At 39.9% G+C, this 72089-nt stretch overlaps 1 long non-coding RNA gene across 11 annotated transcripts; it reads right to left on the bottom strand.

The window, feature by feature from the left end:
- Positions 1 to 7050: 7050 nt before the first annotated feature.
- On the bottom strand, positions 7051 to 35547 carry LOC102411979. Of its 11 annotated transcripts, XR_006550028.2 has the most exons (5): positions 34666 to 34991; positions 33123 to 33179; positions 28809 to 28960; positions 8038 to 8160; positions 7051 to 7445 (listed from the first exon to the last, which is right to left on the bottom strand). It is a non-coding gene; the product is annotated as a zinc finger protein 100 (long non-coding RNA). The 11 variants fall into 11 exon arrangements; XR_006550021.2 differs by lacking the exons at positions 7051 to 7445; positions 8038 to 8160 and adding an exon at positions 14575 to 14637 and having other exon boundaries at positions 28809 to 28935; positions 34778 to 35535; XR_006550025.2 differs by lacking the exons at positions 7051 to 7445; positions 8038 to 8160 and adding an exon at positions 14575 to 14637 and having other exon boundaries at positions 34778 to 35183.
- Between the last annotated feature and the right edge of the window lie 36542 nt (positions 35548 to 72089).

Raw genomic sequence — 72089 nt, forward strand, 5'->3', positions numbered from 1 at the left:
TGGATTTTTCTTTTGATATTTTAGTTGACACATTGGTTATTCAAAGTGTGGTGTTTAATATTTACAATTGTAGATTTTCCTGCTTTCAAGTTACTGATTTCTAATTTTATACCACTGCAGTCAGAAAAAATTACTTGTTACTGATACTGATCCAAACATGCATCTACTTGCATGATGCCAATCTGCAAATGTGGCACATGGGAGTGTGGTAGAGGAATGTACACTGTTCATTGCATGATATCCAGTGTGAAGCCAAACAAGAATGGGCAGCTCATCCTCAAAAGAGATTCAGCTCTACCAAGCCTGGAATGAGCCTGAGTTGTTTTTCTAATATATCTGTATGGCAGTGAAAGCTGAACAAGTAGTGAGAACTACTAATTCATAGTTTTGCTTTGGGTCCATGCAATATTGTACCAAATCATAAACATAATGTATTAAAAACAATAGATAATTGCACTTGTTTTTTGTGAGACCCCTGAAGGCCTCTGCTTTTGAGGCTGTATTTGTAGCAGTAAAATGCCTCAATGATTAGCAAAATATTAAAATAATGCATCTCAACCAAACTTCCACTTGCAGCTCCCTGATTTCAAAGGGTCTTGGCACATGTTGGTGGTTTCTGATCTAAGACAGAGTATATTCTCTCACAGCATTTACAGAGGTACCATAATTACAGCCCAAATTTGGCCTCTACAGATACCTTGCTATAACACAGCTTTCAATGGGATTCATATCATTATTTAGGTGTGTTACTACATTATATACTTTCCTTTCAATAAACTGTAGATTTGTGAGTAGTCATTGTGGGCTCTATGTAATTTCTTTAGAATTTGAACCCATGTTACATGACACATTTAGTATAGCTACCTGTCAAACACACACACACACATACTGCATGGAAAAGAAAAAGATCAGTCTCTTAAATATAATTATAAATTTAACCTCTCTGTGTGCATTTTGTTGCTGTCATGTCCAACTGTTTGTGACCCTATGGATTCTAGCCCACCAGGCCCCTGTCCAGGGATTCTCCAGGCGGCAAGAATACTGGAGTGGATTGACATGCCCTTCTCCAGGGGATCTTCCTGACACAGGGATTGAACCCATATCTCTTACGTCTCCTGCATTGGCGGGTGGATTATTTACCACTAGTGCCACCTGGGAAGCCCTTACCCTCTCTGCTGCTCTTCAATTTTATCTTGTAGATACAAGTATTCATCTCATCTGACCTTACTACAGCCTGAAAAACTCTTTTTTCTTGCAGTTTTAAGTAGCAAGATTGTCATTAAATAAAGCCAAAGTACAGACCTGAGAAAGGATGAGTGGGTTGTATGGAAACCAGCAGCAGCCTGGTTTTCATTTTTATATGGCATATCTGCTATAACAAAATCTCTCAGTTGTCATTTTTCTAACCTCATTTTTGCAATACAGCCCCTTGATATAGAATTCTGGGTTAACTTTTTTGTGATGAGAAAGATGTCATCCACCAGGTTGTTTCCAACGTATAATAAGATCTCTATATTCCCTCCAGAAGCTTTATTTAAAAATAATCTGTTGTAATTTGTCATGCCAACTCAGCCTATTGATACCTTCCTTTGTTTCCTGCCAAGAATGCCTGGGCAAGTACATTTAATGTGTTGACAAAGTGAACTCCACAGACCTTTCCCACCATCAGCACTGGGGATGATTTTATGATTGCACCAGCCCTTTTGATTTTAATTATGATTATAGGACACAACACAGCAAGAAACCATCAGGCAACTTTGAAGAACAAGGTTTTTTACTCACAGGTCCTTGCAAGTACATGGCACATGGGGGCCACTCATTGAGTTGTGTGGAGAATGGGAGGAAGGGCACACATGGGGATCTCTGTTAATTAAAATTAGGAGGGTGTGGTGTCAATAGTTTCATGGGTTCAAAAAGAATATAAATGATAGGAGTTGGAATTAAGGCATGGGAAAGCACTCCAGCGGGTCAATTATAAAGTTACCCAGAAAAATCTTTTCCTTTATATATATATTACTTTGGATGCTAAGGGTCTTAGTTGCAGAACATAGGAACTTCGATCTTCATTGTAGCATATGAACTCTTAGTTGCAGCATCTGAAATCTAATTCCCCAACCAGTAATACAACCTGTGCCCCCTGCTTTGGGGGAATGGGGTCCTGGCCACTGAATCATTAGTGAAGTACCCATCCAGTACTTTCTAAAAGGGAAATTCTATGGGCAGGGCAGTCTGTTTCCTCCATTAGTAATTTTGCTAATAGCTCTGTCACACCACTGGCAATACCTTTGAGATGTATGTCTTTAAAATTGATGCCAGGGCAATCAGAAGCTTTGTGTAGACACTTATACTATAATCCACTCTATGATGCCAAGGAATCAGACTTAATGGTGAGGACATTAACAGTCTTGGTAGCAAATAAGCTAAGTCAGGGGTAGATACCAAGAAAGTATGCATCTGATTTCGATTATGATAACAAATCTGATAATTATACAAACAGTTGTTGGAAATCCAAACTCAAAAGGTATAGCCCTGAAAATGCATCATTACTCTTGGAGGCCTAGGGTATCTGTTGAAAGGTGTGGATAAAATTATGGAATATTTTATCGTTTTGGACCATGTAAGTCTGAACTTGTCTTAAACTAGTGATGAACATGCAACAAGTGGTCCCAAGGAAGGCACAAACTGCTTTTCCTTGGCCAGAAGACAATCTAAGGCTGGGTGGTTGTCCGAAACCACTGGAGCAACAAACACATGGGACTGTTGCACAAGGGAGAGGGTTTCATGGAAACTTTGTGTATGTTTGGTTAAGACTGACAAAGTTATATATTGGCCCAAACTACCCAATTTTAGGTGAACAGGGCCAGTATTCTCATGCCCAATTCAGTCAGAGTAGAATGCCAAAACTCAATGAAATGAAAATGGCTTTTTGTCAGTGGTAGACAAGCAGAAAAGATGTCCTTTTTATTCTAGGGGACTGGAATGCAAAAGTAGGAAGTCAAGTAACAGGCAAATTTGGCCTTGGAATACAGAATGAATCAGGGCAAAGACTAATAGAGTTTTGCCAAGAAAATGCACTGGTTATAGCAAACACCCTCTTCCAACAACACAAGAGAAGACTCTACACATGGACATCACCACACGGTCAACACCTAAATCAGATTGATTATATTCTTTGCAGCCAAAGATGGAGAAGCTCTATACAGTCAACAAAAACAAGACCAGGAGCTGACTGGCTCAGATCATGAACTCCTTATTGCCAAATTCAGACTTAAATTAAAGGAAGTAGGGAAAACCACTAGACCATTCAGGTATGACCTAAATCAAATCCCTTATGATTATACAGTGGAAGTGAGAAATAGATTTAAGGGACTAGATCTGATAGACAGAGTGCCTCATGAACTATGGACTGAGGTTCGTGACATTGTACAGGAGACAGGGATCAAGACCATCCCCATAGAAAAGAAATGCAAAAAACCAAAATGGCTGTCTGGGGAGGCCTTACAAATAGCTGTGAAAAGAAGAGAAGTGAAAAGCAAAAGAGAAAAGGAAAGATATAAGCATCTGAATGCAGAGTTCCAAAGAATAGCAAGAAGAGATAAGAAAGCCTCCCTCAGCAATCAATGCAAAGAAATAGAGGAAAACAACAGAGTGGGAAAGACGAGAGATATCTTCAAGAAAATTAGAGATACTAAGGGAACATTTCATGCAAAGATGGGCTCAATAAAGGACAGAAATGGTAGGAACCTAACAGAAGCAGAAGATATTAAGAAGAGGTGGCAAGAATACACAGAAGAGCTGTACAAAAAAGATCTTCACAACCAAGATAATCATGATGGTATGATCACTCACCTAGAGCCAGACATCCTGGAATGTGAAGTCAAGTGGGCCTTAGAAAGCATCACTACGAACAAAGCTAGTGGAGGTGATGGAATTCCAGTTGAGCTATTTCAAATCCCGAAAGATGATGCTGTGAAAGTGCTGCACTCTATATGCCAGCAAATTTGGAAAACTCAGCAGTGGCCACAGGACTGGAAAAGGTCAGTTTTCATTCCAATCCCAAAGAAAGGCAATGCCAAAGAATGCTCAAAATACCGCACAATTGCACTTATCTCACAGACTAATAAAGTAATGCTCAAAATTCTCCAAACCAGGCTTCAGTAATACATGAACCGTGAACTGCCTGATGTTCAAGCTGGTTTTAGAAAAGGCAGAGGAACCAGAGACCAAATTGCCAACATCCACTGGATCATCGAAAAAGCAAAAGAGTTCCAGAAAAACATCTATTTCTGCTTTATTGACTATGCCAAAGTCTTTGACTGTGTGGATCACAATAAACTGTGGAGAATTCTGAAAGAGATGGGAATACCAGACCACCTGACCTGCCTCTTGAGAAACCTGTATGCAGGTCAGGAAGCAACAGTTAGAACTGGACATGGGACAACAGACTGATTCCAAATAGGAAAAGGAGTACATTAAGGCTGGATATTGTCACCCTGCTTATTTAACTTATATGCAGAGTACATCATGAGAAACGCTGGGCTGGAAGAAACACAAGCTGGAATCAAGATCGCTGGGAGAAATATCAGTACCCTCAGATATGCAGATGACACCACCCTGATGGAAGAAAGTGAAGAGGAACTAAAAAGCCTCTTGATGAAGGTGAAAGAGGAGAGTGAAAAAGTTGGCTTAAAACTCAACATTCAGAAAACGAAGATCATGGCATCTGGTCCCATAACTTCATGGGAAATAGATGGGGAAACAGTGTCAGACTTTATTTTTGGGGGCTCCAAAATCACTGCAGATGGTGACTGCAGCCATGAAATTAAAAGATGCTTACTCCTTGGAAGAAAAGTTATGACCAATGTAGATAGCATATTGAAAAACAGAGACATTACTTTGCCAACAAAGGTCCATCTAGTCAAGGCTATGGTTTTTCCAGTGGTCATGTATGGATGCGAGAGTTGGACTGTGAAGAAAGCTGAGCACCAAAGAATTGATGCTTTTGAACTGTGGTGTTTGAGAAGACTCTTGAGAGTCCCTTGGACTGCAAGGAGATCCAACCAGTCCATTCTGAAGGAGATCAGCCCTGGGATTTCTTTGGAAGGAATGATGCTAAAGCTGAAACTCCAGTACTTTGGCCACCTCATGCAAAGAGTTTACTCATTTGAAAAGACTCTGACCCTGTGAGGGATTGGGGGCAGGAGGAAAAGGGACGACAGAGGATGAGATGGCTGGATGGCATCACTGACTCGATGGATATAGGTCTGTGTGAACTCCGGGAGTTGGTGATGGACAGGGAGGCCTGGCGTGCTGTGATTCATAGGGTCGCAAAGAGTTGGACACGACTGAGCGACTGAACTGAACTGAACTGAGACAAACAGATTAGGAAACAGGTGCCATGTGTCCCAATGTTCACATCTCCAGAGGCAGGAAGAGGGATACAAGGGTGCACTTGGTAGGTAGCCCAGAGCCAGTGAATCAGAAGCCTGAGGTAGAGTCATGGACTGTGTGGGATTCTCACACTGTAGGTTTACAGTACAATCTAAAGGTGACCATTCTTACTGTAAAATATTCACTGGGCCTACAGTGAAACCAGGATTTCATGTCTGTCTGTGCTGAGTTTCAGTGGCATGGTTAAACGCGTACATGACCAAGATTTGTGTCTGGGCAAAGACTTACCAAGGAGGTTTGAAGGTTAACCTCAAAAGGATCCTTTAAGAGCTACTGGAGTAGAAAATGGGTGCAGCATGTAACTGAAGGGTGGCCAGGTAAAAGACATCATTTGTTAAGTGGAGTTGACTGAAATTGAATATGTCAGCAGGGTAACCATTTAAGGTAGAGTAACAGTTCAATTCAGTTCAGTCCAGTCACTCAGTCATGTCCCAACTCTTTGCAATCCCGACTGCAGCACACCAGGCTTCCCTGTTGATCACCAACTCCCAAAGCTTACTCACGTCCATCAAGTCAGTGATGTCATCCAACCATCTTATCCTCTGCTGTCCCCTTCTCCTTCTGCTTTCAATCTTTCCCAGCATCAGGGTCTTTTCCAACGAGTCAGTTCTTCACATCAGGTGGCCAAAGTATTGGAGTTTCAACTTCAGCATCAGTCCTTCCAATGAATATTCAGGACTGATTTCCTTTAGGATCAACTGGCTGGATCTCCTTGCAGTCCAAGGGACTCTCAAGAGTCTTCTCCAACACCACAGTTCAAAAGTATCAATTCTTTGGCACTCAGTTTTCTTTATAGTCCAACTCTCACATCCATATAGGTAAAGTATAAGAGACTGTATGAGATTGAAAAGTCAAACAAGAAGCCTAGAAATTTCTGACTTCAAAGTATGGGCAGCCCGCTTAGCTACTGGGTATAAATGTTGGTAGTATTTGCAAACCATCTTACCAGTGATGTGGAAAGTGTAGGGGAAGTATAGTGGATGAGGTTGTGAATATAAGCAGTAGTCCTGGTAGGGAATGGTGGTGGCCAGCAGGCATCATGGTTGAGAATTCTCATGTAACCACAGTAAACTGGAAGGTCCTGGGAGCAGGTGAAAGCAGGGAGTCTGAATAAGTAGTACTTCTTGGCAGGAAAGTTATCTGCTTCTGACAAGAGAGTGTAAGTACAGTCTGACAGGCATATTCGTATTAGGTAAGCTGTGCTATCAAGCCATGGCCAGAAAGTTTCTACATGGGTTTTAAGTTTATGAAGGAGTTAATGAATCTCCTCAGGAGCTTCAGAAGGCAATAGCGCAGATGTCCACAATACTTAAGAGTTGTTCATCAATTTTTTTTGCAACACTGTATTAGGGATTAGAGCCATTGCTTTGTCAAAGGGCCCAGCAGTAAGGCCAGGTAAGAACCAAAGGGCTGGATATATGTGAAAATAGCCAATATGCAACAAGTTTGTACTGTGCTGTGCTGAATAGGTCATGTCCAACTTTTTGTGACCCCCATGGACTGTAGCCTGCCAGGCTCCTCTGTCCATGGAATTTTCCTGGCAAGAATACTGGAGTGTGTTGCCATTTCCTATTCCTGGGGATCTTTCCCACACAGTAAACTCACCAAGTTTATTGCACACAATACAGGTAAATCACAGCAGTGAACATTCAAAGGGGATAATGAACCACACCAAGGAGAAGTTGAAGAAAGAAATGTTTCAGCACCAGCAGCAGTCTCTGGTCGAGTAATGAGTCTATAGAGACAAGCAGGAGTGGGAAGTTGCTTCTTGCTCCCATACTTAATCTAGAAGCATCAGTCTGAACAGCTGTGAGTATGATAGAGAGGGTTATACAGCAAAGTACCTTCAAGTTGCTGAGTTGAGTGGTCTCATTTGAAGGAGTCTGCCACCAGGGCATAATGGTTACACCCCAAGGGGTCACCACATCTCTTATTAGCTGCTCCTTTTGACTCACTGAAGTCTTTTCTTGGATCTGGTCAAACAAATTCCCTATCTAAAATTAAAAAAAAAAAAAACCAGTATAGTTGATTTATAATGTTGTTTTATTTTCTGGTGCACAGCAGTAATTCAATTATATAAACACACACACACACACACATATATATATATACACACATACACATAAATACAAGAGAAAGAAAAACAAAACGCAAAGTCAGAAGAAGGGAAAAAAATCATAAAGATCAGAGCAGAAATAAATGAAACTGAAACAAGAAACAGCAAAGATCAATAAAATTTAAAGCTGGTCTTTTGAGAAGGTAAAATTGATAAACCTTTAGCTGAAATCATTAAGCAAAATAAAGGGGGGATTCAAATCAATAAATAAAATTAGAAACCAAAAAGGAAAAATTACAACTGACATCCCAGACATACAGAAGATCCTAAGAGATGACTAATATAAGGAATTATATGTGAATAAGGGAGAAAGCAATGGCACCCCACTCCAGTACTGTTGTCCGGAAAATCCCATGGATGGAGGAGCCTGGTAGGCTGTAGTCCATGGGGTCGCTAAGAGTCAGACACGACTGAGAGACTTCACTTTCATTTTCCACTTTCATGCATTGGAGAAGGAAATGGCAACCTACTCTAGTGTTCTTGCCTGGAGAATCACATGGACGGAGAAGCCTGGTAGGCTGCAGTCCATGGGGTCGCACAGAGTCGGACACGACTGAAGTGACTTGGCAGCATATGTGAATAAAATGCACAACCTGTAAGAAATGGAGAAGTAATTGGAAAGATTCAACCTTCCAAGACTAAACCAGGAAGATATTAACAGACCAGGAACAAATAATGAAATAGAAACTGTAATCTTCCAAGAAACAGAAGTCCAGTGAAAATGGCATCACAGGTGATTTCTATTAAACATTTAGACAAGAGCTAACACCTATCCTGCTCAAACTCTTTCAAAAAGTTGCAGAGGGAGGAACACTACCAAACTTCTTCTGTAAGGCAACCATCACCCTGATACAAAAATCAAACAACAACAACAAAAAAATTCAAGTTAAGACCAATATCAATGATGAACACAGACACAAAAACCTCAACAAAGTACTATCAAAGAGAATCCAACAACAGATTAAAAGAATCATTCACCATGATAAAGTGGGATTTATTCCAGGAATGTAAGACTTTTTCAATACAGGCAAATCAATCAATGTGATACATCATTTTAACAAATTAAAACCATATAATCATCTCAATAGATTCAGAAAAAGCTTTTGACAAAATTTAAGACCAATTTATGACAAAAACTTTCCAGAAGATGGGCAGAGAGGGAACTTACCTCAACATAATAAAGGCCATATATCACTAATTCATAGCAAACATAATTCTCAATAGTGAAAACCTGAAAGCATTCCCTCTAAGATCAGTACCAGGACAAGGATGTCCCCTCTTATCATTATTATCCAATGTAATTTTTGAAGTCCTAGCCATGACAATTAGAGAAGAAAAAAAAAAAAGGAATGCAAAGTCGAAAAGAAGTAAAACCATTACCATCTGCAGATGACACAATCCTATGCACAGAAATTCCTAAAGACACCACCAGACAACTCCTAAAGCTAATCAATGAATCTGGTAAAGCTATGGGATACAAATTAATGCACGAAAATCTCCTGCATTCCTATACACTAAAAACTAAAGTGCAGAAAGATAAATTTACTACATGACTCAAAGAAATCTACAGATTCAATGCAATCCCTATCAAACTACAAATGGCATTCTTCATAGCATTGAATTTTACAAAGAATTTTACAATTTGTGTAGAAAAACAAGACCCCAAATAGCCAAAGCAATTTTGTGAAAGAAAAACAGCTGAAGGAATCAAGCTCCCCAATTTCAGGTGATAATGCAAAGCTATAGTAATAATGACAGTGTGGTACTGGCACAGAAATAGTAATATAGATCAATGGTACAGGACAGAAAGTCCAGAGAAAAATCCAGGCATCTATGGTCAACTATCTATAACAAAGGAGGAAATAACATGAAATGGAGAAAAGACATCCTCTTTCCATTAAGTGGCACTGGGAAAACTAGACAGCTGCATGTTAAAGAATGAAATTAGAACACTATCTAACATGATACACAACAATAAACTCAAATTGAATTAAAGATATAAATGTTAAAGACCAGATAGTATAAAACATTATAGAGGAACAGATAGGAAAAACACTCTTTGACATAAATTGTAGCAAGATCTCTTTTGACCACCTCCTAAAATAATGAAAATAAAAACAAAGAAATGAGATCCAATTATAAATAAAGGCTTTTGCACAGCAAAGGAAACCATAAACAAGATGAAAAGACAATGCTCAGAAGGGGAAAAATATTTCCAAATAAAGAAATGGACAAAATACAGAAGCAGTTCATGAAGCTCAATATCAAAAAAAAAAAAAAAAATCCAATCTAAAAATGGGCAGAAGACAGGAAATAAATAGACATTACTAAATAGTCATTACTCCAAAGAAGGGATACAGATGACGAAGAGGCACAAAAAAAGATGCTTATCATCACTAATTATTAGAGAAATGTTAAACCTACAATAAGGTATCATCTCTCACCTGTCAGAATATCCACCATTAAAAAATCCACAAATAGTAAATGCTAGAAATGGTATAGAGAAAAGGAAACACTCTTGCACTGTTGTGGGAACAAACTGATACAGCCACTATGGAAAAGTGTATGAAGATTCTTTTGAAAACCAGGAATAAAACTACCATATGACCCAGCATTTCCACTAGTGGGCATATACCTGAGAGAACCATAACTCAAAAAGACACAGGTACCCCCAGTGTTCAAGGAGGCAATATTTATAATAGCCAGGATGGAAATAAGTGAGTGTCCAACAGATTAGCAGATAAAGAAGATGTGGTACATATATACAATGGAATACTTTCAGCCATAAAACGGAACGAAATTGAGTCATCTGTACACATGTGGGCAGATTTGGAGTCCTTCTTGTAGAGTGAAGTAGGTCAGAAAAAGAAAAATATTAACCCAGGTACATGGAATCTAAAAAAATGGTACCAATGAACCTAGTTGCAGGGCAGGGAGAGAAGATGCAGACACTGAGAACCAACATGTGGACACAGGAAGGGAAAAGGAAGGTGGGATGAATTGGAAGATTAGGTTTGACATAAATACATTACTACCTGTAAAATAGATAGCTAATGGGAATCTGCTGTATAGCACAGGGAGCTCAGCTCAGTGCTCTGTGATGACATAAACGGATTGGATAGGGGGAGGGAGATCCAAGTAGAAGAAGATATATGTATACATATAACTGGTTCACTTCTTGTATAGCAGAAACTAACAAAAAATTGTAACAGAATTATACATCAATTTTTAAAAAAGCTAAGTTATCAAAATGGAGGATTGCATAATGATAAGGAGGTGGCGTCAAACAGAAGATATAACAATCCTTAAGAGTATGGTTCAGAAAACAGCTCATCAAAACAAGAGGAAAAAAACTGATAAAAATTAGCTTGAAAGCTCAACAGAATTCCATTTGCACTTAATGGATTCATCAGTCAAAATAAGCACACAGTTGAACTGAGCAGCACTATCAATCAATGGGACCTAATCAACATTTATACCATATTTTATTCTATGACATTAAAACACACATTATTTAGCTCAGACAAAGTCTGACTGAGATAGACAACATTGTGGGTAACAATGCACAATTTAAAGTTCACAGAAGAAATCCTTCAAAGTAGGATCCCACTGAGTAGCCTGGCTGAAACAGTAGTCTGTCCATAAGTGATTAGTATCAAAGACTGTTCTCTTGTGTGAGTCTTCTTATGTCCAAAGTGGGCTGAAATCTGGTTCAAACATTACCCATTCACAGTAAACATAAAGGATGTCTCTGAGTTTTGTTGATGGATGGTTGATTTCTCATAGACAAAATTTCCTGTTTTATTATATTCACTGAGCTTCCTCTGAGTTCTCTGATGCTGCACTACTGGTCAGTTTCCACCCACCCCACCCCACCCCTTCTAATACATTTGTACAGTTACTCTGACAGTTCCTAAGATCTGAATTTTAGGTAAAAGCTTTCCCATGATAATGGGGTTTCTCCCCTATGTGACTTCTTTGATGTATTCCTAGGCCTGGAAGGCTGCATCAGGTTTTCTAAAGTTTATTACATTCATAACAGGTCTCTTATGTGTGGAGCGATATACTCTGAAAATTAGTTTATAAGAGAAAACTTACCAACATTCAATACCCATTAAATTTCACCAAGTGTGAGTTCTCTGAAAACATTATAGGACTGGCATTCTGTCTACAATATTTCTCACAATCAATACATTCATAGGATGTCTCCCATGTGAATTCACTGATGAAGGGTTAGATGAAAATTTCCACAGGATTTCGCACACTTATTAATTACACTCCTATGGTTTCTGTCTTGTGTGAATTTTCTGATGCCTAGTGAGGTGGCACTTCTTAGAGAGACATATCCCACACTTACTTCATAGGTTTTCTCCCCAGTATGAGTTCTCTGATGCATTTCTAGGAACAATTTCAAGGCAAAGGCTTTTCCACATTTACTGCACTCAAAGGTTTCTTCCCGGGTGTGAATTATCTGATGAACAGTGGGGTAACTTTTTGTACTGAAGGATTTTCCACATTTATTACACTCATAGGGTTTCCCCTCTGTGTGACTTCTCTGATGAATAGTGAACTAACTTTTTGTACTGAATGATTTCCCACATTTATCACAATCATAGGCTTTCTCCCATGTGTGAGTTCTCTGATGATCAGTGAGGTAATGTTTTCTACTGAAGGATTTCCCACATTTATCATACTCAGGCTTTCTCCTCTGTGTGAGTTCTCTCATGAATAGTGAGGAACTGTTCTCTACTGAAGGATTTTCCACATTTATTACACTCATAGGGTTTCTCCCCTGTGTGATTTCTCTGATGAACAATAAGGTAACTTTTTCCATAGAAGGATTTTCCACATATATTACACGGATACGCTTTCTCTCCTCTGTGAATTCTCTGATGCACAATGAGGTATGCTTTGCTAGAGATAGATTTCCCAGACTCAGTACAGTCATAGCGTTTCTCCCCTGTGTGAATTTTCTTATGTTGCTTGAGGTATGACTTGCGTGTAAAAGCTTTCTTATATTCATTACATGCAAAAGGTTTCTGCCCACTATGAGTTGTATGATGGTCAATGAGGTTTGACTTCCTAGAGAAGGATTTTCCACATTCTTCACATCCATAGAGTTTCACACTTATTTGAGCTCTCCAATGCACACTAAAGGTATTCTGAGAAGATAAGGTTTACTGAAATATTGTAACATTGCAGAAGCTCCTCTTTGTGTCAAGTTTCTGGGATATGGTAAGGGCTGCATGAGAGTTTAAGTGACTTCTAATTTCAAAGGCTGCTTCCTGAGTGACTGCTCTGATATTCTCTGCCGTGTGACTTCTGGCTGAAAGTTTTCTCACCTGTGTCTGTAGTTTGATGTTGAGTAAAGTCTTGCTGCAAAAGTTTTCCTTCATTTGCCAGGCTTTTCTTTAAGAGGTTATCAAATCTGCATTCTTATGAAAGGAAAAAAAAATGGTTAATGAAGATTACAACACACTTCTGTTTCAGGATGCAGCCTTTATATGTGTCTTATATTTTATTTGACCATTTGGTTTTTAGTCACCAAATCTTACCAAAATAAACAAATTCCAAATGTGTTCCTATACTCCTTGAGAAACAAAGACCAAAATTATGATTATCACTATAAACCTGAATTTTAAAAATAACAGAAAATTAATAAATAGATACTAGAGAACTCTAAAAAGTGGTTCACTAAGAAACATGAAAATTAGAGTTTGGGATGACTGATTCTCAGCAGTAGGTAGAACTGCAAGAGAAATCTGTCAGTAATGGTTTTCAACACTATATCAAAGAAGGAATTGGACTGTGGAATAAAATCAATGTCTAGGTCCTTATACATTCAACTAGAGATCACAGTGGTTGGATACTGAGTAGTCAATAACCTTCAGCTGGAGTTTCCTCATTTCAACTCCACATATAAACACTAAAACAAATTCATACTTGCACTGATTTTTCTCCTGATTAAAGAAGCAATTCTATAGTTCAAACCCTCCTGAAGAAATTCACAGGTATATAAATGTACAGAAGTTAAAAATTGATGAGACATAAAATAACACACTGACCTGGAACGAATCCATTTCTACATGCTGGCTCTGATGCCTTAGTTTATTACATCAGGGTTGTTCAACAACACTGTTGAACATCAAATAAGTTTTCCCTTTCGTTATGATTACTCACTCTTCTGAGCCTAGTCTTTTTTTTTTTTTTTTTTTGCCATACAACATCCAGTGTGAGGTCTTAGTTCTCTGACCAGGGATGGAATCCATGAACCCTGCAGTGGAACTAACGACTGGAACATCCAGGGAAGTCACCCTGAAACTTGTTTCAACCAGGACTAAGCGCCATGTAAGTATCCCATGCACTGCTGAACATATAGTAACAGTTTCTATTAAATGAGATCCTTTAATCTCATGCTTCACCCTATTTCCAAAAGCCTACTTTTATTAATTTCTCATGTTTCTTTTATGTTTGACTGCTCTTGCCCAGGATATTTCACTTCCCATGTAACATGCCAGACCTATGCCCAAACCTAAGATGGCAGTGAGCATGCCACTCTAAATACAACAGATAAAAAGGGTCAAGTGGCAGCATTCTGAAAAGCAAACTTTTTAAAAATCTGCTTTTAGGCACATTGGATATTCAGGTTCAGTTCGGTTCAGTTCAGTCACGCAGTCGTGTCCAACTCTTTGCGACCCCATGAATCACAGCACGCCAGGCCTCCCTGTCCATCACCAACTCCCAGAGTTCACTCAAACTCATGTCCATCAAGTCGGTGATGCCATCCAGACATCTCATCCTCTGTCGTCCCCTTCTCCTCCTGCCCCCAATCCCTCCCAGCATCAGAGTCTTTTCCAATGAGTCAACTCTTCACATGAGGTGGCCAAAGAGTATTGGAGTTTCAGCTTCCAATGTACATCCAGGGCTGATCTCCTTTAAGATGTACTGGTTGGATCTCCTCGCAGCCCAAGGTACTTTAAAGAGTCTTCTCCAGCACCACAGTTCAAAAGCATCAATTCTTCAGTGCTCAGCTTTCTTCACAGTCCAGCTCTCACATCCATACATGGCCACTGGAAAAGGATATTCAGGTTACTATTTCATAACTCTGTGATATTTTTCTATTCTAGTCTGGCCAGGCCATATATCTCCCATTCTGTCTCTTAGTTGTTCAGTCGTGTCTGACTCTTTATGACATATGGACTATAGCCACCAAGTTCCTCTGTCTTCCTTAACTACAATAATACTTATCATTTTCAGTAAGTATCTTCTACCCACATTCTTTCTCTAAGTAACTTTACATCACAATTTTGAAATTAAAGATTAATCTAGATATCTTTGAGGCCATGCTATTTTCAAAAGTTCACCAAGAATATACATTCTAGAGTTTCCCAACACTAATTTACACTTTCACAATACTTCCTATGTCATTTATCTTAACAATGAATACATGAAGAGCACACACATTTTAAAGTAAATTACTATCACTTAAATCAGGATGCATCTTAAAATTGATGGCACATTCAGTTTTTAGCAACCCCTAAAACAATGATTTCTCTTTTAACTGATACCATTTCACATCCCAGAAAATATATTGCATGCAGCTTTGAACTCCTAAATCTGGAACAGAACTCTCATTCTGTGATTATTTTTGCACCCCTCTGTGATATAAAATAAATTACAATTCCTTAAAATACAGTCCTTAAAAAACAAAAACTAACCTCGGTTTCATTGGCTCAGATTCAAGGCAAATATACATGATATTTCATAAGTGAAAGAAATTTGACTGATGCATCAATAAATATGAAATACCACCCTCAAACCCAACTCTGTATTCAATCCAATGTAATAATACATTACCAGTTATACACAATATTCCAGAAGAGGCAGGAATCAAGTAGGGAATAATCTTTTGTGTTGCAGCATGGGCGGCTGCGACAGCGCACAAGTGTGGCTGAGAGGAGCTACCCCATGTCTGAGGTCAGAGGCAGAAGCCAGGAGGACCCCATGCCAGAGGGGTGGCGGCCAAGAGGAGCTACCCCACATCCGAGGTCAAGAGCAGCGGCCAAAAGGAGCTACCCACCGCCCGAGGTCAGGGGCGGCAGCTGAGAGTGCCAGGCTGCGACAGTGCAGGAGCAGCCGAGAGGAGCTACCCCACATCGGAGGTCAGGGGCGGCGGCCAGGAGGAGCTACCCCACGCCTGAGGAGTGGTGGCTGCGTGGGCGCAGGAGGGCCTAGAGGAGCTACTCCATGTTCAAGGTCAGGAGGGGCGGCAGTGAGGAGATACCCCTCGTCCAAGGTAAGGAGCAGCGGCTGCCCTTTGCTCGAGCAGCCGTGAAGAGATACACCACGTCCAAGGTAAAAGAAACCCAAGTAAGATGGTAGGTGTTGCAAGAGGGCATCAGAGGGCAGACACAGTGAAACCACAATCACAGAAAACTAGTCAATCTAATCACACTAGTACCACACTTGTCTAACTCAATGAAACTAAGCCATGCCCCGTGAGGCCACCCAAGATGAGCGAGTCATGATGGAGAGGTCTGACAGAATGTGGTCCACTGGAGAAGGGAATGGCAAACCACTTCAGTATTCTTGCCTTGAGAACCCCATGAACAGTATGAAAAGGCAAAATGATAGGATATTGAAAGAGGAACTCCCCAGGTCAGTAGTTGCCCAATATGCTACTGGAGATCAGTGGAGAAATAACTCCAGAAAGAATGAAGGGATGGAGCCAAAGCAAAAACAATACCTAGTTTTGGATGTGACTGGTGATAGAAGCAAGGTCTGATGCGGTAAAGAGCAATATTGCATAGGAACCTGGAATGTAAGGTCCATGAATCAAGGCAAATTGGAAGTGGTCAAACAGGAGATGGCAAGAGTGAACGTCGACATTCTAAGAATCAGCTAACTAAAATGGACTGGAATGAGTAAATTTAACTCAGATGACCATTATATCTACTACTGTGGGCAGGAATCCCTTAGAAGAAATGGAGTAGCCATCATGGTCAACAAGAGAGTCTGAAATGCAGTACTTGGATGCAATCTCAAAAACGACAGAATGACCTCTGTTCATTTCCAAGGCAAACCATTCAATATCAGGGTAATCCAAGTTTATGATCCAACCAGTAATGCTGAGAAGCTGAAGTTGAACGGTTCTATGAAGACCTACAAGACCTTTTAGAACAAACACCCAAAAAAGGTGTCCTTTTCATTATTATAGGGGACTGGAATGCAAAAGTAGGAAGTCAAGAAACACCTGGAGTAACAGGCAAATTTGGCCTTGGAATATGGAATGAAGCAGGGCAAAGGCTAATAAAATTTTGCCAAGAGAATGCACCGGTCATAGCAAACACCCTCTTCCAACAACACAGGAGAAGACTCTACACATGGACATCACCAGATGCTCAACACCGAAATCAGATTGATTATATTCTTTGCACCCAAAGATGGAGAAGCTCCATACAGTCAGCAAAAACAAGACTGGGAGCTGATTGTGGCTCAGATCATGAACTCCTTATTGCCAAATTCAGACTTAAATTGACGAAAGTAGGGGAAACCACTAGACCATTCAGTTCAGTTCAGTTCAGTTCATTCACTCAGTCCTATACGATTCTTTGCGACCCCATGAATCGCAGCACGCCAGGCCTCCCTGTCCATCACCAACTCCCGGAGTTCACACAGACCCATGTCCATCGAGTCAGTGATGCCATCCAGCCATCTCATCCTCTGTCATCCCCTTCTCCTCCTGCCCCCAATCCCTCCCAGCATCAGAGTCTTTTCCAATGAGTCAACTCTTCGCATGAGGTGGCCTAGGTACTGGAGTTTCAGCTTTAGCATCATTCCTTCCAAAGAACACCCAGGGCTGATCTCCTTCAGAAAGGACTAGTTGGATCTCCTTGCAGTCCAAGGGACTCTCAAGAGTCTTCTCCAACACCACAGTTCAAAAGCATCAATTCTTCTGTGCTCAGCTTTCTTCACAGTCCAACTCTCACATCCATACATGACCACTGGAAAAACCATAGCCTTGACTACACAGACTTTAGTTGGCAAAGTAATGTCTCTGCTTTTCAAATGTTGTCTAGGTTGGTCATAACTTTCCTTCCAAGGAGTAAGCGTCTTTTAATTTCATGGCTGAAGTCACCATCTGCAGCAATTTCGGAGCCTCAAAAAATAAAGTCTGACACTGTTTCCCCATCTATTTCCCATGAAATGATGGGACCAGATGCCATGATCTTCGTTTTCTGAATGTTGAGCTTTAAGCCAACTTTTTCACTCTCCTCTTTCACTATCATCAAAAGGCTTTTTAGCTCCTCTTCACTTTCTGCTATAAGGGTGGTGTTATCTGCATATCTGAGGTTATTGATATTTATCCCAGTGATCTGATTCCAGCTTGTGCTTCTTCCAGCCCAGCATTTCTCATGATGTACTCTGCATATAAGTTAAATAAGCAGGGTGACCATTCAGGTATGACCTAAATCAAATCCCTTATGATTATACAGAGGAAGTGAGAAATAGATGTAAGGGACTAGATCTGATAGATAGAGTGCCTGATGAACTATGGACTGAGGTTCATGACATTGTACAGGAGACAGGGATCAAGACCATCCCCATGGAAAAGAAATGCGAAAAAGCAAAATGGCTGTCTGGGGAGGCCTTACAAATAGTTGTGAAAAGAAAAGAAGTGAAAAGCAAAGGAGAAAAGGAAAGATATAAGCATCTGAATGAAGAGTTCCAAAAAACAGCAAGAAGAGATAAGAAAGCCTCCCTCTGCGATCAATGCAAAGAAATAGAGGAAAACAACAGAGTGGGAAAGACGAGAGATATCTTCAAGAAAATTAGAGATACTAAGGGAACAATTCATGCAAAGATGGGCTCAATAAAGGACAGAAATGGTAGGAACCTAACAGAAGGAGAAGATATTAAGAAGAGGTGGCAACAGTACACAGAAGAACTGTACAAAAAAGATCTTCATGACCCAGATAATCATGATGGTGTGATCACGCACCTAGAGCCAGACATCCTAGAATGTGAAGTCAAGTGGGCCTTAGAAAGCATCACTACGAACAAAGCAAGTGGAGGTGATGGAATTCCGGTTGAGCTATTTCAAATCCTGAAAGATGATGCTGTGAAAGTGCTGCACTCTATATGCCAGCAAATTTGGAAAACTCAACAGTGGCCACAGGACTGGAAAAGGTCAGTTTTCATTCCAATCCCAAAGAAAGGCAATGCCAAAGAATGATCAAACTACCACATGATTGCACTCATCTCACACGCTAGTATAGTAATGCTCAAAATTCTCCAAGCCAGGCTTCAGCGATAGGTGAACTGTGAACTTCCAGATGTTCAAGCTGGTTTTAGAAAAGGCAGAGAACCAGAGATCAAATTGCCAACATCTGCTGGGTCATCAAAAAAGCAAGAGAGCTCCAGAAAAACACCTATGTCTGCTTTATTGACTATGCCAAAGCCTTTAACTGTGTGGATCACAATAAACTGTGGAAAATTCTGAAAGAGATGGGAATACCAGACCACCTGACCTGCCTCTTGAGAAATCTGTATGCAGGTCAGGAAACAACAGTTAGAACTGGACATGGAACAACAGACTGGTTCCAAATAGGAAAAGGAGTTTGTCAAAGCTGTATATTGTCACCCTGTTTATTTAACTTATATGCACAGTACATCATGAGAAATGCTGTGCTGGAAAAAGCACAAGCTGGAACCAACATCGCCGGGAGATATAACAATAACCTCAGATATGCAGATGAAACCACCTTTCTGGCAGAAAGTGAAGAGGAACTAAAAAGTCTCTTGATGAAAGTGAAAAAGGAGAGTGAAAAAGTTGGCTTAAAGCTCAACATTCAGAAAACGAAGATCATGGCATCTGGTCCCATCATTTCATGGGAAATAGATGGGGAAACAGTGGAAACAGTGTCAGACTTTATTTTGGGGGGTGCCAAAATCACTGTAGATGGTGACTGCAGCCATGAAATTAAAAGACGCTTACTCCTTGGAAGGAAAGTTATGACCAACCTAGATAGCATATTCAAAAGCAGAGACATTATTTTGCCAACAAAGGTCGTCTAGTCAGGGCTATGTTTTTTCCAGCAGTCATGTGTGGATGCGAGAGTTGGACTGTGAAGAAAGCTGAGTGCAAAAGAATTGATGCTTTTGAACTGTGGTGTTGGAGAAGACTCTTGAGAGTCCCTAGGACTGCAAGGAGATCCAACCAGTCCATTCTAAAGGAGATCAGCCCTGGGTGTTCTTTGGAAGGAATGATGCTAAAGCTGAAACTCCAGTACTTTGGCCACCTCATGCAAAGAGTTGACTCATTTGAAAAGACTCTGACCCTGTGAGGGATTGGGGGCAGGAGGAAAAGGGGACGACAGAAGATGAGATGGCTGGATGGCATCACCAACTCAATGGACGTGAATTTGAGTGAACTCCAGGAGTTGGTGATGGACAGGGAGTCCTGGCGTACTGCGATTCATGGGGTCACAAAGAGTGGGAGACGACTGAACTGAACTGGTAATACATTATAATTTACACAGAAACATTCATATATTTTGTGTATATGTGTTACTTTTAAAATTCAGGTATATAGTGATAACTGTAGTAATTTTGGTGTCATCGAAATTTTCTACTGTCCATAAAATTTTCCAATCAAGAATAATGGAGTGGGTTTCCATTTCTGATCCCAGGGTATTTTCCCAAGCCAGAGATCAAACCCGCATCTCTTGAGTCTCCTGCATTGGTAGGTGTTCTCTTTACCACTGGGCCTTCTGGGTAGCCCATACTAGCTTTGCTGCTGCTAAGTCGCTTCAGTCGTGTCCAACTCTGTGTGACCCCATAGATGGCAGCCCACCAGGCTCCGCCGTCTCTGGGATTCTCCAGGCAAGAACACTGGAGTGGGTTGCCATTTCCTTCTCCAATGCATAAAAGTGAAAAGTGAAAGTGAAGTCACTCAGTCATGTCCGACTGTTTCTAAACTTTAAGATTTATGTCCCCACAAAGAACACTGTTTAACACTGTTTCACAATGGTCACCTCTAACTGAATCATTTTCAATCTTATTTCCCCAAGAGTTGTATTGACACCTCAGCTCATGAGTCTTGTTTATAGACTCCTCCTTTAATAAAAATGGATCTTTTCCTTGTTTCAACTTGACAATTACATCTAGTTTTGTAAAACAATAATAACCTATAAATGGGAAATAATTTAGGGTTTAGTTCAGCTCCAAGTGCTTTAACATACATGAATGAAGGAAGGAACTGTTACAGGAGTGCAGCATTCTGACGGTGCTCATTTGACCTTTCCTTTGGAGGGAAACTAAATATCATTTTTTTCTGGATCAAAAAAGAAACTGATCTCATTAAACTCCTGTATCATAATCAGTCTACATATACACAGGTTTAAATAAGACTCTGCAAACAAACTTCTATATCATGGCCTTGATAGTGTAAGAGGAATGGCAGACACCCTGCAACTGGAAACAGGTCAAAAAATAAAGAAAATAAAAAGACACAAAAAGGAATCAGTTAACAGAAAACATGAGGCAGAAGAATGAATAAGTGAGCTGAAAGACAGATTGGTAGAAATCACTGCTGCAGAATAAAGAATGAAAAGAAACAAGGATAGGTAAAATAATTTTAAAAATTGGGAGGGAGGGTTCACAATTTGCAATTTCAATTACTCTGTTTACATCAAACCCTCCTGTTTCTCATTTATATTACTGTCCCTACTCACAAAATACTTCTGTATTCTCAATACTACCTCAGTTCTGATTGCTGAATATGGGTGTTTCAATTCAGTTCTGACAGTATCTGCAGATCCCATTGTCCAGGGGTTGAGTCCCACAAAATCACCTCCTCAAACTTTAGATGTCAGTTACAAGTCTAGATTGAGACCTGTGACTCAGATCAACTGACTATAAATCAGAGGCCCCATATCCTCACCCTCTGATTTAATTTGCTAGAATCAGAGAAGGCAATGGCACCCCACTCCAGTACTCTTGCCTGGAAAATCCCATGGACAGAGGATCCTGGTAGGCTGCAGTCCATGGGGTCACTAAGAGTCAGAAACAACTGAGTGACTTCACTTTCACTTTTCACTTTTATGCACTGGAGAAGGAAATGGCAACCCACTCCAGTGTTCTTGCCTGGAGAATCCCAGGGACGGGGAACCTGGTGGGCTGCCGTCTATGGGGTCGCACAGAGTCGGACATGACTGAAGCGACTTAGTAGTAGTAGTAGCTCATAGAACTCCAAAGAACAGTTTCTTACCTTTAATAGATTGCCAGTTTTATCACAAAGCACGCATCTCAGTAACAGTCAGATAAAAAAGCTGCATAGGGCAGACCTTCCAGGTCATCTAAGAGCCTCACCCTACCACCACCTCCAAATGTTCAGCAACAATGAAGTTCTCTGTACCCAGAGTTCAGTTATATTTATGGAGACCTCAACATGTAGGAATAATTGTTATTAGTAATTAAGTCAAGTAAAGCCTCCCCACCCCCTCCCTGCCTAGAAGTCAAGAGTGTGGGACTAGAAGTCACAACCCTCCAATCATTTGATTGGTATTCTTGGAACAAGCCTACATGCTCAGGTTTTCAAAGTCACCTCTTTAACATGAACTCAAGTGTGGTTGAAAGAGGTATGTTATGAATAACAAAAAGGGTTTGTTATGAATATTGTTTTGAATATTCTGTTATGGAAAACAAAATAATATCAATCTCTCTCTTATCATTTAAGAAACTGTAATCATTTTAGAACTTTGTACCAGAAACACAGATGAAGACTAAGTACTTATTATAAATCACAATATCATACATTACTACTTCTTATTATTCATCACAATATCATATTCTACTTTTTTTAAACCTTCAGTTTTCCAAATTTGTTTTAATTAACCATTTATTTTTGGTGTGCTGGGTTGTCATTGCTGTGCTCAGGGTTTCTCTAGTTACAGTACATGGGTTTCTCATTGTAGTAGTTTCTCTTGTTACAGAGAGCACATGATCAAGTACAAGGGCTTCAATACTTGTGGCTCTTAGGCTCTAAAGTGTGGGCTTGGTAACTGTGTCAGAAGGGATCTGTTGCTCAGAGGCAAGTGGAATCTTCCCACTGCAGGAATAGAACTCATGTCCCATACATTGCCAGGCGGATTCTTATCCACTGTACTACCAGGAAAGTCCTACCATACTATATTATTAAGGTAGTACTGATGTAAGAATAGACATGAAAATAGAGACCAAAAATGAGTAATGAATCTAAACATAGAAGAAAAAAAATTGTAAAATATGAAGAAAAAACCATAGCAGTGGGAATTCCTGGGGCAGGTGGCAGGGAGCGGGTGGTGGTCCAGTGGTTAACAATCCGTATGCCAATGCAGTCAATCCTGCCAATATCCCCATCTGGGAATATTCCACATGCCTCAGGCAACATGGCCCGAGTACCACAATTACTGAGTCTGCACATAAAAACTACTGAAGCCTGCATGCCCATGAGCAGGTATTCTGCAACAAGAGAAACCACCGCAATGAGAAGCCTGCACACTACAATTAGAGTAGCCTCTGTTCACTGCAACTAGAAAAAGCCCACGTGCAGCAAGAAAAACCCAGCGCAGCCAAAATTACATTTAAAAAAATGATTACTTTTTTGATTCTGAGTTAGAATTAGATTCTTAGATTTGACAAAAACAAATAAAACAGAAAACAGTTCGGCTGTATGGTATCAAAATAAGCAACTTTTGTGCTTCAAAGAGCTCCATGTAGAGAGTGAAAAGACAACTCACAGAATGGGAGAAAATATTTACAAAATATGTAATTGATAAAGAAACGTGTATCCAGAAATTTACTAAAAAAACTTTTACGTTAACAGTAAAAAAGGACAAATGACCCAATCTATAACTGGATAATTGATATGAACAGATATTTTTCCAAGGAACATATACGAACAGGCAATAAGCAATTAGCACATAAAAGATGCTCAAAGCCAGGGAGATACAACTCGTAACTATAATGAAACTCATTCATACCCATTAGGAGGGCTTTAAAAATAAAAGACAGAAAATAATAATCATTAAGGTATATGTGGGAAAATGGGAACTCTCATTCTTTGTCAGTGGGCTGCTAAAAACTTGCCACTGCTTTGGAATAGTGTTTTGGCACTTAAACAGTGTTACTATATCTCCCAGTGATTTCACTCAAAATAGATACAAAGTAGAATGAAAAACTGTGAACATAAAAATGTTTCTACAACTGCTCATAGCAGCATTATTCACAACTGTCAAAGTGGAAACAACCAAAGCTCATCCAGTGGTAAACAAAATATGATATAACCATACAATCAAAGATTACTTAACCAGAAATTGAAGTGGATGATCAGATCAGATCAGTCACTCAGTTGTGTCTGACTCTTTGTGACCCCATGAATCGCAGCTCGCCAGGCCCCCTGTCGATCACCGGAGTTCACCCAGACTCACATCCATCGAGTCAGTGATGCCATCCAGCCATCTCATCCTCGGTCGTCCCCTTCTCCTCCTGCCCCCAATCCCTCCCAGCATCAGAGTCTTTTCCAATGAGTCAACTCTTCACATGAGGTGGCCAAGTACTGGAGTTTCAGCTTTAGCATCATTCCTTCCAAAGAAATCCCAGGGCTGATCTCCTTCAGAATGGACTGGTTGGATCTCCTTGCAGTCCAAGGGACTCTCAAGAGTCTTCTCCAACACCACAGGTCAAAAGCATCAATTCTTCGGCACTCAGCCTTCTTCACAGTCCAACTCTCACATCCATACATGACCACAGGAAAAACCATAGCCTTGACTAGACGAACCTTTGTTGGCAAAGTAATGTCTGTGCTTTTGAATATGCTACCTAGGTTGGTCATAACTTTTCTTCCAAGGAGTAAGCGTCTTTTAATTTCATGGCTGCAGAAGTGGATGATAGATACATATTATAACTCTGGTAAACTATAAAAAGATCATGCTTAGTGGAAGAAGACGCAAAAGGCTATATATTTTGTGATTCTATTGATGTGGAACCTCTAGAATAGTCAAATCTCTTAGAGACACAAAGTAAATTAGTAGTTCCTAGGGGCTGGGGAGCAGAAACAGAGAGTGACTACCAATGGGTACAGAGTTCCTCTTGGGGGTGATGAAAATATAATAAAAAAAAGTAGTGGTGATAGTCCCATATGTCTATGAACATATTAAAAAGTATGTTTTTTTTAATTGTATAAACTGAATTGTATAAACTAAAAGGATCAATTTTGGGTACATGAATTATACTGCAGTCAAGTTGTTATTTAAAAAAAAAAAAAAGTTCTGACAAAGAAAACTCCAGGTCCATATTGTCTCCTTAGTGAATTCTAGTATGAACATTTAAGGAAAAAATGATACTAATTTTATGGCACTGAGAATAGGAAGAAAAGAAATAGGTAACAATGAGCAACTATTTAAGTCCTATGACTAATATCATACTTGGATGTCCATAATAAATTATTTCACATTAAATCCTAGCCAAAGAAACAAGTTAAAAAAATGAAGATTAGAAAAATATAAAAATATCTTTATTTACAAATGATATTATCTCATATATAAAAGTTTAAGGATTCTTCAAAACAGCTAGTAGGAGTAACAAGTGAAATATCAAATAGAAACAACAAAAATGAACATAAATTATATATCTGTATAAATCCAGAAAACAATTAAAACTTGAAGTTTGAAAAGTATCATTGTAGCATCAAAAGACTTAAGGGCACAGCTCACAACAAAGATTGAAGATATGTAAGGGAAAACTACAACACATTCCAAAGGAACATTAAAAGCTAAGGAAAAGGAAAGACATTCACAGATCAGAAAATTCAGTATTAGATGCAAAATTTCCCCCAAATCTTCTACATATTCAATACAATCCTCACAAAATACTACTAGGATTTCCAAAAAATATTTTTTTTTAATTTATAGGGAAAGAAACTAACAATCTAAGAAAAAACTAAGAGGACTTATTCTTTCTGATGTGAAAACATACTACAGAGCCAGATTAATTTAAAAAGTGCATGATTCATATACACATAGGTATTTAGATCAATAAACCAGAATGATATTCAGAGATAAGCCTATGCATATATACACAATTTATTTAAAAAGGTGCCAAGTCAACTAAATAGAGAAAGGATAATCAGTCCATTAAGTAGATATTTGGCTGCAAAGAGAAAGACAAGTAATATTTCACACCATGTACAGAGATTAATGGGAAAAAGTCAAAGACTTAAATGTAAAACCTAAACCAAGGACATTTGCAGAAGAAAAATACAGGACAAAATCTGAATGACCTTTGCTTAGGCAATTTATTAAGTAGAGGGATGGGGGGAATGGAACAGAAACTGAAGCAAATGATACACTGAACCTCATCACAACATGAAAATATTTTGCCCAACTGTTTAGCAAACAAAATGGTCAACCATAGATTAAAAGAAAAAATTTCCAAAAGGTGCATCTTATAAAAGTCATCAAGATTACATAAAGAAGTATATTTTGAATTACTAGACAAAAAACTCAAACAAAACAAATGGTAAGAATCTGAACATACCTTTTTAAAAGCTATGTGAATGGCCAACCAGCATAGGAAAGTTGTTCATCATCGTCAAAGAGAAATGAAACCAAGTATATACAACAGACACCCAATAAAAGGATCAAAACTCATCAGGTTTACAACACAAAATGAGGGTGTACACATGGAGCAAGCAGAACTACTATATGTTGCTAATGCCCACATAAATGACACATGTACTTTAAACAAATCTGTCAATTGCTTTTTTTTTTTCCTTCATATACAGGCAGATCTTAAAAGATACTACAGGTGTGGTTCCTGCAATAAAGTGAATATCACAATTGAATCACAAACTGTTTGCCTTCCTAATACATAAGAAAGTTGTGTTTAAACGCAGGGAAGCCTAATTATGTACAGCAGCATTATGTCTAAAAAAATTATATATTCCTTAATTACAAAACACCTCATTGTTAAAATATTATTAACAATCCTCTGAGCATTTTGTGCCTGATAACTTTGCTGCTGGAGGATCCTGTGTCAATGTTGACATCTGCTGAGTATTAATGGTGATGGCTACTAAAGGATGGAATGGTTATGGCAATTTCTTTAAAGACAACAATGAAGCTTGTCACACCAATTAACTCCTGTCAGGATTTCTCCATAAAATGCAACACAAATTGACAGCATTTTTCAATAACTCTAAAATCTCTTTCAAAATTACTGAATCCTCTCAAACCCTGCCAAATCAACCTATGTACCATCACCCAGGCTTTGTTGTTGATTTATGAAGCTCAGGCAAAGAAGATTTAGCACAATTCCTAAGGGCGCTAGAATTTTCAGAATGGCAAATGAGCACTGGCTTCAACTTAAAGTCACCAGCTGCACTAGCCCCTAACAAGAGAGTTAGCGTGTGCTTTGAAGCTAAGCATGGACATCTGTCTACCCATTATCTACCTATGAAAGTCCTGCATGGTTATCTTCTTCCAAGAGAGAAGTATTTCACCTATTCTGAAACTCTTGTGAAGTGTGGCCACCTGCATTAATCATCTAAGCTATAGTAGATCTTCTGGATAATAACTTCCTGCAGCTTTTTTGTCAGCCCTTGCTGTTCCCCCTTACACATTCATCTTATAGAGATGGCTTCCTTCCTTAACCCTCATGAATCAACCTATAGTAGATTCAAACTCTTCCCTTGTAGGTTCCTTGCCTCTCTCAGCCTTCATAGAATTGAAGACACTTAGGACCTTGCCAAGGACTTAACTGAATGTTGTGGATGGTTTGATCTGCTTTTCAGAACATTGAAATAGTCTCCATATCAGCAATCAAGTTGTTTCACTTTCTTATCATTCATGTGTTCACTGGAGTTGGCACTTTCATTTTCCCTCAAAATTTTGCATTCATAAGTTGGCTAACTGGTGTAATAGGCCTAGTTTTCTCAGTATTATCTCACCTTTGAGCATAACTTCCTTACTAATAATTTCTGACTTATTTAAAGTATCATGTAACTCTTCCTTTCACTTGAACAGCTATATGCCATTGTACAGTTATTAATTAGCCCAGTTTCAATATTACTGTGTCTCAGGGAATAGAAGGCCTGCCTGAAGAGAAAGAGACTGGGGAATGGCCAGTCACAGGGGAAATCTGAACACACACAATATTTACTAATTAAGTTCACCATCTCATATGAGTGCAACTCATGGTGCCCCAAAACAATTACAATATAACATCAACGATCACAGATCACCATACCAAATATAACAATGAAAGAGTTTGAAATGTTATGAGAATTTCCAAAATGTGACACAGAGACACAGAGTGAGCAAACGCTGTTCAAATACAGATATGTGGTCCGACCCAGGGGATTGACACAAACTTCCCATTTGTAAAAAACATTCTCGGCTGGGAAGCCTAATAAAGTAAAGCTAAATAAAACCAGGCATTCCTACAGGTATAATTATTTCATGAGACCCAGGAAACCACCCGAGGGTCTTTTCACAAGGGAATAAAAATATGGCCTCACACGATGTAGATGCAAATATTCACAGCACATTTAACTATGATTAGCATCAAACTAAAAAGGATCTCAACAGCTATAATTAAAAATACATTACTCTTCAATAAAGGGAATAAATACAGATAAAACAACACCAACAGTCAGACCAAAGAATTATACAAGGAGAAAGAAGTCATACAGACAGTATATAAAGTATGATTCCATTTATATGAATTTCCAAAAAAGGGAAAAGTAGGGAATGTCCCTGGTGGTCAAGTGGCTAAGACAACACACTCCCAACGCAGGGTGCCCAGGCTTCATCCCTGGTCAGGGAACTAGATACCACATGCAGCAACTAAAGATCCGGTGTGCCACAATTAAGACTTGGCACAATCTTTTAGGAAAAAAAAGTGGAGGGGGGGAGAAAGTATTGAAACAAAAAGAGGATCAGTGATTATTAGAAAATAGGTGTCAAGAGAGGACAGAGAACAGCCAACGAAAACTTTCACATGACAGAAATAATCTGTATTGTGATTTTGGTGGCATAGCTGTACATATTTTCCAGAATTCATTCTATTATACACAGAAATGTGTTAAATTTTCTTTTCTGTCAATTACTCCTCAATACAGGTAATTTACTTTAAAAAAAAAGCAGGAACAGAAGATCAACTGCTCCCAAGTCAGAGTCCTATAATAAAGTAGGCTCACCCAGTGAGACAAGGTGGCTATGGTTCTCCAGCATCACATCTCTGTACAGGGTCCTCTGAGCAGGATTCACATGCTGCCACTCCTTCCAGGTAAACTTCACACTCACATCCTTGAATGACACTGATGTCTGTGAAGGCACATTTCTCATCAATCTGAAGAATTCAAATTTAGGTGATGTGGAAAATACCTTTGGAACTAATTTCTATCAGTTTATGGTTAAAAATATAAGACAAAAACCAAAAATGTTTTCACATTATCAAAAATAAAAAACATCCAACAGTACACGCTTTATATGCAATGTCCTAGGGAAGCAGGCATGCTTTTGGTTCAACCTCCAAAACCCACACAAATACTATTTTTCTTTTGAAAAAAAGGTTAAAAGAAACATATTTTATTCAAAGAGTTCTTTTTCCAAATTATATCCATAACCACAATGCAAACTTGGGTGAGAGTTTTCACATCATTATTTACGAAGTATCATTCTCAGACTCAGGTTTAACAGCTGGCCAAAGCATCCCAGGCTCTTTCCGTTTAAGCTAAAGTGGAAATCAAGTAAAATCAGCTGGGGCTTCCCTGATAGCTCAGTGGTAAAGATTCTCCCTGCCAATGCAGGATACTTGAGCTCAATCCCTGAGTCAGAAGATCCCATGGAGAAGGAAATGACAACCCACTTCAGTGTTCTTGCCTAGAGAATCCCACGGACAGAGGAGCCTGGTAGGCTAAAGCTGATAGGGTCTCAAAGAGTCAAACATGACTCAGCAACTAAACAACAACAAAATCATCCAACCCATCATCAAACCTTGGAAGAATTGAAAGAGCCTGCTAACTCATCTGTTTCTGCAACTGCTTCACTAGAGTCCATTTTGAGAGTTATATTTTAAATTATAAGTCAGGCCATGCCCTTTCTTACCTCAAAATTCTCTAAAAAACTAGTAAACAGAGATAAATATTAAATTCATAAATTAGGAGATTCAATATGGTGGAGCTATCACTTCTCCACAAAGAGATCCACAGATTCAATGAAATCACAGGTCTTTTTTTTTTTTTAAGAATCACAAGCTAATTCTAATATTTATGTAGAAAGGCAAAAAAGCCTAGAATATGAAAAGCATTTTGAAAAAGAACAAAGTTGGAGGACTAATATTACTTGATTTCAAGACATACCATACAGCCACTAATCAAGACAGTGTGTAATGTTTAAAAAATGAAACACATAGATCAAAAGGAAAAGCTAAAAACAATATATAAAAGCATACATGTGCACACACACACATTTCTTTAATTTAGGTGTCCAGGCAATTCCAGGAAGAAAGTATCTTCTGACAAAAATCATGCTAGCCTAAAAAACTCTATTAGAAAATAATAATAATATAACGTTGATTCATACTTTGTACCACAAATAAATAATTTGAAATGATCACAGACCTCAATGAGTCTGATTTCTACTTAGATTTTAGACTCAGAGTGTTAGAGAAATTAAAATGGAGGAAGTCTATTCAGGCATCAGAAGCAGGACAGCAGGCCTCAGACCTGCTTCTGATCTGCCTGGACACTGCCCGGATTCCATGCGAGCCTGTAAGCACAGCAAGTCAGGCAGCACTCTACATAAGAAAGGGAGTGGGTCTTAGAATCTCTTAAGCCCTCTGGAGTCTAGGAAGTCTTATGATTCACAAGGTGAAACAAACAGCATTGTAAAAGCTAAACCAGAGCTGAATTTTTATGTGCAAACTGATAATAACATCAGATTTTGGTCTGGGATTATAAGCAGGAGCCCCCAAACTGCAATTTGAAGTCTCAACCATAGGGTGGCTACACCAACCAGGACCCTTTCCCAACTGGGACTGCAGATTGCTATTAACAAGGGACAGCCCAACACTGTTCAAGTCTGGATGCTGGTTTTCCCACTTTGGTGATGTACACCCTGCTACTTTTGTTAAGTCAAACAGTCTTCTATAAAAAAAAAAAAAAAAAACTGAAATTGTTGCAGATGGTAACTGTAGCCATGAAACTAAAAGACGCTTACTCCTTGGAAGAAAAGTTATGACCAACCTAGATAACATTTGAAAAGCAGAGACATTACTTTGCCAACTAAGGTTCCTCTAGTCAAGGCTATGGTTTTTCCAGTGGTCATGTATGGATGTGAGAGTTGGACTGTGAAGAAAGCTGAGCACCGAAGAATTGATGCTTTTGAACTGTGGTGTTGGAGAAGACTCTTGACAGTCCCTTGGACTGCAAGGAGATCCAACCAGTCCATTCTGAAGGAGATCAGCCCTGGGATTTCTTTGGAAGGAATGATGCTAAAGCTGAAACTCCGGTACTTTGGCCACCTCATGCGAAGAGTTGACTCATTGGAAAAGACTCTGATGCTGGGAGGGATTGGGGGCAGAAGGAGAAGGGGATGACAGAGGATGAGATGGCTGGATGGCATCACTGACTCGATGGACGTGAGTCTGGGTGAACTCCGGGAGTTGGTGATGGACAGGGAGGCCTGGCGTGCTGTGATTCATGGGGTTGCAAAGAGACACAACTGAGCAACTGAACTGAACTGAACTGAATGAATGGTTTAACAATCCTTCATTTTGAAATTGTTTATTTGTGAGTAATGAGTGGTTTATTTTGTTAACAAATTCTTCAAACAAGTGTTGAGTCTGCTGCTGCTGCTGCTAAGTCGCTTCAGTCGTGTCTGACTCTGTGCGACCCCATAGACGGCAACCCACCAGGCGCCCCCGTCCCTGGGATTCTCCAGGCAAGAGTACTGGAGTGGGGTGCCGTTTCCTTCTCCAATGCATGAAAGTGAAAAGTGAAAGTGAAGTCGCTCAGTCGTGTCCAACTCTTAGCGACCCCATGGACTGCAGCCCACAAGGCTCCTTCATCCATGGGATTTTCCAGGTAAGAGTACTCTATGTTCCCTCAATTCAGTATTTAGAATATGCTACCAATACAAATGTCCAACCCATCCTCAGACCCTGAAATTCTAGATTTCTGACAGGGCCAATGGGCCACACATTTGGTTGTTTTCTGATCAGCATTCCCTCTATTAAATAAGCTTAAATAATATATGAAAACAAAAATTATAGACATAACAAGAGACATAGACATAACAAGAGACATAAGACATATCAATAACGTTATGAAAATATATTTAAAAACAGACAAAAATGTACAATTTTCTGTGAAAATGTAGTAATTAAAAAAAAAAACAAATACCTATTTTTTTTTAATAAAGTAACTCAATAATTTACATGGTTTAGTTGCTAAGTCATGTCTGACTCTGACAACCCCATGGACTGTAACCCTCCAGGCTCCTCTGTCCATGGGATTTCCCAGGCAAGAATACTGGAGTGGCCATTTCCTTCTCCAAGGAATCTTCCCAAACCAGGGATCAAACCTGGGTCTCCTGCATTGCAGGCAGATTCTTTACCAACTGGGACACCAGGGAAGATGTACTTACAAAGTCCAATTTTAGAGGTAAGTTTAAGGAAATATGTGACAGGGAATTTTCTCCTATGAATTAAAGAGAGAAAGGGGTGAGGGACAAGAGAGAGGTGAGGGGAGAACAGAAAAGAGCAGACAGTAAGAGCTCCAATAAGACTAATAATAACTGAGATACCACAGGTGGAGACCTGGTTCAATTCCTGGGTTGGGAAGATCCCCTAGAGAAGGGATAGGCTATCTACTCCAGATGTGCACAGTTCCTGGCCATCTGATTTTCTCTTATAGGCCTCTTCCTTCCATCACAGCCTATAATGGGGGCAGGTGAAGGAAACTATCATGTCCTTCAGCCTTTGCAGTAAGGTAGAGAAGAAAACAAAATCATAGGTTAATCTAATTCATCAATACAAGAATAGAAATTCAAACCTGCGTGCTCAGTCACATCCAGATCTTTGAGACCCCATGGACTACAGCCTGCCAGGCTCCTCTGTCCATGGAATTTTCCAGACAAAAATATTGGGGTGGGTTGCCATTTCCTACTCCAGAGGATCTTCTCCACCCAGGGATTGAACCCACATCTCCTTTTCTTCTGCTTTGGCAGGTGGATTATTTACCACTGAGTCACCTGGGAATCCCCAAAATCCACTTACGCTACCTAAATTGCAGATTAAAGAAAACCAGCTATATGTTTACTTCAATAGATACAAAAAGGTATTCAATATAATTCAGGATATGTTCATTCATGATTCAAGCAAAAGTTTAGCAAACTGATAATAAAAGGGAAATAACTTACATTCATAAAAGATGGGTAACACAAACTGAGAGCAATCTGAAATCGAGTTAAATGCACACCACAAATTGGGGGATGAATAAAGAGCTCACCTCAGATACGTTCATTTTCAGTGGGTCTTGGGAGAGTAGAGGACAGTGACGATTGAGCTGCAGGGGTAGAAAGAAGACAGGGTCAAGACACCTGGCCTGCCACACAGTTCCTACATTCACCTCCCAATCATGTTGGCAGGCCAGCTGAGGGGTAGCCTCCATACAGCATCCCTTTAGACCTTGAAAAGGGAAGGACCCAGTGGAAGCACCACCTGTCCGTTTTTCAGTTTAAAATTATTACAGGGCTTAAACCTACCACTTCTAACAGTGAAAATTTTGTCTATTGATTTAAATAGGACTTCCCTGGTTGCTCAGTGGTAAAGAATCCACCTGCCAAGGCAGGAGACATGGGTTCAGTCCCTGATGGGGGAAGAGTCCACATGCTGCAGAGCAACTAAGCCGCTGGGCCACAACTATTGAGCCTGTGCTGTGGAGCCCCACAGCCACAATAACTGAAGCCAGTGTACCCTAGAGCTCTGCAACAGGAGAAGCCACCACAGTGAGAAGCCTGGCACTGAAACTAGAGTAGCCCCTGCTCTCCTCAACTAGAGACAAGCCCGAACAGCACCTAAGACCCAGCACAGCCAAAAATAAATATTAATAAATAAAATAAATGGATTCAATTTTTATCTGTTGATTTCTATTTTGTCTATTGATTTAAATAATACAAACAGAAACCTAACAACAGCTGACTGAAGAACATCAAAGGATAATACTATTTCATTAAAATTCACAGTAGAATACACAACTGTATTCTTTATGTTCTTCAGTTTTCCTAGCAAAATTGTTTACCCACTGAGGTAGAGAATTTACAGGAAGCCAAGTAAAAAAGATGCCGAACTTTAAGGTAATTAAAAAAAAATGACTGAAGTGGGGTACAGTTTCTCAAAAGGGACTCTTGATAAGTGTCTTCTGATGACAGAACAGTATGAACAACAGTTCAAACTCCTGACTCTGGCATAAGCTTGGTGAGCCTAGAGAAGTCAACAGTCCTCTCAAATTCAGGACCACCTCACCAAGCGAGACTCAGATTTGCTTCTTGTTTTCTGTGTTTAATGCAGAGGGTCACCCCGTTATCACGAGATAACTGGGAGACTTAAATAAACCACCCATTGAAAAGAACACAGTGTCTTTTAAATACAACAGCTGTTAGCACTTCTTCGGCGGTTACTACCTAGCACTTTGCTAACTCCTACAAATGACGCCACCTCGAATCCTCGGATCAGTCCCATGAAGCAGACATTATCCATAGCCTTCTTTGCAGACGAGTTACCTGACTCTGCTCCACGTTAGTTCTCCCGCCCACAGTACATGTGGCACAGCGGGAACTGACCAGGTCTCTCTGGTTCCGGAGCAGAGCTGCCCAACACACCTGCTCACGCTCGGCCAGCGTGACCACCGCTTGTCCACCCAGCGTTCCCCCGTCAGATGCAGGCGAGGCCGGGTATTCGCACCCCACACGGACCAAACCCCTGCTCCTAATGGATCCCAGCTCCACCTGCGCTGGAGCCTACCTGAGCCGAATTGGGAACACCGCACCCACCTTCCCAGTGCTAAGGTCCAAGCCAGACCGGGGCACTGCGGGGTCCCGCCTGGGCCTGAGGGCGGCCCAAGACTTCCTGCTTCCGCCTCCGCCACAATAAAGCCGCTCTCACCAAAGCTCGAGGCCACTCGAGTCGCGTTGTGATGCCTAGCTCTCGCACCTGCCGGTAACTGAGAAACCCCACGAACTTCTCACCGGACCTGCAAATGCGGACGGGAAGAAGAGGGACCAAGGCTGCACATGCGCAGAGGGAGCCCGCGGAGACCAGGAGCGCTGTAGGGCGGAGAAAGACTACACTTCCCATCCTCCGCGCGCTCCCTGTGACTCTGAACAGAGCTCTCAGGTTCCTGCTGCAGAGTAGGAATATGGGATAAACGTGTGTCCCAGAGTCATGGTTCTCAAAGGCCCCAGATGAGGTGTGTCTCCACACTGCTGGTCTTAGGCCGTCTCTATACCTGGCTTAGGTGAAGGTTCAAGGACAAAACTGGAAGCGTTCATGGATTAAAACCGTTCTCCAAATTGCTAAATCCTAGAAGTCTGGAGAAAATATTCTCCTAATGGAATACAATTTTCTATCTCTCCATTAGTCAACCTGCTTGCTATCATGTAGACTTCCTTTGTAAAGGACAAATAGCGTGTTTTTTTAAAAAGTGAGGTTACTGGTTTAGTCACAATTGAACACACTTCTTTTTCATTTCTTGTAATTCTGTAACCAGTTAGGACTACACAGGACCCTGCTAGATACAAAAGGCTTTCCCTGTCCCTTGAGTTTTTAGCAGGAAAAAACCATCAGTCTCCAAAGCCTTCCCTGAATTGCAAAGGGCAGATTCTGACAATTACTGGCAAGGGATGCAATGTAGAAGAAATGTGGAGCAGTCAAAAAACAATAGTGAATTACTTTGCTGTACACTGAGAACTAACACAACATTGCAAAGCAACTATACTCCAATAAAAATGAAAAAAAAAAAATTAAAAAAAAATAGTGCAGCTAAAAAGTAGAGACCTGGTTCCTCCTTAAGAGATATACATAATAGCTTATCTTTCAATTCTTATGAAAGAACTAAGGCAGTAACCCAGGTGGAGGATGGCAACTTCAGGCGCAGAAGGTGAGCCCTGAACACCTCACTGTTAGCTCATCACCAACCAAAGCAACACACACTGTGGCTTTTGCCTGACCTTTGCCTATAAAAACTCTTCCCCCCAAAATAATACAGAGGATTAAGTCTTTAGCACATGAGCCACCAGTTCTCCTCCTTTAGCCTTTGCAGTAAAACTGCTCCAAATCCCAGCGTTTTGGTTTTTTTGGCTTCAGTATTCAGCAGGCACAGGAATTTGTATTTGGCAGTGATTTACTACAAAAAATTGCTTGAACTCCAAATTCTAAATCTAAACATCACTCTTTTGTTGTTGTTCAGTTGCTAAGTTGTACCTGACGCTTTGTGACCCCATGGACTGCAGCACACCACACTTCTCTGTCCTCCACTATTTCCCAGAGTTTGCTCAAATTCATGTCCATTGAGTTGTTAATGCCATCCAACCATCTCACCCTCTGTTGGCCCCTTCTCCTCTTGTCTTGCCCAGCATCAGGGTCTTTTCCACTGAGTCAGTTCTTCATATTAGGTGGCCAAAGTATTGGAGCTTCAGCTTCAGCATCAGTCCTTCCAATGAATATTCAGGGTTGATTTCCTTTAGGACTGACTGGTTTGATGTCCTTGAAGTCTGAGGGACTCTCGAGAGTCTTCTCCAACACCACAATACGAAAGCATCAATTCTTCTGTGCTCAATGTTCTTTATGGTCCAACCCTCACATCCGTACATGACTACTGGAAAACCCATAGCTTTGACTAGACAACCCTTAGTTGGTAAAGTGATGTTTCTGCTTTTTAATATGCTGTCTAGGTTTGTCATAGTTTTTCTTCCAAGGAGCAAGCGTCTTTTAATTTCATGGCTGCAGTTACTGTCCACAATGATTTTGGAGCCCAAGAAAATAAAGTCTGTCACTGCTTGCATTGTTTCCCCATCTTTTTGCCATGAAGTGATGGGACCGGATGCCATGATCTTCATTTTTTGAATGCTGAGTTTTAAGCCAGCTTTTTCACTCTTCTCTTTCACTGTCATCAAGAGGCCCTTTAGTTCCTCTTTTGCTTTCTGTCATAATGATGGTATCATCTGCATATCTGAGTTTGTTGATATTTCTCCTGGAAATCTTGATTCTAGCTTGTGATTTATCCAGCCTGGCATTTCTCATGATGTACTCTGCATATAAGTTAAATAAGCAGGGTGACAATATATAGCCTTGATGTACTCCTTTCCCAATATTGAACCAGTCCATTGTTTCATGTGCAATTCTCACTGTTGCTTCTTGACCTGCATACAGGTTTCTCGGGAGGCAGTTAAGGTGGTCCGGTATTCCCATCTCTTTAAGAATTTTCCACAGTTTGTTATGGTACTGAGTTGGCCCAAAGGCAAGAGATGCCAATTTGAGCAAGCAGTGAAGATTCCCCAATGAACATGCCCAAGAAAGGTGGAAATGATAAAATATCTAATCTGTGTAAACATTTAGAAATAAACTACTAACAGGAATTGGCATAACTAATGGGAAAAAGTAAAAGCTAACAGAAAATGATACAAATAAAAACAAATACACAATCAAGGAAGAGCAAAGAGAATAAGAAAGGTGATAAAGTGATTTTACACTAGAAGACTCATAAGGAAAGAGAAATGTAAAATTGTAATATAGTTCAGCAATGTAAACCCCAAGTTTATGTAACCAAAAATTGCAAAGTAAATATTTAGTATAATGGGAGTAAGGAAGAAGGAAAGCTAAATAGAGATTTATAATAAAATGGAATCAACAGATAGTGTCTAAAATGAAGAAATCAAGAGGTACCACTTTAAAACTATTATCAAAATGATGTTTAAAGATGAATACAAGAAAACACAGCTAAAAAGATTGAAGGTGCTTAGTTATTTCTGTAGAACAAGAGAAAGGAAGGGAGAGAAAGAGTGTGGGGCTATAGACTGTGATTTTTGTTGTGTTATTTAATTACACTGGATTAAACATTTTAAAATTTTAATTGGAGGATAATTGCTTTACAATGTTATGTTAGTTTCTGCTGTACAACAGAATAAATCAGCTATAAGTATACATATATCCCCTCCCTCTAGAGCCTCCCTAACACTCCCCTCCATCCCACCCCTCTAGGTCATTTCAGAGCATCAAGCTGAGCTCCCTGTGTTACAAAGCTGGTTCCCACTAGCTATCTATTTTACACATGCTGGTGAATATATTTGGGGCTTCCCAGGTGGCTCATTGCAATAGAGTCTGACACTGCAGTAGACATGGGTTCAATCCCTGGGTCGGGAAGATCACCTAGAGAAGGAAATGGCAACCCACTCCAGTATTCTTGCCTGGAAAGCCCCATGGACAGAGGAACCTGGTGGGCTACAGCCCATGGGGTCACAAAAGAGTTAGTCACGACTTAATGACTAAAACAACAACAACAAAGTGTATATATGTCAATACCACTCTCTCAATTTGCTCTACCCTCTCCTTCCCCCGATGTGTCCACAAATCTGTTCTCTACATCTGCATCTCTATTCCTGTCCCGCAAATAGGTTCATCAGTACCATTTTTCCAGAGTCCATATATGTTCGTTAATATGTGACATTTGTTTTTCTCTGACTTACTTCACTCTGTATGACAGAATCTAGATTCATCCACATCACGACAATTCACTCAATTTTGCTCCTTTTTATGGCTGAGAACTACACTGGATTTCAAAATTGTGGTCCATGTCTTCTGATTTAAAATTTAATGATCTATTTTAAATTTAAAATCTATTTTAAAATTTAAACTTAAAAATTATAGCGCTCTTTTTTTAAAGAAAATGAAAAAAGTTTTATAATCACCAGCAGGTGGCACTATTTTCCCTCAGTGTGAGACTTTTCTTCCAAATCCTGTCACCTCTGCTTTTTCCTCACTCATTTGATATTAAATTGTATAGCTAAGAAGCCCAAGCTGATTGGTCTTTACTGAGAAAATTGTTTGTTTATATTGTTTGCTTAGTCGTTCAGTCGTGTCCGGCTCTTTTGCAACCCCATGGACTGTAGCCCACTAAATTCCTCTGTGCACCGGGATTCTCCAGGTAAAAATACTGAAGTGGGTTGCCATGCCCTCCTCCAGGGGATCTTCCCAATGCAGGGATCGAACCCAGGTCTCCCACACTGCAGGCAGATTCTTTACGGTTTGAGCCACCAGAGAAGGCCAATATAAATTTTAGGCAATCACAAATATTTCCAAAGTGATTACATTAAACTGAAATTATCACATTTTCTTTTTCTTTTGTAAAGCAGAGGTGAATTCACCAAACTCTTCTCTTTTTAAAAAGTTTTTTATTTAATTTTTTTTATTTTTGGCTGTCCTGGGTCTTTATCTCTGCTCAGGCTTTTCTCTAGTTGCGGCAATCAGACTTCTCATGGCAGGGGCTTCTCTTGTTGTGGAACACTAGTCCAGGATGCTCAGGCTTCAGCAGTTGTGGCATGTAGGCTCAGAACTTGCAGCTCCCGGGCTCTAGAACACAGACTCAATAGTTGTAGTGTGAGGACTTAGTTGCTCTGCGGCATGGGGGATCTTCCCAGACCAGGGATGTAACCTGAGCCTTCTATACTAGCAGGTGGATTCTTTACCACTGAGCCACCACGGAAGTCCAACTCTTCTCTTATTCATAAATCTTGGCGATCAAAGAAAACCAGCAAAATTTTTACAGAACCGTTTATTTGTTTAGCCCATCGACAGTGGAGCCTGGCAGGATATAGTCCGTGGGATCGCAGAGTTGGACACAACTGAGGGACTAAGCACACCACTTAACCTTCAAGTTCGTGAAAAACTACCAAATTTAAGGGTGACATTAAAGATTGATTTTATCTAACTCCATCTCCTACTGCTATATAACACTGGAGAAAATAGATCTTTGTGCTTTGTTCTTTCTTTATGGGTTTAGGTTAGGACAAGATTAGGGTTAGGGTCAGGGTCCTCCATATTTCTTTCTTTTTACTGCCCCTCTGAGGCAGTTATGCGTTCTCTGTTATCAAAAATCAGCAACAACATCTCCCCTATAAAGAGAAGTAACGTGTATGGTGGACTATGAAAATGATAAAGGGCTTTATAAATAAAAGTCACTACAGTGTCTGTAACAAACAGAATATTGAGACTGTTTTTTTTTTCTTCTTCTTCTTCTGATATTGGATAACTTGGTATTGGTTAAATGATGGAAGTTTTTTTTAAATAATTTATTTATTTTTGACACACACACACTTGTTTATTTATTTTTGGCTGTCCTAGGTCTTCGTCGCTGCAGGCAGGCTTTCTCTAGCTACAGAGAGTGAGGGTTACTCTCTAGTTTCAGTGCATGGGCTTCTCACTGTGGTGGCTTCTCTTGTTGCAGAGCACAGGCTCTATTGTTGCATCACATGCCTCAGTAGTTGCAACTTGCCGATTCTAGCATTCTTGGGTTTCAGTAGCTGTGGTACAGGGGCTGGTGAGCTGTGGTTGGTGGGCCCTCGAGTGTACAAGCTTCAGTAGCTACAGCACGCAGGCTTAGTAGTTGTGGCACACGGGCTTAGTTGCTCTGGGGCATGTGGCATCTTCCTGAACCAGGGATTGAACCCGTGACTTCTGCACTGACAGGCAGATTCTTAACTACTGGGCTACCAGGGAACTCCAGTGGTGGAAGCATTTTTGTCTCAGCTTTAAAATGAGACTTGTAAATGATGAGACTGAGGCTGAAAATGAATTAGCTATGAGTAGAATGACAAAGATGGAAAAAGCAATGGCACCCCACTCCAGTACTCTTGCCTGGAAAATCCCATGGATGGAGGAGCCTGGTAGGCTGCAGTCCATGGGGTCGCGAAGAGTCAGACACAACTGAGCAACTTCACTTTCACTTTTCACTTTCATGCATTGGAGAAGGAGGTGGCAACCCATTCCAGTGTTCTTGCCTGGAGAATGCCAGGGATGGCAGAGCCTGGTGGGCTGCCGTCTATGGAGTCACACCGAGTCGGACACGACTGAAGTGACTTAGCAGCAGCAGCAGAGGAACTAAGAGCCCATGTGCCATACTGCACTGCCAAAATAATTAAATAAATAAAATTGAAAAATAAAAGGGGGGAGGGATATGATGAACAATTTTTTTAAAAAAAGAAAATATAAGGGCATTCTTTGTGCCACTAAAGGAAATTGAGGAAACTTGGCCTCATGACATGATGTTAAGAAACAGAATTTCGCACTTTTCCCAGACAGTGATCCTGTCATTGACTGGGATCTGCACATAAAACTTCCCTGCTTCCGACAGTGGGTCTGATCCGTAGAATCACTCAGTTTCTTCCACAGTCATTGGGTGGGATTCCTAATCGCCCCTTGGGTGGGATTACTAATCAGTCCCTTAACATGTTTATATTTATTCATTTTAAAAAGCGCTTGTTAATCCTACTATGTGCAGATACTTTGCTCTGTGATTTCTTGAGACATGAAAAAAGGAGATAGTATGGATTTGCTTTCCATGGGAGTAAGGACAACAGGTGGCGCTAGTGGTAAAGAACCTGCTTGCCAATGCAGAAGACACAAGAGACGCTGGTTCAATCTCTGGGTTTGGAAGATGCCCTGGAGGAGGGCATGGCAACCCATTCCAGTATTCTTGCCTGGAGAATCCCATGGACGGAGAAGGCTGGCAGGCTACAGTCCATAGGGTTACAAAGAGTCAGACACAACCAAAGCGACTTAGCACACATAGGGACAACAGAAAGGGATTTTAGAAAGTGACATTAAGCTACCTTGCTTCAGTGTCTGACTCTTTGCGACCCCATGGATGGTAACCCTCCAGGCTCCTCTGTCCATGGAGTTCTCCAGGCAAGAATACTGGAGTGGGTTGCCATGCTCTCCCCAGGGGAACTTCCTGACTCAGGAATCAAACCGGAGTCTCTTATGTCTCCTGTATTGGGAGGCAAGTTTCTTACAATGAACATAGGAGAACAATCTGGGGTTTCTACCAGTATCATCTAACACAGAGCACAGTTTTTCACACCAGCCAGGTCTGCTCAATTAGTATTTCCTTCTTTTTATATCTTTTGCCCTACAAAATTAAATCTTAAAACTTGTCTTGGTAATACCAGTATTATGAAGTTAAAATAAATTTGACAGACATTCTTTCTTTGAACACATGTTTATTGAGCATCTACTATGTGTGAGGTATTGTTCTGTGTGCTAGGGTTACAGCAGTGAAGGAGGCAGGTAGCATGACTCAGCAGGAGCTTCTGTTCTGATGAGGGGAGACAATTAGTTAATTAACTAATAATTAAATTGGAGAAGGAAATGGCAACCCACTCCAGTATTCTTGCCTGGGAAATGCCATGGACAGAGGAGCTTGGCTGGCTATAGTCCATGGGGTTGTAAAAGAGTCAGACATGATTTAGTGACTAAACAACCACAACAAAATAATTAAGCTAACAAGAAATTTTCAGATAGTGGTAAGAGAGTGGAGATATCTATGACTGCCCTGCTACCTGTTGAGTTTAGTGGACATCTAGGGCTGAGATCTGAAGGATAGAGTGGTTCGCATAATGAGATAGATGGAAACTGCTTTCTGGGCATAGTGAACTGATGGCATAAACACCTAATGTGCAACCAAGCCTGAAGCTCAGATAGACCTCTGTAAGCAGAACAGGCTCACAGAGGTGAGAGTGGGAAGATAAACTGGCAGGAAAGTAGGTAGCAACCAGGCAGTGCAAGATTTAACATTTTGGATATACGTGCATGTAAAGACAAAACCAAGTATATCATAAGTGTTGCTCAGTGCACAGCAATGTAACATACATATGAATTTCAGCATTGTTAAAACATTTTTAAGGTGCCTTCAAATTAATATAATACTTTAAATGTGTTGCAGAAAGTTATATGTAAATAGCATGTTTTAAGTAATTTTAAAGGAACTGTAGTTTAATGTGTATTTGTTCAGTCTTTTCTGAAGTAAACTATCACTTCCATTTTATTGTTACTAGAATGAAACTCAAATGTAAAGAGAATGCTACTTTGTCAGGTGAGTAGATTATTTTAAAAGTAATCCAGTTCAGTTCAATTCAGTTCAGTCGCTCAGTCGTGTCCGACTCTTTGCGACCCCATGAATCCCAGCACGCCAGGCCTCCCTGTCCATCACCATCTCCCAGAGTTCACCCAGACTCACATCCATCGAGTGAGTGATGCCATTCAGCCATCTCATCCTCTGTCTTCCCCTTTTCCTCCTGCCCCCAATCCCTCCCAGCATCAGAGTCTTTTCCAATGAGTCAACTCTTCGCATGAGGTGGCCAAAGTACTGGAGTTTCAGCTTTACCATCACTCCTTCCAAAGAACACCCAGGGCTGATCTCCTTTAAAATGGACTGGTGGGATCTCCTTGCAGTCCAAGGGACTCTCAAGAGTCTTCTCCAACATTAGAGCACCTAAAAGACAAAGTCTAAATTTTTGAAACTGAAATTTAAATCAAATAAAATTAAATGCTCAGAAAAACTTTCCAAGCTCACTTTAAGGTGCAAAAATAATTCCTTATAATGACTCAGTAGCTATTTAAATTTGCTCTTGGTCAAAATATTTGTATGCTTAGTATTAGGAGAAGTAATAGACTTATTTCTTTAAAAATAGGTGTAAGTTAGAATGACTAGTCTAGAACAACAAAAATTTGTAAGAAATCTGGGAATCTTATTTCTCTGTACATTTCTTTACAGTTACACTCCCAGGCCAGAAACCATAGGAAAAAAAATATGCCATGAGCTGGGAAAAATTAAATCATTTCTAGACAAATTTTAGAGAGTTGACCATGTTGAAAATACAGTGATGAGGTCAATATCAACTTTTACCAGTTACCTGGTATTTAATTATTTGCAAATAACAAGAAGCTGGGCATGATTTTGCTTTGTTAATGCACTGTAACACTAAAATATAATTGCTAGTACAAAACACTGCGTATTTTAAGTGTGAAATTAACACGAAGGCTAGTCTAGTTTGAAACAAAGAAGAAGGAGGCCCACAAGATATGTAGGAATTTGATAAGTAGCTTAGGAATTCATGAGTTTATAGGTTTAACATCATTTTGCCTACAACTTGGAAGCTCTAGGAGCAATGTAGAGAGGCTGCTATGGAGGTCACAGGACTTGTTCTGTTTTGTGACCTTCTTGTGCAGAGACTTGGTTCCTTTGAACAAGAATCCTCTCTTTTCTGAACTTCAGATCTGACACTCCAGGATTTTTTTTTTTTCATTTTATTATATCATATTATTTTACTATTTAAACACTTCTCTCATATCACCTTCAATCAGTTCAGTTGCTCAGTCATGTCCAACTCTTTGTGACCCCATGAACCTCAGCAGGGCAGGCCTCCCTGTCCATCACCAACTCCCGGAGTCCACCCAAACCCATGTCCATTGAGTTGGTGATGCCATCCAACCATCTCATCCTCTGTCGTCCCCTTCTCCTCCTGCCCTCAATCTTTCCCAGCATCAGGGTTTTTTCCAATGAGTCAGCTCTTCGCATCAGGTGGCCAAAGTACTGGAGTTTCAGCTTTAGCATCATTCCTTCCAAAGAACACCCAGGGCTGATCTCCTTTAGAATGGACTGGTTGGATCTCCTGGCAGTCCAAGGGACTCTCAAGAGTCTTCTCCAACACCACAGTTCAAAAGCATCAATTCTTCAGCGCTCAGCTTTCTTCACAGTCCAACTCTCACATCCATACACGACCACTGGAAAAACCATAGCCTTGACTAGATGGACCTTTATTGGCAAAGTAATGTCTCTGTTTTTTAATATGCTGTCTAGGTTGGTCATAACTTTCCTTCTAAGGAGTAAGAGTCTTTTAATTTCATGGCTGCAATCACCATCTGCCGTGATTTTGGAAGAAAAATAAAGTCAGCCACTGTTTCCACTGTTTCTCCATCTATTTGCCATGAAGTGATGGGACCAGATGCCATGATCTTAGTTTTCTGAATGTTGAGCTTTAAGCCAGCTTTTTCACTTTCCTCTTTCACTTTCATCAAGAGGCTCTTTAGTTCTTCAATTTCTGCCATAAGGGTGGTGTCATCTGCATATCTCAGGTTATTGATATTTCTCTTGGCAATCTTGATTCCAGCTTGTGCTTCATCCAGCCCCGCATTTCTGATGATATACTCTGCATATAAGTTCAATAAGCAGGGTGACAATATCCAGCCTTGATGTACTCCTTTTCCTATTTGGAACTAGTCTGTTGTTCCGTGTCCAGTTCTGACTGTTGCTTCCTGACCTGCATACAGGTTTCTCAAGAGGCTGGTCATATGGTCTAGTATTCCCATCTCTTTCAGAATTTTCCACAGTTTATTGTGATCCACACAGTCCAGGGCTTTGGCATAGTCAATAAAGCAGAAGTAGATGTTTTTCTGGATCTTTCTTGCTTTTTCGATGATCCAGCAGATGTTGGCAATTTGATCTCCGGTTCCTCTGCCTTTTCTAAAACCAGCTTGAATATCTGGAAGTTCATGGTTCATGTATTGCTGAAGCCTGGCTTGGAGAATTTTAAGTATCACTTTATATTAGCATGTGAGATGAGTGCAATTGTACAGTAGTTTGAGCATTCTTTAGCATTGCCTTTCTTTGGGATTGGAATGAAAACATATCACCTTGGTCTATCTCTATTTTCAGCCCCAGCCTTCTGGGAGATTTTGTGCAAGTTTTGACCCATTCTACAGAGCCAGCCTTTCACTTAAAGAAGCTATGTCTCTCTGCATTTTGATGTAGGATTTTACCTTCTCCACTTTGGGCTCTGGCTGTAAGTACTGTCTGGAAATGTAGGGCCATTAAACTTCACTTGGGACTTCTCTGGTGGTCCAGAGGTTATGAATCCTGTGGATTCGATCCCTGGTAGGGGAACCAGGATCCCAAATGCTGTGGGGCAGCTGAGCCAGTGCACCGTTGCTAGAGAAGGCTGTGCACTTCGATGAAGAGCTTCCACACTTCATTGAAGACCCAGCACCACCAAAAACAAAAACAGCCTCACTTCCTCACTTAACCAAAAAGAGGTTGAACTGTCTTGTAGGATTTTTTTTTTTTTTTTTCTGACTGTGCTGGGTGTTCTTTGCTGTGGGAGGTTTTCTCTAATTGCAATGCTTGGACTTCTAATCACAGTGGCTTTTCTTGTTGCTGAGACTGGCTCTAGGATGTGAGGGCTTCAGTAGTTGCAGTGCATGGGCTCAGTAGTTGTGGCGCACAAGCTTAGTTCCGCGGCATACAGGATCTTCCCAAATTGGGGATCGAACCTGTGTCTCTTGCATTGGCAGGCAGATTCTTTACCACTGAACCACCAGGGAAGCCCTGTCTTGTAGTTTTGAGGGCTAATTCTCAGTGGTATTCTGCCCACTTCACAGGAGATCACAGAATTGGCACCCCTCCCCCACCCCTGGCAGCTCCCAATAATAATCTCTCATTGTGCACCCTTACTATTGACTTTTTCTCTTGCCTTTCTCACTCTCTACTCCCTTACTCATACTTCTTAAAATCATGTCTTGTATTAGAGTGCTATTGCTCCCTACCAAATTACCACGTTTATTACATGTAATAAATGTATCACCTATTCCATAAGTCAGAGTTCTGGGTGGGGTGCATGGATTTTCTAATTGCAGTCTCACAAGGCTGAAATCAAACTGTTAGCCAGGCTGATCACTTAGGTGGAAGATTTGGAAAAGACTCCACTTCCAAGCTTAGCTCCTTGAAAATGAAGGTCCCTGCTTCCTGGCTATAAGTCAAGGGGCCATTCTCGGCTACTAGAAGCTAGTCTCAAGGCTATTCCAAGGCCTGTCTCCTTCCATTTTCACAGCCTATGATGGGGGCATGTCAGCTCCTTCTTGTGCTTTTAATCTCTTTGACTTTCCCTTCTGCAGCCAACCAGAGAAAACTTTCTGCTTCAAAGGACTCATGCTATTAGACTAGGCTTACCTGAATCATCTCCTTTTTGATTAACTCAAAGCCAGGAAATTAACAGGCTTCCCAGGTGACAGTGGTGGTAAAGAATCCACCTAGCAATGCAGGAGATGTAAGAGGCATAGATTTGATCCCTGGATCGGGAAGATCCCCTGGAGGAGGGCATGGCAACCCACTCTAGTATTCTTGCCTGGAGAATCCCATGGACAGAGGAGCCTGGCGGGCTACAATCCATAGGGTCACGAAGAGTCAGATATGACTGAAGTGACTTAGCACGCATGCAAGTAATTAATAACTCAAAGCTGCAAAATCCCTTTTGCCATGTAGCATTAATGTAACCGTGGTCATATTTCATCATATTCACAGTCCCAGGATTTAGGATGGAAAATCTTGGAGGAATTCTGCATACCAACTTCCCAAATAAACTAATTGTATCCAAATCTTTGCCCTCCAGCTCTGCTTTCAAGGGGGCCAAAAGTAAGACATCCCATAAATAGCAAATGACTACTTTTCCAAATTCTAATATTATGAGCTTTCCATCGTTCCAAGATTCAAGATCCTAAATTCAAGATTCTAGAGATGTTTTCTAATTTAGCTGTCATTTTCATGACTGGAAAGTTGTCAGAGAAGTAAGTATAAAAATTAAACAATTTCTGGGACTTTCCTGCTGGTCCAGAGGTTAGGACTCCATGCTTCTAGTGCAGGGGGTATGGACTCAGTCCCTGGCCAGGGAACAAACATCTTGGCATGCTACACAGTCAGCCCAAAAAAAAAAAAAAAAGATTAAACAATTTTTCAAGCTTTTACAGATGTCTGAACTATTTAAACCTAACTAAGGCTAGTAGCTCCTTTCCTTTTGACCTTCTAATTTTACAGTACATCACAATTAATATTTGTATATTCTTCTAATCTAGCAGATTTGTTGAATTTATTTCATTTCCTCTTCACAAGAAGCCTGAGAAACTTTATGCCCCTAATGTTAGAAACAGAAACTTTCCATAAACAGAAATTTTCAGACAGTAACAGAAAATTTCTTAAGACTATATGGCTAGTCAAGGCAAAAATGGATTGAAAGTCCAGTTCTCTCTGATTTCAGATGCCCACTCCTTCCATTTTACCTTACCAGTCTCCACAGCTGAGCAAATAGACAGGTAATCTGGGAGAAGGCGGTACTGCTTAGCCCTACATAAAGACACTTCAAGGACTGAGTTGGACAAAATGATGTTCAACACAGACTAGCTTTACAGAAATTACAGGGACTTACCTGGTGGTCCAATAGCTAAAACTGCACTCCCAATGCAGGCAGGCCAGGTGCGATCCCTGATCAGGGAAGTAGAACCTGCATGTTGCAACTAAATATTCCATGTGCTGCAGCCAAAAGACCCCACATGCTGCAACAAAGATTAAAGACCCCGTGTGCAGCAACTAAGACCCAGCACAGCCAAATATATATACATTACAGAGTTTCCGTGGTGGCTCAGTGGTAAAGAATCTGCCTGTCAAGCCAGGAGACACGAGTTTGATCCCTGATTCAAGAAGATCTCATATGCCACAGAGGAACTAAGCCCATGTGCCACAACTATAGAGCCTGTGCTCTAGAGCCTGGGAGCTGCAACTCCTGAAGTCCATGTTCCCTAGAGCCCATGCTCCTCAACAAGGGAAGCCACTACAATGAGAAGCCTGCACACAACAACTGGAGGGTAGCCCCTGCTTGCCACAACTAGAGAAAAGCCCAAGAAGCAACAAAGACCCAGCACAGCCAAAATAAATAAATAAATTTATTAATATAAAAAAAAGAAATTATAGTCATAGTACTGATCCCAGATCATGGTCCTGATTTTCTTTTACAAGCCTCCTTCCAGAAAATGTAACAAACCTCAGAGAACTCAAATATAGTACTATAATTGTTTCCATGATTGCATTTCAACTAAACTGTTCATTAAAGAGTAATTTAGTTGCTCAGTCATGTCAGATTCTTTTGTGACCCCATGGACTGTAGCCCACCAGGTTCTGTTTGTCCATAGGATTCTCCAGGCAAGAATACTGGAGTGGGTTGCCACTTCCTTCTCCAGGGCATCTTCCTGACCTATGGATAGACCTGAGTCTCTTGCATTGGCAAGTGGATTCTTTACCCTTGAGGCACCAAGGAAGCCCAGTTTTATTCTACATGTAATCATTTTATGCCCCAGCTCTCTCCTCAGTTCCAGCACACTCTCTTCTGAATGGTTTTCAAACTCTCTTTCATGAGAAGCAGCATGGTGACCTGAAAAGTCATGGGCTGTATTCTGGAGTCTCAGCACTGCCATTACTCACTAGGGATAGACCTTGTGGAAAGCTAGTTCTTTATGCTTCCATTTTTGAATGTTCTCTATGCCCCTTTAGCAAGAACATCCTGGGAGTTCAGCATTTGGTTAACTTTATAACTATCTATTCCCTTTCCTCTGAAGATTCCCCACAAATTCAACCAGAGTCAAAATAATCTAAAATATTGCTGTTTAAAGAGTTGCCCATAGACAATCAGCATGGGCATCACCAAGAAGCTAATTCAAAATCTCAGGCTGACCTCAGACCTACTGAGTCAGTATCTGCTTTTCAATGAGGTCCTAATGATTGATTATACATTGAATTTTAGAAGTTCTTATCTGAACATATACTTAGGCATTAACTCCAGAGCTTGGGAGCACAGTTCCTGGCAGTCTGAGGGAACAAGTCTCGCCGGGTCACACGATGGAGGGTGTCCAGAAGATTCAAGGAAGCCTATTTTTTATGATTAGAGTTTTTAGTCATTGACGTCAGTGACCTTAGAAATTCTTCCTGGTGCTATACCTGGAATGATGTCACTGTAAGATTCAGGACCATGTCTTTCAGCAGCAACAAAGAGCCAGAAAGAATATGCCTCCAAAATAAAGGGAAAGCCAATGAGAAATGAGCTAAAAGAAAAATCCTCCTAGTTCTTCCTGCCTCGAGGAGATTTTATCCTCCTGTCTTTTTATGTCTTCTGTCTTTCTCTGGCCTCCCATTTCTCTATTCCCCTTCCAAGTGGGGATATTGCTGAGATAGACTCTCTCTTCTGCTTCCTTTCTGACTTCTTTGAATCTAGCACTAACATTTTTCCTTGAAATAATACTCACTAAATAAGATAATTATCAAAAACTCGTAAAAGTTGCCAAGATATCTGGCTTAGAACCAAAGTCTGGCCTGGCTCTCCTCTTGAGACCAAAAGAATATTGCCCTACAACTACCTGCTGTGTTCCCCTCAAAGATGGCATATGTTGCTGTAGTTTCAGCTGCCATTGTTAATGTCAAGTCAAATGTGAAGGTGAGAGATTGAATTTAGCTAATAATACAGCAATAAATTCTGAATTTTCCATTATCTCACAGCTTCAGCCTTCCTCTTTACAAGAGAGAAGCAGAAGCTAATTTTTAAAGTACTCTGAGCTGAAAAAATAAACATTATATAAGCACCATGCATGAGAGTTGATGCATTTTATATTGTTTCACTCAGAATTTATGTACTTCTTGTTTGATACTTTGTTCTAATAAGCTTATGTATCTGATTTCCAAACCACAATAAATTAGAAAAGAGATAAACTACGTAAGTGCGTTATGACAGCTATTGGGGATGAAGGATGCAGTAAAAGGGAGAAACCCTGCACATACACACACACAAACAGACACACCAAAAGCAGTATGGACTATTTCATGTAGAGGCAAAGACCAATCCTTACACCTATCCTCTAGCCCTGAAAGCTTTATTGTATTACAACTCAGTAGTCCAGTTAATGTTCTTAATAACAAAGCTGAGTTATGCATAAAAATGTAAAATATTCTCCAGTAAGCTGAAAAATAAAAATACACTTAAGCATAAGTTATGATTTCCCTGGTGGCTCAGACGGTAAAGATCTGCTTGCAAAGCAGGAGACCCAGGTTCAATCCCTGGGTCAGGAAAATTCCCTGGAGAAGGGAATGGCAACCCACTCCAGTATTCTTGCCTAGAGATTCTCATGGATAGGGGGACCTGGCAGGCTACAGTCCATGAGATGATGAAGAGTTGGACATGACTGAGAGACTAACACTAACTAATACTAATGGTTTAACTATAAAAACTGTAACCGTAACATAAGTAGAATTTAGACAACTTTTCATTTGAAATAGTCAAATAAAACCTTGTGGGGCTATGCAAGGATTATGACTAAAGCTTCACAGCACCTTATAATTTGTATAATCCTTAAAGTTTTTTTAAGAGATTCTCATATACATTATTTTTCTCTCATTCAAATGGGATTAATGAAACTTGAAATGAGTTAGAGTAAATAAATGAGGAAAAATAAATGTATTTTTAAGAAAAAAGTAGAAGCCATCTCTATGGAAGCAGAATGATTCCTATGACTCTCTCTCTCTTAAATTACAGATAAAATGTTTTAGAGAAGTGGAAAAAAAAAGTGTGTAAAAAAAAATCATACCTCTCTGGCTACAAGAAGTTTAGTGATTACGTGGTCCAATCACCCATATAATACTCAAGGTCTTTCTACAATATCTGTGATAAGTGATTCTTCAATTAGAATTTAATCAACTTAAGAGATGTTTCCACTTCTTTTATCTTTAAGTAACTCCCTCAGAATATTCCTTTTTATACTGAGTCATAATCTACCTCTTTCCAGCCTCTACCAATAACATCTAGCTTAATCTGTTTTGGTCTTTGTTAGTAGGGAAAGGACTCAGTAATAGAGATAAAGAGAGGTGAGGGTGTTCTCTTCAAAGACCATTATGTCAAAGAGAAACTGGACTTGTGATCTATGCATAGAAGTTATGAAAAGGCAAAAACAAAAGCCATTTAAGCAATCATTTCTGTCCACCAATGTGATAAACTTCCTTGAGAAATTCTGAGTTTCCCATTAATGGAAGCACTCAAACTGTAGCATGATGACCATTACCAGGATACTATAGAAAATCTTCCTATATTTCATGGGAAATTATGTTTTACTAACTCTAACTTAGTTTTACTTACTACACTGTTACAATTTCTGGGTTACAACTCAATGCTCAACATTTTAATCATTATTGTCATCAGTGACATTTATTTTGTGCTCTTAATGTGTCGGATATTTCATATTTTGTTGTTCAGTTGGTAAGTCGTGTCCGGCTCTTTGCAACCCCATGAACTGCAGCACACAGATTTCCCTGTCCTTCACTATCTCCTCCAGTTTGCGCAAACCCATGTCCATTGAGTCAGTGATGCCATCCAACCGTCTCATCCTCTGTTGTCCCCTTCTCTCCTGCCTTCAATCTTTCCCAGCATCAGGGTCTTTTCCAATGAGTAATATTTATATAACCTTATTTCATGCCAGGAAACAAGTGATATCATTAATGTTTCCTTTGATAAATGAGAAAACCAAGGCTTACAAAGATTCAGAATCCTGCCTTTAAACTACAGAGATTGAGAAAAGATCAGTGGTTGCTAAGGACTAGCAGTGGGAGGAAAGATTGACTACCAAAGAGCACAAAAAATTGGGGGAGGTGATAGAATTGTTCTGTATCACAATGGTGGTTACCACATGACTGAATGCATTTATCAAAACTCATAGAACTGTACAGTAAAGAGAGTGAATTGTACAACATAATGTTAGTCGCTCAGTCATGTTGGACTCGTTGCAACTCATGGGCTGTAACCCGCCAGGTTCCTCTGTCCATGGAATTCCCCAGGCAAGAATATTGGAGTGGGTTGCCATTCCCTTTTCCAGGGGATCTTCCCAACCCAGGGATTGAACCCAGGTCTCCCATACTGTGGGCAGATTCTTTACCACTGAGCCACCAGGGAAGCCTGTACAACATAAAGTATATCTTAATAAACCTGACTTTAAAAATCTTGTGTTTCACTGATGTATAGAACAGTCTTTTGGACTCTATGGGAGAGGGAGAGGATGGGATGATTTGGGAGAATGGCATTGAAACATGTATAATATCATATATGAAATGAGTTGCCAGTCCAGGTTCGATGCAGGATACAGGATGCTTGGGGCTGGTGCACTGGGACGACCCAGAAGGATGGTACAGGGAGGGAGGAGGGAGGAGGGTTCAGGATGGGGAACACGTGTATACCTGTGGCGGATTCATGTTGATATATGGCAAAACCAATACAATATTGTAAAGTTAAAAATAAAATAAATAAAAAAATAAAAATAAAAATCCTGTCTTTGATCATACAGTTGGTTAGTGTTCTTCTGTGGGCTGAGATAGTCACTAGTTTGGATTCTGTGATTATTTGCTCCTCACCTGTGATCTATAATTTGGGTAAGGTGCCACATTTGTAACTTTGATGCTCAGCCCAAGACTGAAGACTATTATCCTATGGATATTATCCTATGGAAAAGTCTGTGTCTTAATAAGTTCTATCACTTTTTACTGTATTTATCACTGTATTCACCTCTATGATTCATTTATCTATTCATGGTTTCCGAACTTGCTACAATCTGATTATCTTGAAAGAGACAATTTTCTTTAGAAAGATAAAGTTTCTTTACCTGTATAACTATAATAATCTCTACAAACCTAGTATCTTTCATAGTACCTTATTAAGGCACAGAGGGTCTTTTTCCTTAATAAATAACACCAGGAAAACTGAGATTTGGATTCAGCATGAGGGAACATTTCAGATAGTCACTGGTGCTCAGAGATAGACCAGGTGCCCACTAGAACAAGTGAGTCTCTACATCAGCAAGCCAGTAGTAGTGTGTTAGGCGCTCAGTCGTGTTTGACTTTTTGCGACCCCATTGGCTGTAGCCCGCTAGGCTCCTCTGAAGATCCAGTGATCTTCCCAACCCAGGGATTGAACCCCTGTCTCCTATATTGCGGGCACGCTACCTTCTGAGCCAAGTATTTCCAAAATCACCTTTAACTGAATTTATCAAAGCTCCCACATTAAAAAGTGCTCAATTATTTCTCTAAAGGCATGGGGAAAATTGACTTCATAGATTTATAAATGCAGAATATTATGAGCAATAGAAGAGGAAGACCTTGCTTTACTTCTACTCCCACTTAGCTTCTGTGCTTGCTGTGTATGTGTGTGTGTGATCATGTGTCCTATTAAGTGCAACTTAAGAGCAAGATTTTTAAGCAACTGATGAATGAAATTACTATGAGAAATCAGTTTCATAGTAGTCAATTTCATAAAAGAAAAAATGTTTTATAATGATCATATCTAAAGATATTGATCAGATGTTTTTATTATAACTGAAAATTGTTACAAGTGAAAATAATCTAAGTGATGTCTTTTTTTTTAGTTATAATAAGAAAAATGAGTAAGAGGTTAAATCCACCTAAATTGTAAACATTTTTGAAAAACACATAATATAGCTTGTATTTCATTCACACAGATCTCAGGTGCTCAGGTCAGATTTGTGCACACCACAGTAATCTCTGAAATTTTCTAGCACCAACTTGCCAATAGACTAACCATGGCCGTAAATGCAAGATATTGAAATCCACTCAGCACCTTATCCTTAAGAAAGAGCTTGAATAGATATGTACTCAAGGACAGAGTCCTATAAGTTTGGCAACTCTCTGCAACAAAACGGGTAAAAAGCAGGTGATCCAAGAGAAAGTCAAGTGGGGCTCCAGGGCTCTCCTTCCACCGGCATGCATGATCTGAAGTCACTACACGCTGGACTTTTGTTTCTCACCTACAACATGAGAAGTACACAACTGCGTGCACAGATTACAGGACAAACGGTTATCATCTCAATAGCTAATGCAGTAAACATTTCAAATAAAATTCTGATCTGACATTGACAGTGTCTGGAAAATTCTTAACTTTCAATATTTGCATGAATTTTGAAATGCCAAGCCATTGTGAAAATGTCTTTTACAGTTTTCCTGTGTCTGGCCAATCGGGGCAAACAGCAACCCATGTGAATTGAGTAAGATAAAGATTTATTTTAAAATAGAAAAATCTTGCCCCATCGAACTTGTGTCACTATGAACACAGAAATATCAAAAAATAATTTCTTATAATTGCTCAATAGCGTTAGAAAAGGTTAAATAAAAGGGAAAAATTGCCTAATACACACTCCTTCTTTAAACCATGAAACAAAATTAGACAACTACATAAAACCAGGAAGTCTTAAAACAAAAAAGTAAAGAAATGTCTACTGGAATAAAAAATATTATAAAATAAGAAAATATGCATATTAAATTCTATAGAAGACAAAAAAATCAAAGAATTTCATAGCCCAGTGTGAAGTAACATTTGATAGCATGTACTTAATTTGCAACATTACTACTGACAGCATAAGATCACAAAGATCAATTAATCTAACAATTTATTTAGCATATTTATTTATATGCTTTTTTGTATAGTGTTTCAAAATTTTAAAAGAGTTTTCACATACACTGTCAATTTAAGACTTCTCAAAACTCGGAGGGAAAAAGAATAGCCTAATTCCATCAGGATACCTGTCCCTACCTTATGCCCAGGTGCCAATGGGAATGGCTTACATAAATCAGTAAGAAAATCCTAGAGATCAAGTATCCTTATGTACCTTGTGAGACCTGCTGGCCACCTTTTTACTTCCATTCCTGGATTTGAAAGAAGTAACACACAATCTCCTAATAAAAAGCTGTCATTTGCAGATAACTATGCGTGCATGCTCAGTTGCTCAGTCGTGTCTGACTTTTTGCAACCCCGTGGACTATAGCCCACCAGGTTCCTCTGTCCATGGAATTCTACAAGCAAGAGTATTGGAGTGGACTGCCATTTCTTCCTCTAGTGGATCTTCCCAACCCAGAGATAAAACCCACGTCTCCTGCATTGGCAGGAGGATTCTTTACCATTGAGCCACCAGGGAAGTCCCACAGATAACTTTGGGTACATCCAAAAACTTGGTCTCTATCAACAGAAAGCTACATGTCTTAGCTTGGACATAGCAGATTCTGACAACTTAGAGGCTATGCCCTTATGCAAAATAATGGCAGCTGTAACACTACCATCAAGAGTTGTTATAAGAACTGCATCTAGCCATTCAATCAATACTTATTGAGGCCAGAGTGACATCACCAAGATGGCAGCATAGGAGACCCCAGCCTCTATCCCTCAACAAAGACCAACAATTAGATAGCTATCCATGAACAAAAACAGCTCTGGGAAAGCTTGGTGTCTGTTTAAGAAACTTCAAAGATCCAGTGAAATTTTTAAAAAATTAAAAATAAATGCACAATAAGAGAACAAAGACCTCTTTATTTTCCCTGAACCATCCTGTTCCTCCAAACTGGCATTCCTCATTTCCAAAATGGAACTCTCTGTTTAGAAAGCATTCCCTTCAACAGGAAAGGAAGAGAGTGGGATGAGGGGCCAGTTTTCCCAGCATTTCAGGTACCGCATGAAGGTCCAGCTTCAGTTTTATCCTACCAAAGCTGACACTTATAGCGTTGGCTAGAAAGAAGGAGAAAACCAGGGACTACCAACAGCAGCCACACATGGAAGTGACTGAGGTTCACAGTAATCTGCTTTTACAAGTAAAACCACCACCTTTTGACAATAAGGAAGAAACCAATGGACAGCATAGCTGCTGCAATCTCCTTGCATATTTCACCAGGCTTTCACCAGGTATTTGAATTCATTGACTCCAGCCACCTAAGTCCTTCCCTGATCCTTCCCTCCACCTCCCAGAGCCCAGGCATTGCACTAGCAGCCAGCCCAGGCTTCTGCAGCTATAAAATGCAAGTGTATAAAATGCAAGTCTAGACCCCTGTGGCTGCACCCCACCAGCAGTTGTGCACATGCTTGGGTCTAGCCCCTCTAGTTGTACATCTGCACGCTGCTGCCTGACATCCATCACCAGCCTTCACTGTGCATGCTCACTCAGGAAAGACTGCGCAGCCCCAGGAAAGCACATCTGACAGTCATAGTCACCATAAGTGCTTGTGGGCCCGGTCAAGACCTTGTCTTCTGTCAATGGCCTTTACCACTGTGATTACCTGCAACCAGCCCCTATAGCTGAGCACCTGCAGGCTGCCAGCCCAAGCACCGTACCACGCCGCACTGCCAGGTGCCTGGAGCAAGACCCAACAGCCAGAGTAGTACATGCCAACAGCCAGGGGCTCTGAACTATCAGTGCACCAGCAGTTGCCTATCCCGCCCTAACAACTACATAAATGCCATATCTTATCCCTGTCACTACATAGGTAGCTGCAGCTGGCCTCCAGAGCCAAATGTGTGCACACTACCAGCTCTGGGCACCACCACTGTTTGCAGTGGTCGCTAACTACTGGACCTGGAGGCACAGCTGAAAAACCCAAGAAACTTTGCAACTATCATGGACACCCAGTAACACTCACCAAGGACCACATTGTTATCAAGGCCATGGTCTCAATGGCCTGAGTTTTAAGAGCCATTATGCCTCCTGAGCCTCATTGCCACCACACACTTCTCACTTGGCACCCTGCAACCCTAGGCCTAGGGGGCCACAGGATGCACCAGTGTGTCCACACTTGCAGGTAAAAGCCTTTCTTACTGAAATCACTTCATAAAGTCTGAAAGTGGGGACTGCTTCAGCAAATGTGCAGAAATCTACACAAAACTATAGGGACCAGGGAGAATCAGGGAAACACTGACTCCACCAAAAGAATGCTGTAAACCTCCAGTAACAGGCCACAAAGAAATAGAGATAAAGGAATTACCTGACAAATAATTCAAAATAATTACTATCGAAGTGCTTAGAAGTCTACAGGAGAATACACAAACAATAATATCAGGAAAGCAATACAAGAACAATATAAGAATTTCAAAAAAGGTAATAGAAAAGATAAAAAAGAACCGAAGAAATTTTGGAAATGAAGACTACAGTGGCTGAACTGAAAAATTCAATAGAGAGCTTCAACAGCAGACTTGACTAAGCAGAAGAAAAAATTAGTGAGCACAAAAAATCAAATAAATAAAATTATAAATGATAAAGAATATGCTACAACTAATACCGCAGATACAAAGAATCAGAAAGACTATTAAGAACAGAAACACTCAGTAGGGAAAGGATAGTCTCTGAAACTAATGTTAAGAGAATTAGATAGTCACACGCAGAAAAAAGAAATTGGACCCTTATCATATACCCAACACAAAAACTAACTCAAAGTGGATTAAAGACTTAAACATGAGACCTGAAACAACAAAACTCCTAGAAGAACACATAGAGAAAAAGCTGCTAATACTGATCTTGGTGATGATTGCTTTGCGGGTATATGACACCAAAAGTATAAGCAATAAAATCAAAAGTTAGCAAGTAAGACTACAGCAAACTGAAGAACTTCTGCACAGGAAAAGAAGCATTCCAAAAATGAGAAGGCAGCTTATGAAATGGAAGAAAGTACTTTCAAATCATATATCTGTTGAGGAGTTAATTCCAAAAGTATATAAATAACTCATATATATAAATAACTCAATAGCAAACAGCCATTGAAAAAATGGGCAAAGAAACTGAATAAAAGTTTTTCCAAAAAAAGACACCTGAATCATTAATAGGTACATGAAAAAGTGCTCCACATCACTAATTATTAGACAAATAAAAATAAAGCCACAGTAGGCTATCACCTCACACCTCTTAGAATGACTACCATTAAAAAGACAAGCAATATCAATTGTTGGTAAGGATGTGAAGAAACGATCCCTTGTACACTGTTAGTGGATAAATGGTGCATCCAGTGTGGAAAACAGTATGGAGGTTACTCAAAACATTAAAAATAGAACTACTATACAATCCAGAAATTCCACTTCTGGTTGTATATCCAAAGGAAATTCAAATAGGAATTGACAGAGATATATGCACTCCTAAAGTTCATTGCAACACTACTCCACAGTAGCCAAGATTTGGAAACAACCTAGGTGTTCATTTAGTGATAATTAGATAAAGGAGATGTGGTACATATTTATTGATATGTATGTATGTAGACAATATTATTCATCTAAGAGAAGAAAGGAAATTCTGTCATTTGGGACAACATGGATTGACCTTGGGGACATTATGTTCTGTGAGATAAAAAGGCAAATAGTGTATTATATCACTTATATGCAGAATCTTCAAAAGCAAAACTATAGAAACAGAGTATAAAGCTGATTACCAGGGGCTGAGGGGAGGATGAGAAGATATTGGTTGAAGTGTATAAACCTCAGGTTATGAGTAAGTTCTGGGGATCAAATATCCTTAGATATAATCTCCTGGTGAATATAATTAATAATAATATATTACATATATGAGAGTTGATGAGAGAGAAGATCTTAAATTTTCTCACCATGAAAAAGAAATTGTAATCATATAACATGAATAAGGAATTAGCTATGGCTCTGGTGGTGGCTCAGATAGTAAAGAATCTGCCTGCAATGCAGGAGACCCGGGTTCAATCCCTGGGTTGGGAAGACCTTGGAGAAGGAAATGGCAACCCACTGCAGTATTCTTGCCTGGAGAATCCCATAGACAGAGGAGCCTGGCAGGCTAGAGTCCATGGGGTTGCAAAGAGCTGGATATGACTGTACAACTACACTTCACGTCAGTAGTGGAAATCATTTTGTAGTATATCAGTGTATCAAGTCAATACACTGCCCATGCTAAATTTGCATACTAGAATATGTCAATTATATCTCAATAAAATTAGAGAATGATAATAAGTAAATGTTGTGCCTTAAGAAAGGAAAGTGCTTCATGAACAGTAAGGACTTATTTAAAAGATTGTACTCATTTAAAGGATATGAGAAAGATGGACCTAATTCAAATGTCACAAGTGAAAAAAAGAAAGTGGATTCCTAAAGCCTCCTGTCTTGGGGTCCTGGTTAAGCTTCCTGCATATAATGGTGCCTTGAGTCCTAACTAGGACTTTTATGTGTAAAATATCTGTAGAATTGGACTAACAATTACAACCATATTATGTAAGAGAGGCTTTTATATATAAGTGCAGCCAGAGTGTTTTCACACTTCAGTCATGTGAATGCTGGGGCAAGGCCGTCTGTGGTCCAAGGGATGAAGCCATGCCAGTTACTCTTTACCCACAACACCATCCCCTCAGCTTTCCACAGAAGCTTTAGTTGAAATGAAAACCTGGAAGGCAAAATACTCGTCAAAACTAGGGCATGCTGAAATGAAGACAAAACTGTTCTTTTGTGTTTTTTGACAAATCGATTCTTTATTTTCTTCCAGTATGTCAAGTTCTCACAACACTCACCACACACAATCAGATCTTTGCAAATTCACGGAAGTAGAAATGTATAAAGGGGAAGGAAGAAAAAAAGAGAAAGGTGTTGGGGTAAGATTCATAGAGTTAGCTATAAAGGTGAGAGCAGTAAAACAAGAGCTAAACCAGATAAAGAGCTGGAATGTCTGCTTCTTTCCATGAGAATGGTAACTGCTATAGTTCTGGACTCCAGGCAGAACCTTGGATTATTGTTTTGCTGAAAATTTTACTCTCATTTTAGGTGCAAAGGATTTATTAACAAAAGAAATCACTCGTTACACACAAACAATTTCAATTTTTTATAGAGGACTGCTTAGCTTAATTTCAATATACAGTCATTAAAAGAAAAGAAACAGTAGAAGTAACAGCATATATGTCACCAAATTGGACCAGTAACCTACATCCAAATTTGAACAGCACTGAGAAGAACCTTGTTAACAGCAATCTGGAGTCCCAGTTGCGAAAGGTCCCAGATAGTGTGTTCATCCCACAGGTGAGCCTTTAAATTGCAGCTTTGGGGGCTCCTGCTTATAATCCCAGACCAAAAACTGATATCATCATCAGTTTGCATGCAAAAATGCAGCTCTTGTTTTTCTTTAACTTTTGCAGTGAAGCTTGTCTCACCTTGTGAGTCATAAGACTTAGACCCTGGGACAGGTCGGGGAGGTCGGCCAGACCTCCAGCGGCTCAAGAATTCCAAGACCCTCTCCTGTTCTTATTTAAAGTGCCACTGATTTGCTGTGCTTGCAGGCAGGCAACAAATTCAGGCAGTGTCCAGGCAGGTCAGAAGCAGGCTTCTGAAGCCTGAACAAGACGTCCTCCATTTTAATTTTCCTAACCTTCCTATATCCATTAACTTATTGGCAGCAATAGTAGTAATCACAGATGTTCTACAAGGCACAATTCTGTTCATCTCTGAAATTTCATAACTCTTGTTCCTTGCAAATTCTTACCTGAGGATTCTAAGAGAAAGCTAATACTGGAGACAGAAAGAGTAGGAAATAACATTTGAGTCCATAATACCTGAGTTCTCATGGGGGGAAAGTAATAGGTGGTACCCTTTCAATATAAATGATCAACATGTCCTAGATATCCAAAAAAAAAAAAAAAGAGTTCCTAACTGATACATGAAGTAGTTTCTACATCATTGGTTACAATACATACAAATCAAGGGGCTGTTTCAAAAAATGTATGATAGGATTTAGGGAAGATAGTCTGTTCACAATAGTTGATAAAGATCTCTAATAAGTAAGATTCCCAAATTTGAGAGGTTGGTCCACATAGCAGTCCCTCAGTGCACTGTCACAATCTTTCAGTAAGTGGGTATGATTATCAAAGTCCAGATAATTCCCAGTAAAATGTAGCAACCAATACTCTTCCAAACACAATATGTAACACATGAAATAGGTACATAATACTTGTGTTAGCTGTATTATAATGCTATTTGGTTCCCTGCCACCAGATAGCAGTGCATTTTGTAATGCCTTCAGGGATAAACATACAGGGGTTCTCAGGAACCCGTTATCTAAACAGTTTTTTCCATGCATATGCATTTAGTTCAGTTCAGTCACTCAGTCATGTCTGACTCTTTGCAACCGCATGAATTGCAGCACGCCAGGCCTCCCTATCCATCACCGACTCCTGGATTCTACCCAAATTCATGTCCATTGAGTCGGTGATGCCATCCAACCATGTGATTCTCCATCGTCCCCTCCTCCTCCTGCCTTCAATCTTTACCAGCATCAGGATCTTTTCCAATGAGTCAGCTCTTCTTATCAGGTGGCCAAGTATTAGAGTTTCAGCTTCAACATCAGTCCTTCCAATGAAAACTCAAGACTGATCTCCTTTAGGATGGACCGGTTGGATTTCCTTGCAGTCCAAGGGACTCTCAAGAGCCTTCTCCAACACAGCAGTTCAAAAGCATCAATTCTTCGGCACTTAGCTTTCTTTATAGTCCAACTTTCACATCCATACATGACTACTGGAAAAACCATAGCCTTGACTAGATAGACTGTTGTTGGCAAACTAATGTCTCTGCTTTTTAATATGCTTTCTGGGTTGGTCATAACTTTTCTTCCAAGGAGTAAGCAGGGTGACAATATACGGCCTTGACATACTCCTTTTCCTATTTGGAACCAGTCTGTTGTTCCATGTCCAGTTCTAACTGTTGCTTCCTGACCTGTGTACAGATTTCTCAAGAGGCCAGTCAGGTGGTCTGGTATTCCCATCTCTTTCAGAATTTTCCACAGTTTCTTGTGATCCACACAGTCAAAGGCTTTGGCATAGTCAATAAAGCAGAAATAGATGTTTTTCTGGAACTCTTTTACTTTTTCCATGATCCAGCAGATGTTGGCAATTTGATCTCTGGTTCCTTTGCCTTTTCTAAAACCAACTCCAACATCTGGAAGTTAATGGTTCACGTATTGCTGAAGCCTGGCTTGCAGAATTTTGAGCATTACTTTACTAGCGTGTGAGATGAGTGCAATTGTGCGGTATTTTGAGCATTCTTTGGCATTGCCTTTCTTTGGGACTGGAATGAAAACTGACCTTTTCCAGTCTTGTGGCCACTGCTGAGTTTTCCAAATTTGCTGGCATATTGAGTGCAGCGCTTTCACAGCATCATCCTTTAGGATTTGAAATAGCTCAACTGGAATTCCATCATCTCCACTAGCTTTGTTCATAGTGATGCTTTCTAAGGCCCACTTGACTTCACATTCCAGGATATCTGGCTCTAGGTCAGTGATCACACCATCGTGATTATCTGGGTCATGAAGATCTTTTTTGTACAGTTCCTCTGTGTATTCTTGACACCTCTTCTTATATCTTCTGCTTCTGTTAGGATCATACCATTTCTGTCCTTTATCGAGCCCATCTTTGAATGAAATGTTCCCTTGGTATCTCTAATTTTCTTGAAGAGATCTCTAGACTTTCCCATTCTATTGTTTTCCTCTATTTCTTTGCATTGATCACTGAGGAAGGCTTTCTTATCTCTCCTTGCTATTCTTTGGAACTCTGCATTCAAATGGGTATATCTTTCCTTTTCTCCTTTGCTTTTCACTTCTCTTCTTTTCACAGCTATTTGTAAGGCCTCCCCAGACAGCCATTTTGCGTTTTTGCATTTCTTTTTTTTGGGGATGGTCTTGATCACTGTCTCCTGTACAATGTCACGAATCTCCATCCATAGTTCATCAGGCATTCTGTCCATCAGATCTATTTCCTTAAATCTATTTCTCACTTCCACTGTATAATCATAAGGGGTTTGATTTAGGTCATACCTGAATGGTCTAGTGGTTTTCCCTACTTTCTTCAATTTAAGTCTGAATTTGGCAATAAGGAGTTCATGATCTGAGCTACAGTCAGCTCCCGGTCTTGTTTTTGCTGACTGTATAGAGCTCTCCATCTTTGGCTGCAAAGAGTATAATCAATCTGAGTTCAGTGTTGGCCATCTGGAGATGTCCATGTGTAGAGTCCTCTTGTGTCATTGGAAGAAGGTATTTGCTATGACTAGTGCATTCTCTTGGCAGAACTCTATTAGCCTTTGCCCTGCTTCATTCTGTACTCCAAGGCCAAATTTGCCTGTTACTCCAGGTGTTTCTTGACTTCCTACTTTTGCATTCAAGTTCCCTAGAAAGAAAAGGACATCTTTTTTGGGTGTTAGTTCTTAAAAATCCTGTAGGTCTTCATAGAACCGTTCAACTTCAGCTTCTTCAGCATTACTGGTTGGGCATAGGCTTGGATTACCGTGATATTGAATGGCTTGCCTTGGAAATGAACAGAGATCATTCTGTCATTTTTGAGATTGCATCCAAGTACTGCATTTCAGACTCTCTTGTTGACTATGATGGCTACTCCATTTCTTCTAATGGATTCTTGCTACAATAGTAGATATAATGGTCATCTGAGTTAAATTCTCCCATTCCAGTCCATTTTAATTCACTGATTCTTAAAATGTCGATGTTCACTCTTGCCATCTCCTGTTTGACCACTTCCAATTTGCCTTGATTCATGGACCTAACATTCCAGGTTCCTGTGCGATATTGCATAGGCATTAGTAGACATTAAAATTCCTTGGGCCTTATCCTTTTGAGCAAGGTAGTATAACTACTGCATAGAACAAACAGTGCAATCAAACACGTCAGTTAAGGGTTAAGTTTGGTATAGCTGAAATACTACTGAGTAGTTAAACAAATGTAAAACATCTTTGTCATACATTAAGCTAAGTTCATGTGGTTTTAATATAGTAGGCATTCATGTAGTAATGATCAAGGCTTGAACTATATCTTTATCAGTGTTGTGTAATCTAGCAGATAGATAAATTTTGTCCATTGAAAGCCAAAGTTAAGAAAGGATTGACCTTGTTTGTTGGGCAGGTGAATTGATCCTGAGGCCAGATCCAGCTCATATTTCTTCAGCTGAAGATTCCCCAATATCTTTCTCCATATTTTTTTTTAATTGTAGCTTGAGGTGTCAATGACAATCCACATTACAGTCAGGCTTCCAAGAATAGTTTATCCACAAGAATAACAATGTGTTAATGGCATATGTTTCCATTTTTCCTGTCTGAGAGGCATCATTAATATGGTATTTTCCTTCCCCTGTGCAATGACATCACCAGGTACAGTAGGACTGGAAGTATGCTTCACCCAGATTTTACCTTCAGCTGCATATATTTCATTTGTGGTTCTAAACCCTTTATCACCTCTAACTGTTAGTAAATTGGGAGGTTCCCCTTTTTGTATTTTGAAAATTACACATGAAATAATCCACAATTGGACAATTCAATCATGTTTATTAATAAATAGATCATCCTTTCCTTCATTTTGTAAAATTAGTTGGATTTCTCCTTGGTAATCTGGACCTATGATTCCCCTACAAACACAAATCCCCTTTAACACTAAACTGGAGCATTCGTTGATTATTCCAAAGTGTCCAGGGGGCACTTTAATTCCAATACCAGTTGAGATAGCACATACCAATCCCTTAGTAAGTGTATGATCAGGTATAGAGTATGAATCCAGTCCAGGGACCTCAGAAGTAGCTCAGAAAGGAGCTGGTGCTCTTGGGGTAATTTTCAAATACTTAATTGTTAAAGAAAAACTGGAGCTGCAGTTTTGTGAGCAAAGTGATAATAATATCAGTTTGCATCCCACAATTATAAGCAAGAGCCTCCAAAGCTGAATTTGAAGTCTTACTCGTAGGGTAGATGCACCGCCCAGGACTCTTTCCCAATTGGAGGATTGTTCCCTTATCCCCATTAGAGTTCTTTGGCAGATGCCCCTCCAAGAGTTCCTATTCAAGTCCTATCAGAACTTTCACAGGGGACATTGCAGGGAGGAACCACAATGAAAGAAGGAATAGGGTTCTAATCCAGCTGCCCAGCATAGCCTCAAACAGATCCCGAGCATCAGTGAGCTTCGTTTTCCTCTCATGTAAGAAGAAACTATGACTTCTTGTCCTGCCTATCTCTGAAGGCTATTGTGGATCAAAGAGGATAACATGGAAAGTTTTTTGAACTCTGATGTACCATTCCAATGTCAATATGAGAGGAGAGCAGGGGATAAGAATCTGCACCATCAAATGCCTCTTGGTCGCTGCTGGACATCAGCTCTCTTAGATGATCACTTATCCCCAGGGGGTGTTAGGGAAAACTCAGGGCTCATACATCCTCTAATTCACTTAAGAATTTGGGTGCTGAACTTTATTCTTTAATGCTCAGCACATGAGACTTTTAAGAGGGGACATTCTGTCATAGTGTTAGTTCTAGGGAAATTCATATCAATGCTGTCTTTCTTTTGCACAAGCAAATAGGAGAGTTAAGCATGTTGTATCATCTTGTGTGTGCTAAGTCGCTTCAGTTGTATCTGACTCTCTGTGACCCTATGGACTGTAGCCCCTGGGGCTTCTCTGTCCATAAGATTCTCCTGGCAAGAATACTGTAGTGGGATGCCATGCCCTCCTCCAGGGGATCTTCCTGATCCAGGGATGGAACCCACATCCTTATGTTTTCTGAATTGATAGGCAGGTTCTTTACCATTAGCCCCACCTGGGAAGCCTGTACATCACATTTTAACAGGTCATGTTCCTCTGTACAGAAATGTTAAATTATTACATTATAGAAAGTAGGAGTACATATTTATAACTGTAGTATCAAAGGCTAAAGAAGATGTTTTTACTTTATTCTGATTCTCTGCTCCCTTTCTTTTCTGAAAGACCGATTGTGCTTCTAACAAGGAAAGCATGTTCTAAGAAAACACATGGAAAGAGTCCCAAGTTTGCCCCTTTATTATCTCTAGATCTTAACTCCACCCATTGTTAATTTTCCTCACCAGTTTCAATTCCATGGTTCTCAGCAGAGTGCCAATATATTCTCCATGCATGATCCTTGGAAAAAGTTACTACTTTTATTGATAAATGACAGATCACAAAAGAAGTTTGAAGGAAGCCATCATGTGTACTCCTGTCGTTAGTTCAAATTTTTTTGTTCCTTTTAGGTACCAAGATAAAGGAGATTTGCAGTTAGGCAGTAGGAAAATAAGCCAATGGTCAAAAGGATTTTGGATTTTTACAAATTATGTCTGTCTCCTCATGTGTGTTCTTAGTCAAATGGGGCAGGAAAATAAGCCCCAAGTAAAGTAATTGGATCTTTAGAACAACATAAAGAGGGCTGAGTACTCATAAAAATAAGCCTAGAGTTCAGTCAGAATTGATGCCTTTACGTGACTGCCTTGTGTTTATTTTGACATTCCCTTTATATATACACATTTAAACCTCAGTGGAAATTATAGAATGATGATATAAATAGTGGCAAACTGTATAAATAAAATATAATGTCTAGGTTTGAAGTCATATAAAATTAAACATGTATGGTGACATGTCTGTGTTATGCCATGAATTACCATCATACAGTAGAGTTCTGATACTGGATTCACATACAGCAATGCATGTCTACACTGAAAACTTGAAAAAGAATTACCAAGCTGTTTGTAGGTTTGCAAATATTCAGATTTTCTTTATCATATAAACAACCTGTCTGAAAAACTTCTATATACTTTTTCTTAAAAAATTATTTATTTGGCTGCTCTGGGTCCTAGGTGCAGGAGGTGGGATTTTTCTTTGGGACATGAGAACTCTTAGTTGCAGCATGCAAAATCTATTTCTCTGACCAGAGACTGATTCTGAGCCCCCTGCATTGGGAGCACTAAATCTTAGCCACTGGACCACCAGAGAAGCCCCAGCTTCTATATATTCTTGATGGAATAAAGGCAAACTCTAGAAACCATAGCTGCTACACTACTACAGAATTCTTTTAACTCCCAACTGTGCTACCAAACCAAAGCCACAAAAAATAATATCTCTGCTTACTGTTAGTTCAGTTCAGTTGCTCAGTCATGTCCAACTCTTTGCATACCTGTGAACTGCAGCACATCAGGCTTTCCTGTCTATCACCAACTCCCGGAACTTGTTCAAACTCATGTCCATTGAGTTGGTGATGTCATTTAATCCTCTGTCATCCCCTTCTCATGCCTTCATTCTTTCCCAGCATCAGGGTCTTTTCCAATGATAACTAGGCACTCAAATATATTATACAAAAGGAGGTATTTTTTTTGCATCTTTCTATAGCACGTCTTTGCAAAGCATGGGCTAATCTTCACTGAGATGTAGCAAATGATGACAAGATCATGTATTCAGTCCCCTATTTTATGTCACCACATAGCCATAGATTAAACATTTCAACCATTAAAAAAATCAACCCAAATTTTTATCATTTAAGAAAACAAATCCTATTTGACTAAATCTACAAGGGCAAATATTTTTACAAGGAAACATTTCAAACACAGAATGATTCCAAAGGCATCATAAAAATAGCCACCAAATATGAGAGCTCTCCAACAAACTCAAAGAACAGAAAACCAAAACCAAAATCCAAAACAATAACCAAAGATTCTTACTGCCTCTCTCAACAAATCTACAAATTTACCTTCAGTGCAAATTCCTGTTTACAGAAACAAAACAAAAAACATTATTTTCATCTTGTACATTTATTCTTCACTTCTTAAAAAATAAAGCCATATTTATAATAAAGACATTAAAATAGAAAAAATTAATTCTTTCTCTCCGATCATGGTTTTTCTCTTGTTTAAGATGATGAGATTTTCTGTTTTAGAAGAAAACAAGTACCCAAAAAGAATCTATGAGACTGAGAAATAAAATATTAGATTTGGGAATAGAGTGTATAGTCCCATTCTCTACAAAAACCTCACAGCTATGATCTCTTTGTTGACAATTGAGATTCCAGGAATTTAGGGTTTGGAATATTTGTATTCACTAGTTAGTTTGTAAGGGAAAGCAAAAGAGGAAGGAGAAGAAACTTTGGCACATGTCCAGTCACAGCCTTTATGCCTACAGAATCCTGGTGTATGTTTCAGTCCAGGGAAAATGCCACCTCTCACCTAGATCCAGACCACTGGGCATTGGAAGCTGAGCTGCCAAAAGAGTGAAGAAACAAAGGTCAGTGGTCACCAACTAGCTGCCACATCCTTCCAAAGTCTTCACATTCTCAAATATCATCCATGCAGATGTCTTCAGAGCACCTTAAAATATAATTAGGAGCTAAGGCATCAATTGGGTTTGCCTCTTGACTCTTCTAAGATGACACCACAGTAACAGAGCACGAGAGACAGCTCTCTTATAAAACTTCAGATGTAGGAAATTCACAAGCACACAAATCACTCCACTCAGGTACATCGGAATGGTAGACATTGAACACATATGATGTATTGTCTCCCACATTTTTACCAGTAAATTTCCATAATGGAGAAGTGGCCTTGGGTTCTGGGTTCCAAAGACATTTCCTGGTGAATTTCTTAGAACTTTGACTTATGAAGGGTAAAATTGTAAGCATTAGGAAAAGTTCCTACTTGTTGCGATAGTACAAACTGAGCCAGAACAATTCTGAGTGTAAATTCACTTTCTACTTAGATGTCAGCACAGTTTCAGAAACACCATCAAGTTGAGTAAGCATGAAGTGAAACTTCTTTCTTGTTATGATTTTTAATTACCAACTTTGAAGGTCTACTTCTGGGGAGCAATATAACATTTCAAAATGCTCTTGTGTCATACCTTAGAAGGAAACAATGTCAAGAAGCTATGAATAATCCTTAAACCTCAACATGTGTAAAACATCCTTCATTTCACTAAGTCCTTTAAAAATTGAACTCATTTGATTTAAAAATCCCCTAGGAAGAAGCCAGGGCAGATACTATTTTCTCATTTTTACAAATGAAGAATCTGAGAAGCTCAGAGTGGTTATTAGGTAAATCGCTAACCCCCAGCCCACATTATAAACTGGAAAACAAGGACTTGCACTTCACCCTCACAACAGCATGGAATAGTACTAGTCTACTGTATCTCAACTTCCTTAACAAAATAATAGCAAATAAGAAGAAAAAGAAAACTTCCATTCTTGACCTCTGGTGAGGTCAAGTTCTCACAAACCACATCCAGTTTCAGAGTGTGTGCATTCTCAGTCTCTTCAGTTAGATCCAAATCTTTGTGACCGTATGGATTGGAGCCTGCCAGGCTCCTCTGTCCATGGGATTCTCCAGGTAGGAATACTGGAATGGGTTACTATGCCTTCCTCCAGCGGATCTTCCCAACTCAGGGATCAAACCCTCATCATCTGTTTCTCCTGCATTGCAAGTAGATTCTTTACTGCTGAGCCACCGAGAAAGCCCAGATTCAGAGTAAATCTACATATAGGCAAATTTTAACGTTTTTCTTTAATTCATATTCAAATATTGCACAGAAAAATATTATTATCAAATGTTTATTGAGGGCTTGTGATGCAGTCAGTGTTTATGACAATAAGCTGAAAATTTACATTTTACTTACAATTTATGTTTTGCTGAATATTCATATCTATCAAACCATATAGAATGTTTGATAAATTTATATGCATAAAAATATGTAGGTAAAATATGTTGGTGACTGCATTTTTTTTCATTTTTCATCTAAATATTTTGGCATCTTATCATAGAAAAATCAAAGATCAAAGGGGTAAAAAAAAATTTGCTACTCTGAATCCTAGGCTCTTCCACTGGGAACATGGTCTTAATAAAAAGAGTTCTAGACTTTCAGGCAGGAGATACAGATAGTAATATTAGATTTACCCCAATAAATGTTTTTAGAAGATTCATTTAGTTCCTCACTTTCTGAATCTGGTAAATATAAATATGGGCTCTTATCAAGAGGACAAAGAAACTCAATAATCTTAAAAAAAAAACTGAAGAAAGTTTTAATGATGGAAAGTCAATTGGGAGTTGGAGAAACTTTGCAAGTAAAAAAATTTTAAATACTGTTGTTGCTGCTGCTGCTGCTAAGTCGCTTCAGTTGTGTCTGACTCTGTGCGACCCCACAGATGGTAGCCCACTGGGCTCCCCGTCCCTGGGATTCTCCAGGCAAGAACACTGGAGTGGGTAGCCATTCTCTTCTCTAGGGGATCTTCTTTATCCAAGGATCCAACCTGGGTCTCCCGCATTACAGATGGATTCTTTACTGTCTGAGTCTCCAAGGTTTAATAAATGATGGTACAACTTAGCCATAAAAAGAAAGAAAAAGGGGAGAACCCTTCTGCACAAGCTCATTTCTGCAAAAACAACAACAAACAAAGTTGTGCATGTATGGATAAATAAGCACAAGCACACTTTTAGAAACACATGTATGCAGGCAATGTATGGCCTTTTCTAGAAATATACACATGAAAGGAAACTATTAGCTTCTGGAGAGAGACTAGAGGACTGGAAGTCTGCGATTACAGAAAGACTTTTCTGGTGTCTGTAAGAAGCTCACAGGCAAGGATGTTAATTTTAAATTCCCAGAGTTTCAGTTATAAAGAGAAATTACTAAATAAAATATTGCTTTACACAAAAAAGAAATCCTGCTTTCTCCCATTTTGCACTAGATAATCTTTTGTTGTTGTTCAGTCTCCCAGTCATGTCCAACTCTTTGCAACCCCATGGACTGCAGCACACCAGGCCTCCCTTTCCCTCACCATCTCCCGGAGTTTGCCGAAGTTTATGTTCATTGCATCTGTGATGCTGTCCAGACATCTGATCCTCTGACTGCTCTCTTCTCCTTCTGCCCTCAATCTTTCCCAGCATCAGTTTGCATCAGATCCCCCTCCAAGGATCACTGCCTTGTCGTTTCCAAGGGGCTTGAGTAACTCAATGAAGCTATGAGCCATGTCATGTAGGGTCACCCAAGACGGATGGGTCACAACAGAGAGTTCTGACAAAACGTGATCCGCTGGAGGAGGGAATGGCAAACCACCCCAGTTTACTTATTGTGAGAAACTCATGAACCCTATAAAATGCCAAAAAGATAACCTTTTACTCAATGTTAATTCATCCATCAACGATTGATGAAGAACCTCCTAATTTCCCAGCACAGTTTGCTGCTGTGGGAAGTACCACAGAGGTGAAAAGAGCAAGAAGTTCCTTCACCTTGTGTATAATTTAACAAAAGAAACAAGAAACCCCAAATAACAATACAAGACCCTGAAGATAAGTCAGTTCTGTATCAAGTCCCTTAAAATAATTTTTTGATACTTTACACAGAGAAGGCAATGGCACCCCACTCCAGTACTCTTGCCTGGAAAATCCCATGGATGGAGGAGCCTGGTAGGCTGCAGTCCATGGGGTCGCTAAGAGTTGGACACGACTGAGCAACTTCACTTTCACTTTTCACTTCATGCATTGGAGAAGGAAATGGCAACCCACTCCAGTGTTCTTGCCTGGAGAATCCCAGAGACCGGGTAGCCTGGTGGGCTGCCTTCTATGGGGTCGCACAGAGTTGGACACGACTGAAGCGACTTAGCAGCAGCAGCAGCAGTATCACGAGGACATCAGCAGGGGGCACTTCAAATATGTCTTTGGTGAGTAAGGCTCAGCTCATGTTCATTCTAGGCCTTTGATGCTTTGTCTGAAAAGTATCGCAGAATGTGAAGCCCTCCACAGAAAACTTTTATGCTCTCCTTTGATTTCCTACATGGACTGAGGTTTTTAACTTTGCTTTTCTTTTTCTTTGAAAATGGAAATTAAAAACTGCTTTTAAACAAATAGGGATTATAAATCCTTGGATTATGTTTGTGACATTCTTTTTTGTTTTTATGAGCTGTCCTCTAGGAAAGGCCGAAATCCTTCTCTCCCTCCACCTGTTGCAGTTCCT

This window comes from Bubalus bubalis, chromosome 3 (genome assembly GCF_019923935.1).
Source record: "Bubalus bubalis isolate 160015118507 breed Murrah chromosome 3, NDDB_SH_1, whole genome shotgun sequence".
Classification (NCBI taxonomy): domain Eukaryota; kingdom Metazoa; phylum Chordata; class Mammalia; order Artiodactyla; family Bovidae; genus Bubalus; species Bubalus bubalis.